The sequence below is a fragment of the Dermacentor silvarum genome, chromosome 3, assembly GCF_013339745.2.
Source record: "Dermacentor silvarum isolate Dsil-2018 chromosome 3, BIME_Dsil_1.4, whole genome shotgun sequence".
NCBI classification, from domain to species: domain Eukaryota; kingdom Metazoa; phylum Arthropoda; class Arachnida; order Ixodida; family Ixodidae; genus Dermacentor; species Dermacentor silvarum.
In genome coordinates this window covers 127,049,794-127,121,882 of record NC_051156.1, presented here as the reverse complement: position 1 = coordinate 127,121,882, position 72,089 = coordinate 127,049,794, and the positions used below count along the sequence as shown (strand labels likewise).

The following is a 72,089-nucleotide window of genomic DNA, read 5'->3' as shown; positions in this document are numbered from 1 at the left end:
ACTATGACAGTCTAGCTATTAACTTTTACGACAGTTTCTAGCTTCAGTGTCTTCTTCGACAATTCGACAATAATTCATTTTGTACCTATTACAGCGTGTGGAACAACAAGACGGTATATCACCTCAAAAGGGCCGCTATATAAGCATTGGCCGCCAGTACTAAAGTTAGGTTTTGATACTCTTATGATGTCTTCGTTTTTACGTCTTTCAAATTACCTAGGCAAACAATAGACCGCATCACGTTCTAGCACCACAGATAACATGGCCTTTTGCCAAGGGCTGTGTCATCCTTCAGGAAATGGTGTTTCGACATGGACATCAAAGCACAAGCTAAATTTAGTAACAACGACTTCCTTGCCAGAGATCCTTGTCCGGGCTGCGAGATGTTATCTTAAAGCCCTCGTACGCCGAAGGCATATCCGTGTAACCTAAAGTTGAGAGGTTTTTTTTTCGCGATTAAAAGAAAAGTTCAAAGGTAGCCTTATCATTTTGCCCAAATATAATGCGAACATAACTCTATATTCAGATTTATTGACACTGCATTAGTTGATTAAGAGCTTACCTCGCGGTCATTACTGCCTTATTTCCTCACAGCAAGTGACACATCTATAACCCGTGTTTCAATGTGGGTCGCTGCCAGGGCAGTCAGGAAAGGACACAGAACATAGTCATCATATGGTTTCACAAAAGACGCTTCTTGTGGATGAAAGGGGTCAATAATTCCATTCACATGTAGAAATGAAGAAATGCAACATTATCAGACCCGTGCCTACTAAAAACGAAGCCATCCTGATGTCCCCTGCGCAAAACCAACTGAGGTGTATGTAACCCATCGGGATTTGAATCACCCGCAATGAAGCCCATCACTAATACTGAAGTTCGTGGAAACAAAAAGCGCGAGAAAGAGCAAACGCTCTACGCCTTGCTCATGCATCAACGCCACCTCGCCTCAATGCCAGAAGAATGACCACGTGCGTCTTTATCTCGGTACAGCCAGAGTTAACGAGATACAGGAAAGCTGAAGTGTACGAGAGGAGGGAAATACACCGAAGTATCAAAGCCACGAGGACAAACTTAACTGCGCTGGCTGAGCCATACGCACAAATGAAGAAAAAGCTGTCAGAAACTTCTTTTACTAAGCTATCTGACCGAGGATAGGGACACTGAAGCAAAATACACGCAAGAGTTGATTTACACCGCAGTGTAAGTGAACGAGGGACCGCAGCACCAGTAGAGACCATCAGCAAGTGAAACAAGAGCCTCGCCTTAAAAAAATTGCAAATAGATTTTTTTTCCTTTGATTTAAGTGAAAACTGCCATTAGCACATGAAGAATGAGCAAGGTGCCCATCACCAGTAGTGCTAGTAAACAGGTTTCTTGAGCAGTGTCACACGACGTAATGTGACCATCAGGCACACTATAACACTCAGATTAGTAGTCAGCGCTCAAGTAATAGTAAGCAGAAATTTTCTGAATACCGTCTTGTAAATGCCACTGTTATAACATATTTGGTGTTCAACATAAATTCATAACAACGGACACAATCAAAAGGTGGTCTGCTTCGAACTTTCTTTTGTTACAGAGCAGACTGGTGTGACAAAGGCAGTATGATAAAAAAGAAGAAAAGATGCATCACTATTACAAAACCTTTATAAAGATAAATGTAACAGAAAAGTGCAGTGTAGAGTATAAGACACCTGAGATGGAATTGTAGCAATGATTCTATACGCTGGTTCAACACTTCTCAAACTCAAGGTTTTAACTCTTTTTTGAGAGTCGAAATACTGCACTTCTTCTTATTGCCTTACAGATATTGTTCTGGCATAAGCTAAGATGGCATTCAATGAAAACGTAACTCACCGCGGTATTTCGTTGTCGGAATTATAGTTCCGGCTAGGAAATGACTACTTTCACTATAGGATTCTACGTGTGACCGCATTTTAAATTCGAGTTTGAAATAGCTAAATGCGTGCTACGTCGCAACTATCAATGTTGCCATTACTTTATGCACGTATTGACATAACCTTTCGAACGCGTATTCCACAAAACATCTCAAGGTGTTCTGAATGTGTTCGGGCTTCCTAGCACTCTGTTAGAAGGGAAGAAAAAGTTGCTCATTAGTTGGTAGGCTCTACATTTCTTTCGCTTGTTAACTTTGCCGGTTCGTTTGTCTTTGGCTGTTATTGAGGTGAAAATTCACACCTCCGGCTTGATTTCCCTGAGTTATGCTCTACCGTACCTGCACTTCACAATGCAGTGGGTTCTAAGCCGTGCTCGCTAAAGGGTTGCAGGAAATAGAGCCTATTCCTCTTCACCAATCCCTGTCTCTATTTCTTAAGAGCTGAAATGCATGGATGTCGAATCATACAAGCGTGAAGGTCTCGCGGTATCAAATGGTGGCAGCAAAGTAAGCCTCGCACTTTTTGAGAAGAACCGCACAAGTTAGTACTCGCACTAATAACTAGTTGCGACGATGTACTCTTTGTCATGTGTCTATTCATTGGAATGCATACCTGTGAAAAACAGACAGGTAGGATCGAAATACGGGGCATGTAATCTAATAAGAAACTAATTTTATTCAAATGAACGTCCGATAGAAATATATATACTGGCAATTCGAGTTTCATCCAGATTAGTATTCTGTATTGGTAAGGTGCGTTCCTTACTCGCATTTTAGTGTTACTTGTGAAGATTGACAGCACCCTAAGCAGCGCGTTTCAAGAATCAAGAGGAACTATATGGTGTTATGTGTATGTGTCTTCGTCGCCATGCAACTAGAGAATACTTCTTAGCTCGTTTATCTGTTTATTTCCCGCGGTAGACATGCGTGCTGAAATAAACATGATAAAATAAAGCAAAGTACAGGCATATCGGGTTCGTTCTCTCATACAAAGCGCTTACTCACCATGTTCATCAGAAAGGCGGGGAACCTTTCTTTAAAAGCACTTCTAGACGTTTGGCTTAAGAAAACACATATTAAACACGTGATACCACGAGATGTACGTGCACTTTCATTCGCTTGTTCACTACTGTAAATACGTACTAACTACTTACATTAACTGTTTACTTAAATACGTTGACTGATTATGCTACAAACGGCATGCTTGTTAAGCCTCAGCCGTTTCACTCACTTACTGAGTTTTTTGTAACACAGCCATAAACATTCCTGGTGACTTCTGAATTTTAGGTCGCGGACCATTGATTATGCACTCGCTGACCTTTATTTTTATTAATTTTTCCTACCTTGTAGCATTCCGGGCTCTGGTGACGACACTTTCTCCATAACTTGTCAAGGTTCACTGCTGTAGCAAAATTTCAGAGGTTAATAAAATGAGTTATTAAAACTGAGTTATTAAAACTTAACTCATGTTGATCGTCGTAGCCAGTGAACTGTAACCGTGCAGTTCATAATGAGCCTCTTCGACGATGATCAATTGCATCAACATTTCGCCTGAATAGAAAGATGCCCGAAATGCATTTTATATCGCTTTGGATAATGCATACGTGTTGTCTGTATGGATGAGACACTCGGTGAATGCTCAGTAACCCACTTTTCGGTGATGCCATGTTTTATAATCACCTCCTCAACTTTACCAGCATTTCTAGTCAGTGACATAGTGCCTTCTTTGCACAAAATTGCCCTGCGTGCTTCCGGTATGGGGAGAATTACTGTGCCATTTTACACGTGTTTGCAAAAAGCTTCCTCGGATTCAGACACAGTGTTCAGAAAATCTACGTCACCGAAGCTAGGAGAGAGCAGAGGCACACGAGCTCACATCAATTTATCTTTTTTTAAATATTGGCTTAGTAATGACACCTGACTAATCAACAAGTGGCTGTCCATTCAGATGTTTAGTTATGTGCGTACATCGAAGGTTGTGAATTACACAGAAGAGCGGCTATTGGAACATTTGAATGCAGACTGACACTGATAAAGCGCTCGCACGCCCTTACAACGTGGCCCTTGATAAAGACAGTTTAGTAACTATCTGCGGAATTAAAAAAAAAACATGCATTCATATTGCAACAGCTGCGGATGTCTCTGCAGATGCTGCCTAAGCCAAATACCAAGTACCATGCTCCGTCAGGACCATGTGTGGTATTTACTTGTCTTGTGCCGGAGGTTTCTGCCCCGCTCAGTCATCCGCCACCTCAGACTGTGAGCTAACCCCCTGCCATCAGGAGAAACATCACCATACCTTCCCTACCTCGCAACGTGCACCCTGTGCACCATGCACAGCGAAGGGAGGCCTAGGCCAAGGCCATACACAATCAATACGGGAGTCAACCCTCAACAGCCTACACAGATGCGAGGTCTTACCGCAGACGTGCAGCCTCTACAGCCACCGTAATCGTCAACAAAAAACATCGGAGCAGCATTTCGCTCACCCGATACAATCCCCTCCAAGTCGAGGAAGCGGCCATAGCCCTCGCGCTCTCCCAAAGAGAGGTTGAAGTCGTAGTGAGCGACTCCCAACAGGCGTTCCGCAGCTTCGCTGGCGGCAGAATTTATGCCACTGCGCTCAAGATCATCAATCAAAAGCCGCCAACGAGATCAGTCATGATCATCTGGGTGCCAGCTCATCACGGCATTCCTAGCTACGAGATCGCCAACCACGTGGCTGGAGATATGACCCACCGAGCCGACGCCGCGGAATCCGAACCCGAGCGCATGCACCCTCTGGTCTCGTACCAAGACATCACACAACACTACAAGCTAACCCGCCGAACATATGTACCCCCACAGAAGTGACTACCTAGACAGCAGGAGCGATTCGTCAGAGCTCTACAGGTTAATACATTCCCCCATCCAACCAGAAATCACCTCATAGCCCCTTAACACTTCTCTGCGCAATGCCGCTTCTGCGCCGAACCCGGGTCCCTCAGGCACATAGTAGGGGGTTGGAGACAGGCATCATTACATCCTCCGAACCTTCATCAAACCAACAAGCTTTGGGAAAGAACCTTGGGCAGCTCTGCCCTCGAGGATCAGCAACAGCTGATTGCGAGGGCCCAGGACGCAGTCCGAGCTCAAGGCATTCTGGAATGAGGACGCCTCTCCAAAGCTTCATGTGCTTAATGAAGATGATGGAGAAAACCCTGGACTATCGATCGGTTTTTTGAATAAAAGAAGCCTTGTAAATTTTGAGGCACCGCCTTCCTAAACTTGCAGAAATTGAGGTAACAGGGAAAAGAAGTATCTCAGCCACCCACGTGAGGCATTTGTGGAATTTCTTTTCAGTATTAACCGAAAATAGCACTCTTCTTACAACATTTGACCAGTTCGGATTAAGATTCTTTGCTTTGTTACAGCTGGGTTGTCCAATGCCAACGCTATGCTCTATCACATGAAGTTTTCAAGACGTAGCGTGCAGTCGCATCTTAGGGAAGAAGACTGATGTTTCAGTGGATACCATACTGCATTGGTACCTGAAGCAACGAGATAGCTGATGCGCTTCCAACGTCGGAAGACTACCTTGACGTCCATAAGGATATCTTAAGCAAATTCTACGGTGCCCAACTGGCTTCTCCGCCGCCACCTACAACGCTCACACCTGGATGAACGTACCGCCGCAGGGCCACACCCAGGACAATCGCTATCCACGCTTTTATCCGCCTCAAAATGTCCCTTTTGATTTAGTTATGCATCTGGGGCTTTAATACACCACATGACCTTCATAAGCCAGGTAGTGCTTGCCCGGCCTGTGGACGCTAACAATGATACACTGGATCATTTGCTTTCATAATGCACAACATTCAAGACTTGTCGCGCTATGCGGTTGAGCAAGTTCCAGTAGCTTGATCTTTCTCAAACTGCGTGTCATGACCTTTCATTTTGAGAAGGCAGAACTTAACGTTGATGCCGGGCTCACAAAGCAGAAGTACAGCAATTATTCTCAACTTCGGGACTATATGCTCTGCAGTGTAGCGTTCCTAGCCTGTCGGAAGTTATATATGCTTAGGTAAGTAATCGTAATAGTAATAATGTAGGAGACATTGATGATCGTGATGACGAAGCAATTTTAACACCAGTTTGTGTCAGTTAATGACTACGGGATATCGCTTCTCGGACAACAATCATATTATTGTAGGCGGGAATCCGACAACTGGCGCAGTTGCTTAATGGCGGAAAAAAATAATCTCATTTGCAAGCGGGAATGGACACCACGCCCACAGTGCGGCCAGCAGACGCAGCGACCCCAGAAGGCAACCGTAACAATCAAGGGTCTCCGGGCGCCAGGAGAGAACAACGGAGTCCTGAAGCCGTGAACCCACCTCCCAAACGCTTTATTGTTTCCAAAGGCTGCGCGATGAAAACGCTCGGCCGGTTTTGCGCTCGACCTCTAATAACAATGTGCCGCCAAGGCTCATTGCTTTTCGGAGCGTGAAGTATCGACATGGCTGAACTTTAACCCCTCAGTTTATGTAGTTGATCGGAGTGTCAGATTTCGGCGACGTGATTTATGGGAAGGTGCTTTCTCTGGCCACACTAGCGACAGGTTCCCTATTTGTTCCGAAATGAAGCGAGACGAAATGGCTGATGGTAAAAAGGAGACAAAAAAAAAAGAATAAAACACAATTTTTCCAATATCACACGACCGAACGTAACCGATGAGGCGGGTTTACTGAGAAGCATAGAGCTACATTATTATTCCTCACGCTGATTCGACGCTGCAGGGTGAGAGATCAAGGATTGCGCGATAACCACCGTCTTTTGCTCGACCTAGAAACCAGAAGTTGAGGATCGTAGTCGTTCGCTGCGCGGAGACTGTACTGTGATCGCGACTATAGTACGAACCATTTCCGCGTTTTATTGCGAAAATTAGTGACGTTTGTTAACTCATAAGGAATCCTTTGCCGAAGCTTAAATGCTCTTGACTTTCAAATGAACGTCCCCGATCACTTAACTTGCTTATGAAAGTACACCGCTTGTCCTAAGCCTCACGGCCACACCTCGCATGACCTAAGCTGTGTGCCTGCCGTGTCTACTAAACATCCTATAGTATGCCGACTGTTCAGAAGCTTTTTTTGAGCGAAGGACACGTGTACAATTGAGCCATAATATTCTAGTGCCAGTAATAGCGCCACAATATTATACCAGCACAGTGCCACAGCTGCTGTCGCGCGCACGGTCGTGTCTGCACATCATTTAACAATGTTTTTTTTTTATTTTTTTAAGATGTCATGCGCTCATTGGCCAGTGCTGTATCACGCTAGACCCGTGTGTATAGAGAACAGCACACACGCTCGAACAAATACACCGCAAAATGTATCGCCTTCCAGAGGGTTCATCTTTACTTTCCTGCTTCACACTCGGACGAATGTTCCATTCATGATGCGATGAGAGAGAGAGAGAGACTTCTCTAAGTAAGGTTCTATGTCTAGACAATGTAATGGCACGTGTTGCGTGTTTCCGTTAAAAGCATCAATACCTTATATCTAAGGTGCAAGTTTGTTAATTGTTTACATGAAGCTCAAATTTGTATATGTTGCTAAAAAAACAGAACTTCCCGGCGCGAAATTTGCATTGTAATTCAAGTTTAAATAGTAACAGAAACGCAACTCCTGTATTTGTGCTTACCACGCATGTTGCCCAGCACACGATTAAAATTTGGGACTGCTGGTTTACAGAAAAGCTGCGGCGCCAATGTAAAGCACAGAGCATAAGCTCCCCCCTGCTGCCTCAGAATATTTAACCGGTTAGCCACCGACATACCAACCCCGAAAGAACAAATAGAGGCTTTTTTGTAACCGTTTTTTTATTGCGATAGCAATTATATGGACACTCCAAAGCAGATTTCTGCCGTCGGCGTCGCCGTCGCCGTCGCCGTGAGGTTCCGTATGACGTCAATGGAGATGAAATCGTCGCCGCGCGCCGCCGAACGCTGTATGTGCGAGTGAAAGGGCGCGAGGGACGCGCGCTTTCACGGGGAGTGAACGCACGGCGGAGAACAAACGCGCGTTATGTGCCGTGCTCCCTTAAAAGGGCTGTAGAAGTAGGCGTCTCTTTCCTCATTTACAATCACCATATATGTAGAGCAAACGCGCCTTCTTCTGACGCACGAAAGGCCGTGGGAGGGGGGGGGGGGAGGGAGGGGACGTTTAGCTGCGGTACCAAGTACCTATTTATATCAGAGGCTCCGGCAACAGTCACCAACGCCGCACGCATTTTGTGCGAACGTGGGCAAAACGCCGACGGCGTCGACAACAGTTCTGCGTGTTGCCGGTGCTGCTGCATGTCCAAGTTTATACAGCTGATAAAGCTACTATCATTGCTCCGTATAGCTCTCTACAAATTTGCTATCGCAATTGATGCTTCGCCTTTCAGGTGAAACTGCGACAACTTTTTTTTTGTAAGTGACCAAGATTTCTTTTTTTTTTTCTCAGCACCAAACGGCATCAGTACGGGAAATTCAAAAGGCGACTCAACAGCGGTTGAAATCCAAGGAAGATAAGATCTTCTTGGGCGCTTTAGTGTGCCATCCGGTTTGTTTTTGTTGTTTAGGTTACACTACTTTCGGTATTGGTCCACATTTTTAAACTACTACTTTATCTCCGGTATCGGCCAATATTTTTTTGCGTAAAGCAACATTTCTGATTGCAGTTTTAGGCACCCGCAGTTTGGATGAGCGCAACTGGCTTTAACTTCGTCTTTGTGGCGGTAATTAGGAATTATTACTGCTCCGTACAAAGCTCCACGCTAAGTTGGTCGGTCTTACCCCAAGCTTCACTTCGATGCCGTTTCTTTGTCCCACGTGCCCTAGAATGCCTCAAATCGCCTAATTTGACGAGAAATCAGGAGCCAGATACCCAGATTCCACAAACCCCAAAACGATATGAAGTCTCCAAAGAAGACCTTGTCTTCAAAAAATATTCGCGTCAAAGCATATTTACAATTCAGTGCATTGAGTGATCGAATTACGAACTGTGAATGTTGAGATGTTGTGCCCAAATGGACAACTCGCTCTGAGGCTAGCACAATCTACAGGCCAAGACCTAACTGTGACCACTCGCTCGTATCGGCGAGTGATTCCACGTAACGGACGGAACGCGATACTCATTCATCTTGATTTTGCTGTCCACGCAGACCTTAGTACGTCGACACCACCTGCGACGGTCCGAAGGCGGAAAATTCTTGTCCCGTATCAACCTCCGAGACGTGAGCACCTTGGCAGAGGAGAAATCGAATGCGTCAGTACCGGATTTCTCGAATCCTGTTGGGGCGCTTCTCGCGCGAATACCATTTTCGAAGTGACACGTACTGTGCACGCGCCGACCTTCCCAACGTGTCCAAAATTGGCGAAGTGAAAACCGAAGCTTCGCGTTTCCTTCACTCCTCCTTCATTTGTAACATGTTTGCTTTATGCGGCTTTACTGTGACCTCGGAGGTCCCATATGGTCTGCTCGCCTAGTGTCAGACCGTAGCCTATGGTCATACAAGGCTGTTAGCCAACCTGTGGAACAGCGTTTATAAAACAGTAATGCACTAAATCTACAGTGACCCTTCAGACAGTTTGCAGGGCGTAAGGCGGAAGAGTGCGTTTGAAAGGGTTTAGTTTTTTATACTATGTTTAAGTCTACAATACGTGAAAGACATCGTAGAATAGGATTTTACAATAAGGGATGGGAAAATAAGGTTAGTACAATAATGATTCAGTGGCGCTATTGAAGTGTGCGGTAATGCTGTGCTACGTAGATGACGTGCTAAAGAAGATCGTTCCAGTCGCCGGCCGTTCTCGCTAACAGAAAGTAATATCAGTTTTCAACACGTAATTTTGTGAATACGCCCAAGAGGTCCGTTATGTCTAAATGTTAAGAACGATTGCTTTACAAAACATCGATGACTGCTTGAATATCTTAGCCTATATCTGTGTCCCTATCATCAAGCAAGTGTCCGCATCACAAGTCTGTCGACACTGTACCTGCAGGGAAACTCGACTTAATAAATAGTGATGAATAGCCTTTATAATTTTAGTGCCTTGGCAATGTAGTTTAAGCAATAAAAGCATAATAGGCTCAAATAACTACACGGCTACATCTATGTAGGAAAAACACGAAGAAGGCGGGAAATCTTACAACTATGTAAGACACTTTCCTACAACATCTTCTGATCAGCGGGATGGAAACATAAATGGAAAGATCGAAGCAGAGTAATAAATGCTATGCGGTGAGACGAAAGAATTTCAGAGGTATAAGAACTCAGAAAGAAATTATCAAGCATCTGTTTCTGGTTATTCTGATCAGCAACGAGAGCTGCCTAAATGACGACGTAATAAAGAGCATTGCTATAGTCGCCATTCCTTTAAGCAGACGATACAGCAATTTAAAAATACGAAAACGACCAGACATTCATTTCGGCTGTTCTCTTCTTCCTGCTGTCGCAATATTTCGCACTGAAATTCTGAGAAAAAGAGCGAATTCTGCTTCTTGTTCACAAGCTGAGAGGGAGAGAAGTGCTCGTACGAACAGCGTAGGTAAAAAATTAAGACAGCAGTCTGATTTTAGCATCCTAGCTGCGCTGATCTTTGCCCTCGACAATAAGTTACTCGTTTTCTAAATTACCAATTCTCGGAATCAGTTGCTCAATTCAGCTGCTCAGTAGAGCAGAAAAAATATATAAGGCTGTAATTCCACTAATAAGAGTGTTCACAATGAGCTATTGTTTGTTTCCTTGGAGTATAGCTGTCCAGAAATACACGGCGCGTGGTGCACTCACCAACAACGCGTTGACTCTGCATGCATTCAACTTCCAAGGCTTTTCGTGCACATTTTGGCAGATTCAGGAAACACGAAATAAGCCCACAGCTAGCTGACGTGAGATGGTTATCAAAATGGCCACGACACTTAATTCATCATCTTCGCTTTTCTTTCGGTGCGCCTTCGGGCGATACAGCAGCCAACTGCTTTAGGAATGAATGTCGCGGCGCCTTTACGTCGAAAAAGCGCGCACGCCGAACATTCTTCTCGTTGCATGAAAAGCGCAAACGTCTTTGGCATGCGGAACCGCATCCCTGGTATGTGTCTCTTACCGCCGAACGCCAAGATTCCAAGTGCGATTAGACTTTTTAAGTGCAAAGGCTAGGCCACGTTTCCGGACAATAAGGCAGGCACCATGCAGCGTTTTTCCAACGTAGTTTTGGCGTCGATGACGTCGGCCAGCGACGCCGTTCGACATACGCCGCTTGATGCCAGCACGGTGGATATTGGTGCGGATGAACCTGGAACGCAATATCCCCTTTCAACACCAACCGCACGTATCAAGTGGTGCAGCAATATTGGAAGTGGGGTAGTTGTGCAATGTCCACGCTGCACCCGCCGACGCACCGCAACGATGTCTAGCAACGACGCCCAGCAACGACGAGCTGAAAATACATGGTTCCCGCTTAACGTCGCTGGCTTACATCTTAGCTTGTTTTAACTTGTCTTTTGTACCACCGACTAGAGAGAAATATTGTGATTGTGAAGAGGAAAAACCGCCGAGCAAACAAACCAAGACACTGAAGACGAAGCTGGAAAGGGGGAAGCGCGAGCTAACTGACCGCTGACAAGTTTATTCTAAAGGGCTACTCAAGGGAATGCCAAAGTGTCAGTCAAAGCAACTTGAGCAGACCGAAGAAAAAATCACACACTCCAGGAAGAAATTGAAGAGCGTGAATTCTATATTTATTTCAGTTTGTCGTTCTGTGCAGAAAACTACGATGATGGTGGTGATAGCACTTTTTTCGGCACATTTATGAAGATGCAAAGAGAAGATGCATCTATACTGGTGCAAGAACTCGTTGAGGCTAATTCTATACTATGAAACGGCGACGTTCCATTATTTCCACGATGCTACATCAGCGCATGCTAACGAAACTCAATCAAATGGACATCGTCATCGATATCAACAAGCCATTGTTGATAGTAATCGATCTCGCAGAGAAGTAAAGTTATGATTTCGTCTTTGTACAGTCCCAAATCCACTCCAACCGAAGATGGAAGAAATGCTTCATGCACGTGTAGCCTACATATTAAACGTGTTTTAACATAGTCAATAGGGAATAATATTATGCAATCTAGACTTCAGGTCAACGTATCGCGCACACACAAAGCTGCTGATGTCTTCATTCTTTGAACCTTCAAGATTAATGGAGGTTTTATAAAACATGAAGCCGGGAAGCGTACTTTGCCTGACCGATAATTCTATGGGAACGAAGCGGTAGGTAAGGTGACAACAGTCCTGATGTCGAGGGCGATACGGGTGCAACAAGCCGCCTACAACTGCATCGTCGCCAAGGTCACAACCAGCGACCACTAATGTAATTGCTGATCGCCTTCAGAGAAGCCTGGAAAGACTGCACTATAGTTCTGACATGGACAATTGAAAGAAATTAATGATGTCTTGATATGAAGCCCAGGCGGATTATCCGCTTCTATGGATTATACGCGTTTCATGGATATCAGCGCCGCATGACAGGATAGATTTCTAAAAGAACTTGCATTGAAAATCATCGCTGATCGTATCAACACAATTTATTTTATATTTGCAAGTGGTCATTGAGCTCCCGCTTATGATTTTTCGCTTTATTAGCACAGTCACTGTTACATCGTTTAGTTTCTTGCGTGTGCAGTTTCAACCTTTGCGCAAAGCGCGCTAACGGTGTCAAATTGTTGATCATCGTGATCATCATCAGCCTATATTTATGTTTTCTGCCGTCCTCGACTACGTCTCCCTTCTCTTGGTGTCCATTCCGTAACTCTAATGCTCCACCGGTTGTCCATCCTACGCATTACATAGCCTGCCCAGCTCCATTTTTTACTCCTAATGTCAACGAGAACATCGGCTATCCCAGTTTGCTACTCTGATACATACTGCTCTTTTCCTTCTCTTAACGTCAGGTCCTAACATTTTTCGTTCCATCGCTCATTATGCAGTCCTTAACAAGTTAAGTCGAATTGCTATTACACTCTAAATGTTCTATTTACGAGACAAGCGTGTTTCGTATGGTGCGTTTTCTAATGATCTCGAATGCGACTAGATTAACGATCCAGATGGCAAAATGGCGTCCAAAAGTAAGGGGTATGGCGACTGCATTAGCCGCGTCAATCGACCTTTGTCCGTTATCACGGCCTCACAGTTACTTACTTGCTCAAGCTGCGTTGTATCTCAATTTACTTGTAGCAAGGTCCCCTCCAAATAACGCTTAAGGTTGGCGAGTCGCCCTTGTCTGGCTTACACCACGCCGCTATATGCACGTAACCATACACGTCTTCAGGTAGCTATTTGATGCAGAGCTTCTACGGCTACGTTTACTTCAACCCTACAGCGGCGGATCGGGCCCAAACAAGCCGCGACTCGACAGCGTTTACATGAACTCGTAACTGACGGGCCCAGATTGTTGGGACACCCTGCAAGGTAAATACACCTGGTAGCGCAGCTTCCATAGAAGCCCATGCGTTCAAAACATGGCGGCTTATCGGCGGTTCATTGGGCTTAGCGCCATCTGTGTGAGAAGGGAACACTTCCGGCGGAAGAAAAAATAATTTGACGTAATATCTGGTAAAAACAGAAGTGACGTCATTTTTTTCTCATAGGCGCGAAATTTGCTTTCGGAGGCCTGCCATTAGAGCTGTATATTCAAATGCCCCGCCATTCGACTAGATGGGTGTTTCGAGCTTTCGGCGCGGAAAGCGATGCAGGGAAAGGTCAGCCGTACGGGTGTCGAAATCCCATTGCTGCACGTAACATACTTTGTTTGGAGGCCGACGAACGCTTTGGGCGTAGAGTGCTCGTCCTTTCGTCGGACGCCAAGCCCGTCGGCCAGCGCTGTCGCATGAAAACAACTAAAGTAAAGAAGTATCTGACGGTCGCAACTCACTACTTGTGTCTGCACAGGTTAAGGAGCAATAAAACTACCCGTGTCACCTAATACAGACAAACGTCGACATGCAAAGCAACACAACATGTCAGGGGGCTGTATTGTAACAGGTGAACTTTAAGAGCGCGCCTTTCCACGCACACCAAGAGTTGCATTGCATTGCAAGTCATAGCGGCGTCAACGCCCACCGCTATCGATGGGCGCTCTCACATTTGGGATCTGAAAAAAGGTATTTATTGATAATGATCCAAGTAAAATAGAGTTGTATCTTCTTTTCTCGCCATGCGTATATAAAACGGATTAGGAATTTTATTTTCGTTGAATGAATTTAACTGCGTCTCGATTTAATTAAAAAAACGCTTCTTTTCCTTCCCAGTGTTTATTCTCTCCAAACATAGTCGCGCTTCAATCGCTGCTGCCATAACCACCCTTGCTGATGTCGGTGACAATTGGTTCTGAACCACTTTTCACCCGAAGCTTCGCGACCTATGTGGATCGACCTTGCACCCTGCGTCGGGGCCAGAGATAAGACAACGCGTCCGCCTAACTTGCTGCTTGCGGCGAACCATAGACCCGACTCGTCCACGCTTGCATGTGAGCTTCAAACATGGTCGGCCTGGCTCAGTACGACTCGACGCTCGTTCTGCCAGACCGGCTAGCGCTTACGTAAGCGCTAAAGGCAAATATCGGCCTGACTAGCCGACTTGGTACCATCCATTGTTTGCAAACACCCTGCATTTTGATGAATTCATTTTTTCTTTAACCCCTTACTCGACTATTTTGAAAGCTGACGTTGGCAAGATGGTGGTCAAGCCTGTTATTTCGCAATGCGAACCCATGTTGCGCACACACGCAGTTTCACTGGCCACGAGAATCAGTCATCAATGTATTTTATCCTATGTAGGCTCTCGCAACTTCTTACTGCCCGAACCACAGTTACAAAACGGGTAAAAAAACTAAAAATAACAAAGATATTGCCTTGCATACTTTCAGCCCTCGTCATTTGCTTTGAAAGAGCACGGGACAATCTTCAAATCCGTTGGCTATATTTTCACTGACGCAAGGATCGGGTCGCTTTTCCCTCTTTCAATTGTGCGCAATGCTCTGAAGCGCACTCGTTCATTTTCTACTAGGAAAAATGTTCGTGAGTATGGTACTTTAGGCGACTAGACGATCCTCCCGTTGCTTTATAAAGTTGGCAGTCAGATAATTTTTCGAAAGCACCTTCCACGGGTACCTGTAGATATGGCAATGTTGTATTCTCGCCGCTTCTGACTGACGTTAGTGATAGCGTCAAAACAAAGAAATAAATGAACATTCAAGCTGACGTCAATGCATACCTCACCTCTTTTTCCAACTTCCAATAATTCTGCAAGCCTCAGTGAACGTGAAAAATGGGAGGTTGGCAATGCATGAAATAATAAATTAGCCGTATCAAGCCTTATTAGGCTTAAGGTCTTATCACAACAGACAAACCTAAATTAGATGTCAATTGTAAAGACGCTAGAAATGGGGCCCTTTTCCAAGTTTATGAGCCATTTCCCGTACAATCTCTTCAACAAAGTTTAAGCCCAACTTCTAAGTAACTAGACTACCCAGTGTATCTTGAGTAGATTGGAAGATCGGCCTTTTAAACAAGCAAAATATCTAGAGAGCCTGACCTCACAGCTGATCAGCATAGAGAGCCACACTAGGTTTTCTGCAGTACATGAAGGCGACAGACTTGGGTGCCCGCCCGTATATAATACGTAGCAATCACTTAGTGCGCGTGAATGCGATACACTCGCGAGTCTCACGCGGTCCTCTCCCTCTATTTATTTCACTCTCCCATCCCCTCCCACGTGTAGGATAGCTAACTGAACAAATTCTGGCTAACCTCCGTGCATTCCTCCGTTCCTTCTCTCTCGCTCTCTCTAAGTAACGCACGATTGCGCAGTTTATGCTTCGATTTTGAAAATTTTGGTCGATGGGCAAGTCACGTCATACGGATAAAATTATTCATCAACAATTGGTTGCATTTCGGGTTTTTCTCAGGAATTTTTCCCTTTTTGCATAAGGAAAGCAACGTGCCCTGAAAACAGTACCGACAGTATACCACCGGTCGAAAGTTTTCTTACGGTTTCTATGGCCGTGCGAACACTGCTGTTCTCATAGCACTTTTACAGATACCGTGCGTGATCCTGCAACGTTCATAACCTCCAAACAGAGTCAAATTGCTAGAAAAAAAATAAAACAGTGGACACGAGTCCATGAAGTATGCCAGTCACTGTGTCAATTTTCTCACAGCCGTTGCGTCTCACCCTTAAGTTATTCCAGCACCCATTTTCCTGTTTTCCGTTTCTCATTTGCTCTACTCCCTGAATGAGTCCGGCCGACACAGCCCCACTTTTGGACAGCCTATCGACTTAATTAGACTTTAACAGGCGAACATGTAATATCCGAATAATCTTTTTCGAATAAGTTCTGGCGTTTTACGTCTCAAAACCCCAATCTGATTATGAGGCATGCTGTATTGGAGGACTACGGATTAATTTTGACCTATTTGGGGTTCTGTAACGTGCACCCAGTGCACAGTACATGACCAATTTTTTGTATTCCACTCCCATCGGAATGAGCTCGTGGCGGGCGGGATTGAACCCACGACCTCAAGCTCATCAGCTCAACGTAATAGCCTGTTGCTCTATTTCGGTTTTGTATTTATGTATTATGTATTGGAAACAATGACAAGTACAATATGTCGCCAGCTTCTCCACAATGTTACATCGGTGTATGAATGAACGATGATTAGAGGTAAAGTGAACCCTTGCAGCGGTTTACGGAGTTCGCTACCAAATGTGGTGCAGTCATTTGCTGCTTGAGAAAGTGTAAACAGAAATGTTACTTTCCGTATAGCCTGACATAAAAACCACCTTTGCGAGCGATGAGGCGAGCAGCACTCACTATTGATTGCTGATGAAAGCAGGTAAACTCCTTTAGAATATGCGATTCACGTTCGAGTGCAACGTACAATGTGACTTCATAACCGGATTTTTTGAAAACATCCGACGTCCGACACACATACATACGCTTAACAGCATCAGTGCCTTCCAAGAGAATATTGTTCGATAGTGGCGAAATGGCTAGAACGCTCGTACACTCACATTTAGGTGCGCGTTAAGAAAGCACCAGGTGGTCAAAGTTTATCCGGAGCCCCCAACTGTGGTGGGCCTCATAAAAATATGTTGGCTCTGGTGCACTAACACCCGTAATTATATCTTTTTGTAAGAAGATATTGCTCTATGCATGGTATTACACGAATCACTGCTTCATATGTGGTAATCCGGATTGGTGCTCTGTCTTTGAATAATAATAAGGGCTGCATTTAAAAAATTGCCCCCATTTGTTCAGCCATACGAGACAGTTTTGTTCAGTCATAGGAGCGAAGATGTTCGCCTTAGGGTACAGGCTTGACATGTCTGTAATAGCGGTAGCGCGTGCGTTAGTCAACCCTCGATTATGTTGCACTAAGAAGAATTGTCATGCAAAAAATTCGTCGGCCGTTCCCTACCGGTACATGGGGGGGGGTAAGCGAAGCTTGTTCTGGGTGCACCTTGTGTTTGACTGTTATGTTAATAGTGAGTAACTTGACGGTGACCAAGGGAAGATCAGGTGATCTGCTCGACGTTGGCGGAGTCCCGCAGCTTCAGCGGCTCACACCGTAGGATGGGCCCGTCGACGACGCGCTCTTTCACGGGCGATCTCCCGTCAGCACTCGGCGAGACCTGTCTGTGGTTCGGGGGTGCGCACAATGCGTGGCCGTCCCATCGGTTTTGTGAGACTGAACTGAACGGAAACGAAGCGGGCGCAGCTCGCGCAAAACCCTTTCCTGCCCTTGCCCGTCCCGGCGGAAGCGAAGACGGCTCTGGTTGGCTGCACACGAGGCGTGAGCGCGCGCCTACGTACCTGGCACCGTGCCTAATGACTCATGATCCGGCGCCTGCGAGCCGCCGCTGGAGCCGAATTTTTAGCGTTACATCGCCGGCACAGACTAGTGTATACAAGCTTCGCTTGAAAAGAGGTATCTTTCGCGAGAGCCTCCCGGTGTCCATGATTGATGGGTTGGCGCGGCCATCCCTTGAGCATGCGGAAATAAATTTTCTGTCTTCCTTCTTTTTCGTCGCTGTGCGACCTTTGATTTGGCAGCCGGCGTTTGTGTTGTCCACTTCGTTCTTTCTTGTCTCCTGGTTCTTACACCTGCCTTCGAAGAAGATGAAAACAGACTATAAAACGAAAACTTAATGGTGCTAGATTGAATATAACGATTCCTGATGCATTATATTTGGGAGCCTCTTCTCTGGGACATTATCTTATGGATATTGGTGCAGTTGTTGGGAGGTAAATAATTGAATCAGGACGATCTCCTTGCCAAATTCTTGAATCTTACTTGACTGCACTCTTTTTAGCTATTCAAGATTTCTCAATAGTGCGTATTTTTAGACTCGTATTATCTTTTTCTTAAATCCCCCGATTCTTGGCCAATGTTTCTTAGTGGGTATGAGCCACTCTCGGCGGCAAATGAACAAACAAATACACATGTCCGTGAGCCGTGGTCTCTCCGTATTTTCTTGGTCGACTACTGATTATGCTACTGTAGTGATCAGGTGCGAACATTTGTTAAGTAAAATATTAATAAAATGGTTACTTCGTCCCATCTGATGTGTCTAGTGAGCAAAATACAACGATGATCTGTACTGCTCTGCGAAGTTATCACAAAAAGAAATTGATTTTTGGTTCGATTAGACAAACTAATTGGCTACAGTGCTGGTAGAATGCCGAATGCACCCGTGATTAGAGTAAAAAAAAGCCGCTCGCAAAACGTTATGAAGTAACCAGTGTTTCAATAGTTGGAGTGATTAGAAATCTTTAGGAGCTGTTTTAAACGCATAGTTTTCAGTGCAAAAGAGGAATATATTGTATGCATTTTAATTTCAGTCAAAGTCTAAAAACAAACGTCGTGTTCAGTTTTCCTTGCAGTAGAAGAGGCACTTCCGCGATTAACTACTACTGGATGGAAGGAGGGAAAAAGCTTTATTTGAACTCTTTAGATGTGCTTGGGCCCCTAGATGTCCGGGAGCCCCCTGGTCGACATCTCTAGGCAGGCCCAATCCACCAGCCATGGCTGGTCATCCGAGCAAGTGGCCCGAAAAGTGACCTCATACGAGGAAAAGGAATGGTTGGGAATCGGTTCTACCACAATGGGCTTGCGGCAGCTCGACAAATAGTGGAAAAGATCGGACCGGGGTGCTAGGCAGGTGGTACATTGTGGATTATAGAGGCCAGAGTAAAATAAATGTGCCAGATATGGGGAAATGAGTGCCTTGGTCTGGATCTGGCGCCAGATTTAACTTTGAGGGGGAGTAAGGGAATGGTGAGGGGGTGGTAAATCTCGTATACCTTTCCTATATTACGTGGTAATCTGGTGGTAGGTGTAGATCCTATCTCCTGGTTTTTCCATGGGGTTGGGTGAGTAGTCGTGCGGGATCCGGAGGGAAAGACCTCGGACTTGCGCATTAACACGCTCGTTCCCCTGGAAACTCATGCACAGGCACCCACGTGATGGTCACCGGATGGGGAAGCGAAGGCATGTTTTGTAAAATGTGTGTGACCGTTTTAGTCACTATGCCTTGAAGGAAGTAATGGTATGCACTTTGGGAATCGGTGCTGATTTCTGTAATGGTAGAACTCCTACGAACTCGTGGCTTTAACTTGGAAGAAATAAACGAGTCGTTGGGTATAAGCACGAAGGAACTAGAACTTCGGATTTCCTCTTTCTTATTAATTCGTTCCATGTTAGGAACTCTTTCAGGTGATTTTATTGAGATTTGTAGGTTAGAATTGTCTGTGGTTGTGGAACGACTGCTAATTTCCTCTCCAGGTTCAGGTGGTGGAACCTCTGTTGTATTAAAAAATACATACTTAACAAGTGAGCTGATGACCTTTCAATGTGATTTACAATTCTGTTAATTTTCTTGTGTATTCCATGCGCGCGAACAATTTTGTAAAATATTTTAGATTCTTAATGGGCATGTGGAAGGAAACACAATGGATAATATTCGACCAACTGCTAATTAGTCCCGGCCGCGGCGGCCGCATTTAGATGGGGGCGAAATACAAAAAAGCACCCGTGTACCGTGCACTGGGTGCACGTTAAAGAACCCCAGGTGGTCAAAATTTACCCGGAGTTCCCCGCTACGGCATGCCTCATAATCATGCGTGGTTTATCCACGTAAAACCCCAGAATTCAAACACACTCCTTCACCAGAACTGTAATTGATATCCTTGATGCAATAGTCAACCCCTACGTCCCTCGGACTTTTGCAATGAACCCGTGGCCCTTAGGCCCCAGCGGCTGCGGAGCACCTGACGAAGGCCGCGGTCAGACCTGCGACGAGGCAGAGGGTGCTAAGAATCTCTTGAACGAGATAGGCCGCCACTGAAAACATAGACAGACAGACAAAGAACTTTATTTAAGGTCCTGCGAAGCTCCTGAACCTGAAAAAGTTGAGCACGCGAACCCCCTCGAGCGAAAGTAGCTTAGCAGGGCTCTTTCAGGAATTATCAGGCATCGCCTGGTATATTATTGGCATGGGTCAGGTTAGAATAACTGGTGAGACTAGTACAGGGGTGACTAACGGCCACGATCTCCGATACAGAGGTCTTCCAGATAAGAGAGAATAGGGTAGAATTTCTAATTCATAAGGATATAGTGGGCAACATCGATGATTACCTACAGCATCAAGGAGAGGGTAGCAGTCATCTGAATAAAGGTAAATATGACATAAAGACTATACAAACCTACGCTCGAACCTCCTGTCATGATGATGAAGAAATGGAAGTTTTGTGAAGTTGTTGAATTAGCGATGAGAAAGGTGCAAACTGAGTATACTGTAGTCATGGGCGACTACAATGCAAAAGTGGGGGAAAAACAGGTTGGGGAGCAAGCAGTTGGCAACTACGGCATCGATTCTAGGAATTGTACAGGAGACCTGTTGGCAGAATTTGTGGAAAAGATTAAACTTTTACCTTGTTCGGGAAGTGCACTAACAGGAAATGGACCTGGAAACGCCCCTAATGGAGCAACAAGAAATGCAATAGACTTCATAATCTCTACCGATCCCAGCATAGTGCAAGGTGTAGAAGTATTAGGTAGGGTAAATGGAAGCGATGATATGTTGGTGAGGTTTAGATTTGCTCGCAACCTGAAGAGAGAAAGAGAAAAAATGTCAAGAAGAAACAGGCCAACCTACACGCAGTAAGGCTAAAAGCAGACAAATTCAGGCTGTTGCTCGCAAAGAAATATGCAGGTTTAGAGCAGGAAGATGAAGATAACAGTGAGGTAATGAATGAAACTGTGACTAGACGGATTTCAAAAACAGCAACTGAAGTGAGACTTAAGGCACCAATGCAACCAGTAGGAAGCTCTTCCATGTAACGACAATGCATGAAAGCGCCTAACTCAAGAGATCAGACAGAATTCGCAAATGTCAAAGCTGATAATAAAGAAGAAAGTTAGCGATAATCGAAATAATAACGTCTGGAAAATTGAGCAAGCAAGTGTCACGACTGTGACACTGGGGGTTAGTCTCCCAACCCCCGCCGCCCCCAGACCCCATCATGGACAAAATAAAGTTTTATCTCTCTCCTGAGTTCCTTTGTGTGTGTGCGTGTGTTTGTGTGTTTTTTCTGATCACCCTCTCTTTCTATGTGTGTGCATTTTTCTTTATCTTTCTGTCTCCCCTTACCCCTTCCCCAGTGCAGGGTAGCAAACTGGATACCTACCTTCCGGTTAACCTCCCTGCCTTTCCGATCTCATTTATCTCTCTCTCTCTCTCTATGACATAGTAAAAACAGCACAATAATTTTATACTCCTTGGCACCCAGAGCAGCCACGCAACCGTCATTGAAAGGAGTGATGAACAGGATACAGGGGCTCTTTGTGTACTAACGATGAAGTTAACAGCGCATTGCAAGACATTTCCCAAGCAAATGTGGCAAGAGATGACGGAATAAAAGTACATTGATTCAAAGTTGGAGGAGATATTATGCTGGAAAAGCTTGCGGCGCTTCATACCCATTGCCTCACGGCTTAAAGTGTACCAGAGAGCTGGCATAATTCCAACATTATAATAATCCATATGAAAGGCGATGTTAAAGATTTTAAGAATAATATTCTCATTAGCGTGATTTTAGTATTATATAAAATAGTCACCAAGATAATTCCCAATAGAATAAGGGCAACACTTGACTTCCATCTACCAAGAGAACAGGCTGGCATCATGAATGGATATTCTACGATGGATCGCGTTCATGTCACCAGTCATGTAAAGGAGAAATCTGCGGAGTGCAATCAACCTCTCCACATGGCTTTTATAGATTATGAAAAAGCATTTGATTCAGTAGAGATACCAGCACTCATGGAGGCATTGCAGAATAAAGGACTACAAGACGCACACGTGAATACCTTGGGAAATTCTACAACGATTCCTCGTCTACGATGCTTCTCCACAGGAAAAGTAGAAAAATGTCGATCAAGATAGGGGTCAGACAAGGGGACACAATCTTTCCAATGCTATTCACCGCTGCATGCTTAATTAAACAGGTATTTAAGCTATTAGACTGGGAAGGCTAAGGAGTGAGGATCAACGGCGAATACCTCAACAACTGTTGATTTGTAGATGAGATTGTTCTAATCAGCAACACTGGAGACGGATTGCAACAAATGATTCAGGACGTTAACCAAGAAAGTGAAACAGTGAGGTTGAAGATTATTATGCATAAGACAAAGGTAATGTTCAATAACCACGCAAGGGAACAAGAATTCATGACCGCCAGTCAGCTTCCAGAGTGTGTGCAGGACAACGTTTATGTACGTCGATTACTCACAGGGTAAGCAGATCTTCAGAAGGAAATTTACAGAAGGATAAACGGGGCTTAAAGTGCATACTGCAGGCTTTACCAAATCCTGACTGGGGGCTTACTACTGTCATTGGAAAGAAAAGTTTACAATCATTGCATTCTAATGGCGCTAACATATGGGGCAGAAACTTGGAGTTTAACAAAGAAGCTCTAAAACAAGTTAAGGACCACACAAAGAGTGATGCAACGAAAAAAAGTTAGGCATAACAATAAGAGACGGGAAGAAAGTGGCGTGGATAAGAGAGTAAACGGGCATGACCGATATTTTCATTGACGTTAGGAGAAAAAAATGGCACTGGGCAGACCAGGTAATGCGTAAGGCAGATAACCGGTGGACCATTAGAGTTGCACAATGGATACCAAGGGAAGGAAAACGCAGTCGAGGATAGCAGAAAATTAGGTGGCGTGGTGAAATTAGAAAATTTGCAGGTGCAATTTGCAATTAACTCGCACAAGACAGGGTAATCGGAGAAAGCTGGGAGAGGCCTTCGTCCTGTGCTGCTCCTGATGATGAAGATGACGATGATGATGGTGTCCGATAGTCCTGATTTTGCAAAAAGGCTTGAAATATAACGAATTAATTTTTCTTAGGATATTAACTGTGGTACGCCACATCGTGCCAGAATTACTACAAAGAGGTCATACTTCAGACCTAGAGACAGATATAGGAAGGAAAGGCAAGGAGATTAACCAGTGTCGCGCCCGGGTACCTACACTACACGTCGGCAAGCGGAAAGACGGAAAGAAATCAGAAGGAAGAAGGACGTGTTGCGAATATGGTCACCACCCATGAATTAACGACATTATTGCTGGGCGAAAGGTAAAATTAAGATAGCGCCGGACAAGGCATCTCCAGCTCTCTTTTCTGACTACTTTTGTTGCTTCTGTTTCTCTGCATTCCTTCGCGCTCAGAAATCCCTAGTGCAAATGGTCACTATTTTGCCGGCCTTAATTCTTGTCAATCAGAATGTCTGACTTTTCTTTCCCCTTTCTTCAACAGAAAATGCGCGGACAAGCCGCCGCACTCCTGGTGCTCGTGTGCCTGGCGAGTCGCGCCTCCGGCCGGCCTGCTGACACGGGCGGTACAAGCAGCGCCAAGAGCGACCACACTGCTCGCGAGGAAACGCTTGCGAGGCTTCTACGGGAGGAGCTGAGGACGCTCGAAGGCTCGTCTTTCCCGATGTCGGGCGCGCGCCGCGACTCCATCGCCGCTATAGTCGCAAGCGAAGACGGTGACCTGGTCGGCTCGTCCGGGCACGTGGACGGGACCAGTGATGCCAGCGTCGATCTCGCTGCCGTACCTGAGTCGACTGGCAATAATCGGGTGTCCAGCCACCAGCATTACGAGGTGGGACGTTCGCTGGGCTCCAAGGATTCCACGCCTTCCGAGGAAGCCATCGGGCAGCAGCGACCGCCCTCGTACAGGGAATCTGACCACTTGGCCGAGAAGCGAGCGCTTCCACCGCATGTGGTGAAGGCGCGTTCTTCCGGTGAAGGTGTCATGATGAAGGTCAGGTCTCGCTCGCGGCCCGTGTACAAGCCTCTGTATTCGTCCAGCGAGCACCTGGCAGCCAGGCCCGCGATTCCATTGCCGCAGATTGAAGCGTATTTGAGCAGCAAAGCCGCGGAGTCGATCGCAGTCGGAGCACCGTCTCTATTGGACGAAGCTAAGGAGGTCGTCGTTGCACCTGCTGTAACGCAGGCCGAAGCACTCCAGGGACTGTCGACAGTGTTGCCGCCAAGATACTCTTCGACGAAAGCGACTCACCAAACACCGACCGTGTTTCCATTCGTCCCAAAGAGCACAGCGACTCCTCAGGTACCGGAACTGGTTTCCGAGGCTTTGCCGAATAAGCCTGTTCTGTTGCACGCCGTTGAGGAACTTGTAGGTGAAGAATCCGTCTTACAATCCTCGTCAAAGCCACCGCCCGTGCCGAGCGCATCTACTACTGAAGCTCCTAGCGTGTCGCTCGACACTACTGTTACGGAAGTTGCGCCAACTACGACACAAGAATCGAAAGCAGCTGTGACGGCCGAAAAGGGAGCGGCTGTTCCCAGTGTTGATGAACACGCACCGCAACCACCAAAACAGCAGACAGTGAAGGCAGCGACCACCGCGCCTACTGTGTCATTTCCGACGAACCTGTATCTACCAGACGCCCTGGTTTTGTCCAACCAGCACAGCAAACCTCAGCACTCCAGGTTTTCTCCGGCAACCGTTCCGAGCCGGCGGACGGCTACGCCTACGTACCACGATGAACACAAGACGAGTGCGACGGTTCCGTCGACCAGAGCACCCCCGCCTTTCCCGCCGAGGAGGCGAATGACATTCCAGCCTTTCCGGAAAACTACAACAACAGCAATGCCTCTTGACTCATCTGTATCTACGGATCCCACGCCGCAGTGGCAAAGGGAGTCGCCAGTGCCGCCGCACTACGCAGCAGACGACGAATTCGACGTCGGTAGAAGGAAGGAACCTACCATGCGGCCCGTGCCGGATACGACTAAACACCTTCATGTATCAACCGAGCCCTCTGTGAACCCAGAACTGAAATTTCCCGATGTACCTGAGGAACAAGACGAAGGCCACCACGTTGAACACTCTCAATTTGTCCATCCCGGCGAAAACAATGTTCCACAGAATGAGCAATCTGTCTCTCCCGCGAGTGTGCAAACTCCCTCGGATACTGGCTCTGCCTTGCCATCAGCAGACCAAATGAAAAAACCTCACACTGACTCTGTACCAGCGAAACCTCTTCACTATGGCCTCGATTCGGAGGTGGCACCAGCTGTCGTAGCGGCTGAGTCATCTGTCGCCGAAACAGCTGTCCCGGATAAGGCGTCTCAGACGGGTCCAGAGGACAGTCCCAATGCAAAGCCGGCATCTGACATCACGCCAAGTCAAGACGAGGGGTCTCTCGGTCTTCCTGGCTCCCTGAGTGACCAGCAGAGTGCTCTCGAAATCTTGGAGCAACTTCACAAAGCCGAAGAAGCGCCTATCGAAGAGCCATCTGCTCTCGCTGACCCACAAGCAGATGCCGAATCCCAGCCGTCCTTCAACATTGATGACATGATGGTGTCCTTAGCAATGGGTGAAGGCGACGGCTCAGACGGAGGTGAAGACCAAGCGCAGAGCGCGCCACAAGCGCCAGCTCATCTTATTGACATGCAAGGACGGGTGATCTACTAGAATTGCAGACTGCTCTGCGGCTTTCTTGGGGGTATAAGGTGAACTGCATTAGTGTTCCGTCTCGACAGCGCAGCTGTGCTATTGTAAGTCCGTAGTGGAGGAACGGTAATTGTAATGCGCTAATGTTCAAATGTTACTGTTTTCTTTCGCTGCGCACTCAAAACGAACGATTGTGACAGGTCAGCTGATGGGCAGCTTTAACTGTAGGCTGCTGTTTGTGGAACGAATACCGTGCACTACTCAACTCCAGATGCGCTTTGCTTTAAACATGCAGTGGCATCAAAAACGCATCGCGCCTAACTACTGCTCATCAATATAGAGGAGTCGTTCCCCTCGTCTCGCAGTTATTTCTTGCCACTAAAGTGCGATCAACGTGTTCGTTTGAGTACCAGAGCACAACGCTATTTCTCAGTGCCGCGTCAAGGGTGCGGTGGGTGCGCGTAGTATACAGGGATTATCATTCTAATAACTCGGAACAAGGTTCTTGGGTACCAAAAATACTGCGCTGGAAGGTCGGTGTCACGTTGTAATCATTGTACTTTTCGCTTTCACAGGGCTAATCAAGTCGGTCGGTAGGGTTTTCTTTATTGGTGTATAAGTTGTGGGTAAGTGACAGTGCAGTACGTCGTTGTCCCTACGATTGTTCAAACGTGACCATGATCTCATCCGTGTTTTCGGAGCTGTTATGTGGCGTAATTTCTTTGCGGGTTGCCGCTCGTGCGAGTTCCGCGGCTGACTACGAGGAATCACACTTCACAATCATATGGATGGGAGCCCCTGTCATTACTCAGAGTCTTCGCCCTTATTTATAGCCTCATCAAAAAGGCAGCCTTCGCGCTTCTCATCTCGTCAAAATAAACTGTTCATCAAAATCTACTTGTGTCGTTTCTCTGACTTTCACTTTGACTCCTAAGCTGGCTGAGCGTTTTACAAAATGCGATGTTTCACTGAGTGCTGTTTCAATTCCCCCGTTTTTAAGCGAAGATTTATAGGCTCACAAGTGTCGGCGGTGGTGGTGGTGGTGTAACGCTAAAAAGTGGGTTTATTCTGGTGATTGTGCAGAAAGGATCCAAGCTCAATGGAACAGTCAAGTGGGTCAATCCTGGTGATAGTGCAGAAAGAGTCCAAGCTCAATGGCACATACCCCTGTGGGCTCGGGGACCTGTAATGCCGCCTTGAACTACCCTTGTCCCACGTGGGACCCAAAGAGACAAAATGACCAGCTCTTTCCCTGTCGAGAAAATGGGTGTAAGCGAAGCTTGTTGTCCAATTCGAGCGTGAAGGCGTCCGAAGCCCAGGCGAAACGTCAGCGAGGAGCCGCGGACCCCGATTTGCGGGAGCGCGATGTTGAGGCCAAACGTCAGCGAAGAGCCGCCGACCCAGAGCTTAGGGCAAACGAAGCGGAACGCTTGCGAAAGCGTCGTCTTGCCACAAGCTTCGCTTAACCCCATTTCCTCGACAGGGGAAGGGCTCTGAATTTCTCTCTTCTCTCTCTCTTTGCAAGTCTACCGAAGTAAGATGCACACACCAAAACATTACCTCGAAGACCATTACCATTTATTTATTAGCCAGTAATTTACACATTACGCATTAGAATACTACTCACCGTTATTCTGCACAGAAACCAAGCAGGATTATGTGATAAGCACGAAAATTAGCTACAATTAAAGGTTTAGAAACTCATACCAATAATACATTGGATCATCGCTGGGAGATTATCATTGATTTCCGCATAAGCATGAGGACAATGGAATAAAAGGTGAGTGACAGAAGCTGCGGTGCCAGACCTGCCTCCTCTTCACTGGGGCGAATGCATCAAGGAAAAGATACGCAAGAAACAAACAAACAAACAAAACTGTGGTGCTCAAATAGGCTCTCTTCAGTCCGAGCATTTTTGGGTGCAGACGCGCCAGCAACAATTACAAATAATTTTTTATGCGTTTTCGTAAACCGAACTATTTGCTACCTCACTGAGCTATCTCAAGTGCATACATAGTATGCACTGTTCCCCTGATTGCTCTTAGAGATCACATACTTTCGTTTATATGGGCCTATAGAGCACAATTGAAGACACGTGTGGAAAGGCTATAGCTGTTCTAGAGATTCCCCACCTCCTCTATTTTTTCCATCGCGTGCTTGCCGCAATGTTACCGTCTTTTTTCTCCCTTACCCATCCCCCAGTTTAGGATAGCAAACCGGAAACACTGCCTGCCTTTTTATGTAATTTCTCTGTCTCTCTCTCCATCTCACTGTAAGCGGTACTATTAGAACTTGTAAAGCGCTCTGACATCTTGCTGGTCCGCGATATTCTTAGCGGTACCAGACGTCATTTGCTGACTGGTAGTTAATGATGTCGAGAAGCTGCAGGATTAGAATGAATAAAGAAACACGGCATGCTTGAGGCTGCAGCTTTATTACCCGACAAGCCGACCAGTATGTAGAAAGTTATGCGTTTGCATTCGTAAATAACGCAAGAAAAAAAAACAAGAGGTAAAGTATCTACAAGATAAATGCAAGGCGTGTATTAAAAAAGTCTCATAAAGCCGCATGCGGAGCAAGAAATGCGTAAATTGCATATTTGTGCAGAAGACAGGGTCAGCACTGTAATAAAGTTGTCCTCTGTTTGTAGGGATGGGTTCCAACATCCTAAATTCAAGTACTTTAGAAAGCGGATTGTGCTCTTCAATTAGTTATTAAGATTTCTAGAATGCGAGGTTACGGAATGAAACTCAGAACGATCGGTTATAGGGCGGATATAAGCTCCACGTCTTCTTTTTGCGATCATGAAAGACACTGCTTTGCTGGAGGTACTGTAACATATCACAGTGGCATTGCTTGAAACGCTCAAGCGGACGAATGAGGAATTGCTGGTCTCTATCGCCAAGCGGAACCAGTCCCTTGCTACAACTCACCACAAGCATAAAACCACGAAAACTATATATACACAAATAGAAAAAACAATCTCTTAAGTTAGAATTTTGGGCAAGGCAGGAGGTGAGAACCAAGGATAAACCTGCCATCACATTAACGACATTCTACTTTGCAGAATAACCCTAACGTTGAAGCTTTGGAGAACCTATAATTAGGTGTTTTGTGACGATGCTGTACTGGCACAGAGGGACGTCCAGAATTCTATTTGTTAAGGAGAAAAATTGGGTGGTAAGCCAGTAATAGTACATGTTATAAAAAAAGCGAAAGCTTGCACTAGGCCGCACAAAGCTTAAGACACAGCGAAGCTGGCCGATTGATCGCGACTCTTGGTTGTAGCTAGGCCTATACACGTGCAGCTAGGTTGAACTTGGTAGTCTAGGTTCAGGCCTTGGCTGCGCTTGAGTTGAGCTTGGTTATGCTAGGCATCTATTAGCTTATTATGACGCAATCAATCGGCCAGCTTCGCTGTGTCTTGAGTTTTGCGCGGCCTATTGCAAGCTCTCGCCATTTTTATTAATCAGAGAGAGACGAAGAGTTCCAGACTGCGAGAGAGAGAAGTCTTTATTGGTATCTAGTAGTCATCATCGTAGCTATCACCACCGCCATCATCGTCGAAGTCGTCTCGCAGAGTAGTCGTCGGATATTCTTCTGGTTCGTCATCGCCATTGAAGGCTTCCACCAGTTCTTCCCGCTGATCTAGCTCTATAATGGCTCTTCTTGTGGCATCTCCGTTTGTTTCTTCTGACTAAGCAGTTCCTACACCATAGGAGAATCCGGAAGCGGTGTAGCCGGTTCGTAACCAAGCCACCATTGCTCATCGCCGCGTATAGGTCTCTGTTATCGAAGGACGGAGCAAGTCGAGGTTCCCAGGTAGGATTGACCGACATCTTTACCATCAGAACCTTGTGACAGCTGCGGTATACGGCAAGAGGCTTGCAAAACTCGCTTATACAGGCGAAAGCTTGCACTAGGCCGCGCAAAGCGTCACCCCGCGCATCGGTTTACATAGCATGTTGACACAAGCGCAGTGCACAGGCGGCAGGTGTGCCTTCGCGCCGAGGTTGTGCCAGCCGTCACGAGGTTGCGCCAGTCGTCACGAGGTTACGCCAGCCGTCACGAGGTTGCGCCAGCCGTCACGAGGTTGCGCCAGGTGTTCTAGCAGCTGCGGCATCGCATGGCAACTACATCCATAGAGTTAGTATACTATCTCTAGAGGAAAAGCTGGACGAAAAAAGTGGGAACCCCATAGGCGCCGCCATGTTGCTACGACTAATTCTTGCAGCACAAAAAATATTCAAAATAATATGCAAAAGAAAGCACTTACACATAGCACGTAGACACGGACAACGTTTGAAATTCATTCCGTATATTTTTCAGAAAGATCGGATGGCTATTTAGAAAATGTTGATGTAAAATTTACGGTGTCTGAAAGGCTGCGTTTCCAGGCGCCTTAAATAGATGGCGCTACCATACTGACGGAACCTCGGGATCGAGTTAATCGCCCGCTTCAGTCTGAATCGCATCTCGCGTGTGCCTGCACGCCTGCATAGGGTGGCAACATGGCAGCGCCCTTCCGGTTCCCGATTTCAATACATGGGCGCTATGGGGAGCCTGTCCTCTAGAGTTGGTTATATTAATTCTATGACATCTAATTGAGCGTCACCCCGCACACCAGCTAACACAGCATGTTAGCGCATGCGCAGTGCACAGCTGGTAGGCATGGCTTGGCGCCGAGGTTGCCCCAGCCGTCATGAGGTTGTGCCAGGTGTTCTAGCAGCAGTATCGTCGCCTGGTTGCCATGGCTACGGCGCGGCAGTTTCTTAATACGAACCACAAATTACGGCTGGCTTAAACACCTTCTCTGTAAAAAAATTTAGAGGACGCTTAAGCTTCGCTTTTATGAGTGGAACGCGATAGCATTCAAAGATCCCTGACTGCTTCTCAGGCTTCCCGACAACTGCAGCTTAAGCAACCTTAATGGTTACCGGGAAACAATGGCGGCGAACGCGATGCACGAAGGCGAGCTTTCTGGTAGAAACGCGGCCTCTTGCGTGGGGCGATCTCGGAGGTATTGCACAGCCGCGCCAAAAAAGTTGCATAATTTTCAGGTTACCGTTTTTGTTTCGTACTTCTAATATTTCAGTCTGAGAAGATTTAACATAAAAGGCATGCGCTGTGGGTGTTTTGTTTCATGGTATTTGTTTGTGGATCGTCATTCTCAAAATACCGAGGAATAGCTTTGCCAAGAATGCAGGGCAAGGTATGAGCGACATTAATGCTAGAATGGTGTGCCAATATAACCCGCATATACCGCATGTCATATAAGAAGGCGTGGCATATACATCTACCTAAATATATTCAGAGGGCCTGCGTGGTTGGGGATGATTTTTCTCCGCCACCCGCAGACATTGCATGCCGACGCCGCGGTCGCCGACGCCGGATTTTTTGCGACACGGGGCCCTTAACGCTTTCGCGTTAAAAGTGTGCATGCCCCGAACACGTCGTGGCCTGGTACATTCAACTGGTTCCGACAACGCCGCTCCAACTCCGTTTGCAGTAACGCCCTCTCGATATTCCTCACGTGCCACGTGCTCCCAGAGCAATCGGAGAGCCTCGTTATCGAGATTCTGTGGATCTCGGTTGCACTTACAAGTGTGAGCTCCTCCGAGCACTATGAGCTGTAGCACAGCGCTCAGAATGAACCAGGCAATCAAACATTGTGTTCTAAGCTTTCGATTTCGATCAGTCGAATGTACCATATAAGTCTCACGGAGAACCGATGAGTATGTGCAAGGTCAATGCCACGAGCACACAGTGCACGTTTCTCTCTCGCCCTCTTTATTTTTTGTCTAGATCGACAACAAAACCAAACTAGATGAGACTGCTTGAAACGTTCGCTTCTGAACGACCTCAGCAGATTGATACCTGCGAAAGAACATTGTCCGTATAGAAGTGCAACTCTTACCAACATCGGTACCCTTTGCTACGGAAAGTTGCCACAGTGTTTCTTACAACGAAACGTCGCTTCCTCTCAGGTATTTCTTTATCCTGACTGCTCCAGTTCACGGCGTTCCACTTTTTTCATTTTAAGCAGTTCGAAGCGAACCCCATTTCTTGTCCGGCGTAGCTATGCGCTCAGGATGCTTCCGTGGGTGGTTTCCACTTCCGCCGTCAGGAAGCCGACGGGCTCGCAGATTGCGTGTTTCACGCAATACCACGGCAGATGTCGCATCTTATCCGGCTACACCGCCGACACGCAAACGGCGCGCACGCACTCAATGCGGCTCTGCTGTATGCAGCACGCGCAGATAACCGCGGCCACTGTTGCGAGAACGAAGTCTTCGCAGGATCACCGCACACGTGACGCCAAGAGTTGGGAATGGGTCCGATGGAAACCTGGTGAGGTGGCACATGCGCCTGGTGCCAGGTTATCCGGTGAAGCCCTAAGAAAGCGCAAGAAGGCCACGCAGGCTCGACGAAAAAAAAAAAATCTAAATGAAAGAAAGGCCTTCATACATTCAAAGTGCAGTGCACGCTCTTGGGTGAGTAACCGCTCGAATTGTACGGAAGTTGGAGCTGTTGTAGATGTTTCTGTTTATATTCGCGTGTCCACAAACAATATAATGTCATGCAATCAATATAATTAATTAAATACTTACCTTTGAATAATAGAAATTAAGGCCTACATAAGCTTATATTGAAAAGATCATGAACGAATTTCTCTCCGTCGTAGGCAGCATCTACACTGCTGTGCAGCGGTAATAATGTACAGTGCTGTAGCTCAGTGAAACCGCTGCCGGCTTTTTCCAGAAGAAATAGTCTAGTTAAAAGCCGCCAAGTTTTTCTAAGGCAACTCTATTTTGTTTAGTTACGGGCATATAGTGATGTCGCTTTACTGAATCGTACCATTGCATGTCTGTTAATAAAAATTTCCGGTTTTGTAATACCCTTCAAATAAGATGCAATTAGGCTCTTTTAATCTTATGCGCAGAAAATTAGAATTCGCACGACATTGGCTGTATTGCGGATAACTGCTAAACATGCGCTTCTGGCAAACCATTAACTGAGGTGCTCGCCGTTCTATGACCAGCTGAAGCTACTGTCGGCGAACCTTATAAAAGTTTTGAGTGGTTGTCTGCATGGATTTTCTAATTTTGTAAAGCGCACAGTCAGCATGCCACAGATCGTGAAGCATAGCCGTATACCTTCGTTTTAACTTCAGTGAGTTGTTAATACTGAAAATTGGGATAACTTGCCGAACGGCATTTTTAGGTAATAGTCCTATTTCATGCTACTGAATTTTAGAACGTCTATCGAAAAGGTTCCCGGTTCCGAAGACTCGCCGAGTATTCCTGACCTTTCTTCTCGTACGATCATATCGTGCTTGCACTGTGTATTTCGGAAGCTCCTCGTAACCGGTAATAATCATATGAAAATGCTTTGCGGACGCTAGTTGAATAAAACCTAGGTGATTTCCTGCGCTAATGCATCAATGAGAAGTTAACAAACGCAATATAATACAGGGACTTATTGGCCTTCTTGCCACAACCAATAATTTATTCCGACATGTATTCGCCTGTCTTCTCGAAGGACCTAATTCAACCTACAGACCAACAGGGGTCATATAACATCACAAATGCTACCACGCAAATCAACTTGGCCACATTAAGAATGTGTTTATCTAGTTTGTTGGTAAGTTTGTTTGTTTGTGTCGATAAATGACGCAAGTTGAGAAAAGAAAATTAACTGCGTTCGAAAGTCGAAGAAAAGCTCTCGGCCGGGGCAAATTGGGCATTCCACCGGTGTGCAATAAACAAACAAGCAGTGGCTGAGTGAAAGAAATAGCTTAAAATTATCCCAAGAGGCCTGTCGCTATAACTGCGACGGTACAGAAATGCCGAAACCTACGCGGCCAACTTTAGTTGCGGCGCAGCTCGCACAGACGCCTCACCGGTACCCTCTCTGCAACCGTAACCCGGATCGAAAGCGAAATGAGAGGAAGGGAAAAACGATGATGGCGCTAGGGGGGTATCCGATGAGAGCGGGGTGGCACGCTCTCCGAGCGCAACAAATATCCCCGCATAGCCGGCGAACCGGGCAGGGCAGCTTCAAGACGCGGCTCGGGATATCTGAAAAGCCATCTTCGACGCGCAGTCGCCCTCCACCACCGAGCCCCCCCCCCCCTCCACCTTCCACTTCTCCCGATGCCGCTAAGACCACCACCTTACGCTTTCACTAGTTGCAGGCGCCACAGGAACCAGAACAGCGACGAGGAAGAGGCAGCTCAGTGCGAGTAGAGGAGGTTGGTTCAGCGTGGAAGGACGAACGGGCCGGGAGGAGTAGGGGGGGGGGGGGGGGGAGGAAAGCGGCTGAAGCTGCCGTAGGCCCTTTCGGAAATTACGAAAGCGCGCTCGCGTTCTGTCACATAGCGCCGAACGCCAACCCTCCTCCCCGAGAACGTATGAGCCTCCCCCCCCCCCCCTCCCGCTTCTGCCATCGCCGTGGATGCAGGGATGCCTTCGCGATCGAACACCGCCTGGGCAGGCGAGCTTGCACGTATTGTGTGCACGGTGCCGCTGAGAGAGAGACAGAGAGAGGGAGACATGACACCCTCACGATCCTCGCCGTAGTGCCCCAGTGAGGACACGAAGAAGGGCGGACGGACAAGCGCCGGCTCGAGCCGCCGCCGACCTTGAGGGGCCTTGGGTGCCTCCAGACGCACGACGTCATTTGCAGGCTCGTGGCTTTCGCTCTCGCCGCCCAGGTTCGGCACGCACGTCCACGTTCTACCAAAAGAAAAGCGTCGTCTAGGCACGTCTTCATCGTCATCATCATCATCATCAAAAGCGGCGCGTCTAAATGGCCCTCCTCTTCGCGCTCCAATCGCTACCAGTAACTCTCGCATCCGCATCGTCCTTTCTTGATCCGCCTCCCCCTCCCCTCCCACCTCCGTTACATCTTGCCCTGATTTTTCCCCTCGGTTGCCCCCGTGTCAACCTGTTCTGGAACACTTTCCTCCAGTTCCCCTCCGCTTTCTCGAGTATTCTCCGGTGAGCCGCTTCTGCTTACTTTCGGCACGGCCACGACGAATCACCGGTCGGCCGTCGTAGTTCGCTCCCGTTGGGTACTGTACCTCCTGGGCGCCGGGTGCTCATCCGTGAAGACAGGACTCACCGCGGCGCGCGCTGGACTTGCGTAGCGCCCTTACCTCGGCGTGCGTCAACTGTTCGTGACCCCTCTTCGGAGGGCGGACTGTGTCACTCATGAGGACGGTGAGTGCACGCTCCCTGCTTGCGTCGCCGCCTCGCGCGTCCAGTTGTCTCGGGTCTCCCTGCGTGTTCTCGCCATCTGGCCCCGTGCTGTCGATGCTACGTTGGTTCATCATCCCTAACCCCACTTTAGACGTAGCTGTCACTCAGGAAGGCTATCGCGAGCTGCTCTTCCTCGCAGGCCGGCGAGCGCATTTGGGCGCACTGCGGTCATTTGAGCCCAACGTCGATCGTCCATCATGGTTGTTTGTGCATCGCGGGACGGCGTTGAGACACGTGATCCAGCCGCTGCACTTGCGTTGATAGATGACGGAACGCCACATTTATCTATACCTAAAGCCCTGCAACAGACACTGAATATACGCGGCTGTTAAAAGAAGGCCGAAAACACTTAAGTGATGAGAACAGAAAGAACTGTTGACCTGTGCACGAAAGCGCGAATCGTGGCATTGCCTAATTTAAATATAAGGGAAAATGTGAAGTTCTTAGCAACTGCATGCCTTACTCGCTCTCTTGTTTCACGCTCCAGTTATGTCGCAGAAAAACCACATGAAAAAAAATGTAGGAATTAGTGGATTTCCGTCGTCTTTTATACAAACACCCAGATCGATGCCAACAATCCTGTGCAGATTCAAGCGAAATGATGTCTTTCACTGCGCGTTCTAGTCTTTTAATGCTGTTCCAGAATTGTGTGAGCGCTCGCAAAACCGTCATGCCTCCACGAACAGTAAAAGCCGCTGAGTTCGCTCTCGTACGAACAGAGTTGTTATCGTAGTGTTAACTTTTGCACTTGGTCAGCAAGTTAAGCCATGGAAAGAGAAGAATAAAGTTTTCGTGAAACGGTGCGCAACTTCAAAGAGCACATCGTGAATACAAATGACCAGTGAGTTTAATTCCGCGATTTTCAAGAGCGGTCGTAGCACGCTGTCGGACTGCTACACGCACCGTCATTACTGGGCTCTCCGCTTACGGTTGTAGCCGTTTGAAATTTCGCCGTACATTTGTGATTGGAGATGAGTGCCAAGTATTTGTTACAAGGCGTATTTCCCTGACGTTAACGTCGGTGAGCACATTTGTATGCCTATAGGCTTAGTGAAACTGTCATGACTGTGAAGTCTAGTAATTAAATTTCCGATTATCGTTTTCCTTCTGCCAGCACTATTTGCGTCTGTGTGCTATTTTGCTTAGTGTGCGAACTTGCATGTGAAAAGCCCCCCATATACAGGGTGTCCCAACTATCATGCACCAAGATTTCAATATGCACACGCAAAGTGCCTCGAGCGGCCCGTCGCACGGCAATTTTGCGTGTATTCGCCGGCTTCTTTCACGGTCGGAAAAACACTATTATCTTACACGTATTGAGCAACAGAAATCTGTATCGGGAGTTTTCATGTTGCTCTTCCCAGACTAAAATGGCCGACGATTTTTTTTTTTTGCTAGTTGGGACATCCTGTATATACTCGCTGAAGGTTTATCGATTATCGTTCGGTCAGTGCTTTCTTCGTTAAATTAGTTCTTTCCGGGTGCAACTGCCCTTTTCTTTCGCCCCATGTACATTCTTCTTATGTTTCATCGTCATTATGATGGCGACTCAGTCATCATTAAAGGCTGGCGATAAACTTTGAAAATACATCCGATGACATTACAATGAAGGACTCAATCGGTGGGTTGGCGCTGCGCTGCAGAGCTTGGGATCCCGGGTTCGATTACGGCCGTGACGGCCGCATTTCGATGAGGGCAACATATAAAAACACTGGTCTACCGAGATTTAGGAGCACGTTAAAGAACCCCAGGTGATGAAAATTAATCAGAAGTCCCCCACTACGGCGGGCCTCATATGCAGATAGTGCTTTCGGTGCGCAATACCAGACTTCAATTATATACTTTTAATCGGCGTGTTATATGTCACGTCTGTCCAGCACTTTTCTTTTTTAATAACGTTTCATATCGAAGGGCTACGCACATGCATGCTGCCCCATGGAAACACCATCATTCATGTCCTAGCACGTCAATTTGTTCAACCCAGCGTAAACAGCTGCGCGGTATGCTGGTAATTAAACACTGCTGACGACACTCGATTTTCATTCGGATGACATGTTTCGAGGTGTTTCACAATTTACACCATGGTTTACATGATTTCAGCATGCATCACAGGAAAGGATTTCCGCGAATCGCGGAAATTTCACCAAGTTAAAAGTAAAAACCGTTCACGTTCCCGTACTAGTAGATTGTGACCTGCGTACTGGTACAAGACCTGACGTCGATGGGCACTGAAAATTACTTACATTGTATCGAGCACTCATTTAGGCCCTCAAGATATGCACGAAAGTGGCGAAGAAAAACGTACCGTGAAGCAGGAAGGAGTTTTAATCTCTCTTCCAGTGATATTTTAGGAGCGCCGTAGGTTACCAACGAATCAAAGCAACAGACTTCGAGCAATCAACACTTGGCTCTATGCCCATGAGCTAAGCAAACGAGGTATCAACGGCGGCTCCTTCCAAGTCTCGCCGCCTTTGGCAAACCTTTTCGCGTGCTGCCAACATCTCTTGCGGTCGCATCTTGCTTAACTGGCAGTGCTGGCAATGTCGCAGTACGAATTCCAGAACTATACATGGTGCCTCGACGTAAACAGGCGTGAGCGAAAGACGAAGGAACACTAAGACGTATCGTCATAGACTTTGGTATGACAGTGCTTTTCAAATTCACAATGTTTTCTTAATTTTTTTTACTGCTTACGTTGGCACATATTTTCGGATAGCCGGGCCTTACTGCGTTCAAGCTTACCCTATGCCACCGCTAATAAATAAAAACGATGAAGAGACATTTCGAGAAGTATAGATCTGTTTATGTTGCAAAAAAAAGGTGAACTGCCATACAGATGCTGATACACAACGTTTGCACGGCTATTTCGAAAGGCCGGCAGCGATCTATCTCTGATGGAATGATCATTTAAAATTCGCGTTATCCAGCTCATCGAAATCGAGGTTTAACTGTAATGTGTTTTCGTTTTGTCTTGTAAACTTTCAAACAAGCAATCATGCTTCTGCCCTAACTAGTTCTCATTTATGATGTTAGTCGCCAATCACTTTATAAGGAGTGATTAAGGAATTACTTACGTTCCTTACTAATTTCAAGCCAGTCTCCATCCCTATACTTGGCCTTATTGCTTCGTTTCTAACATTTTTTTCTTTCTTCGCCTTCAACTCTTACTGTGTTCTTACAGAGCAGTCGCGCGTGTCCTTGAGCATAGATACCTGAGCAACGCTTACTGAGGTCACTGCGCGATGTTAAGCAATAAGTACGCGCCCAGACGTGTTTCATTTCAATGCCGGTCAACTTCAGTGCACCGTCCGGTAATGCTAAGATTATTCAACGACACGTTCGGCCTAGATTCTTTAGCTTTTTTTTTGGTTTTTATGTTGCCTCTCATGGATACCTTTTGTACTAAATAGAAGAATTTTCCTCCTTTTGCATGAACACTACTTGGATCGCAAATCCGCACCGTTCTTTTCTTCTTCGCACCTCCTGAAAGCCTTGAATGTCATCTTTTACCCGATCGACTGAAAAAAAGGCTCTCGTTAGTACGCAAGCTGTCGCTCGCTCCTGGCTCGACAGGGATTTGCACTATCGTGCGTGAGCGCTAGGACCATAGGGCACAGAGCTTAACGGAGAGCACAGAAGAACGAAGGTCACGAGATCACTTATTCCCAGGCTCGCACTTTGCATGGTAAGCAAAGTGGCGATGCGTTTTATCAAGCGACGCACAGTAAGTAAATCCTCATTATCAGCAATCAGCCCCCTGCAGGAAGACCTGCTCGGCCTTCTTCGGCTGAGCCAACTGCCTAAATCTCCCCCGACTAAGTCCTGACCTTTCACTCAGCATTAAAGTGATCCCACTCGGATCGTGTATAAGGAATACGAGTATTTACAAAATTTAAATATAATTCAAAATGAAATTGCTTCCTGCTAATAAAATCTATGCGAAAGCAGATAGACAGATAAACTTTAATCCAAAGATAGTTTTGTCTTGCCCCAATGGGGCATCGTTAATGGTCGGGGCCCCTAGTCCAGGGCTCCGCTGGCTCTTGCCATCTTCTCTGCTCTCTGGATCAGCTTGAGCTGGTCGTCGAGGGCAAAGCAGAGAAGTGAACAGTGAGGCACGGTTCCATACTGAACACGCATTTCTTCCTTTGTATTAATTACAATATTCGGCGAGTCTTCAAGACAGCCTTTACTTTGCTGCCTTGTTAACATGTTAATCGAACACTCTACCAGCTAGACACCACACTGTGTAGGCGTCTCCCATATCAATTATGCTTAAAGTCGACGCCACATAGGAAGTTGTGCGATGAGTACTGACTAGCCAGTAATTTAGCCTTCAGAAGTGCTACATTTAACCGTCTTTCTTAACTCGTTCCTACATTTGATGCTTTCCTCCTTGATGATGGAGTTAACTATCCCACGCGAAGGGTAATCTCTCCCTGCACTGCGAGAATCGGTAACGCTTGCTAATTCCAACGTCATCGCTAAGTAGATGTTATTATGTTCTCAAATTACTTTCGTTTTACTTACCGTGCCTACAGTGTCCATACGTATACCGCCCGCGTATCGCTGTTCAGTGTTCACTCCTTGCTCATAAATGTCCGAAGGCGCAATCAACCGTGCTCTTTGGCGAAATACCCCAGTGCAGTCCACGTCTTTTGATTAGAGAAGCCTGCTGGTCGGTGCCTTAGTTTACTTTGAAACAGATGATGCATCATTGCGTTCTCAGACAGCCTCCTCGTATAGCGCCACCAGATCATCGGAATCTTGCACGTCTCCGGATCCTTCTTTGGGGCGTTTCCGCCATGCACATCTGTCTTGCTTTGTTTGTTTTGCTTCGTTTCCTGTGTTTTTCTTTAGATTACTCTAAAGACCGACGACAAGAGAGACCGACAACACGAGATCCCGACGTTCCGAGCCCACTTGTGTTTCCTGGCATTTCGCGCGCATACGTGTCATGCCACTGATTCCACCAAGGAAATTGAAAAAAAAAACATAACGAGACTACTGTCCGACGACGCAGTGGTTACAGCATAGCATCCCTGAAATGTTTGTCTTCCTTACTTATTAGGGCTTTGAGTCCTGTTTCACGGTACAAGTTCTTCGGCCTCACTTGCCTTGTCATGAGACGTTGCATGAGTTCCACTGGTTTGGTGTGCGCTGCAATCCGGATTCCTGCCCCGAAATTACGATCAACCAGGAGGAGAAACATCTTATTTTTGATATTTCGCGTTCTTGTGTCCTCACAGTGTGTCCAGGGTTATTTGTTTTATTGTTTTTCAGAAAGTTGGGGATAAAAGTCGGCTGTACTATTTAAATATGAAAACTAGAGAGAAATCATGCTTTCTATTTTATGGCTGCCCATTACGCGGAATTTTTGTTGTAGCTTTCACAAACGATTAGCACAGGTAATGGTCACATTTCCTGCAGTCAAGAATTAATAGTTTTAACACAAACCACAGGAACCAAAACAACAAAGACATGTATGGGGAATCCTTCTTTGCTTTGTTCTTCGCACGTTTTTCGTGGCATATGCATTCTGAGTATTTCTGTGTCCATCTTAGACCAGTCGAGCATGTCTTCCTTGTCCGTTATCGTTTTGTTTTACTGAATGCCACAATACGCTGAAGTAACAAATTAATGGAATTCAAACAAGCAGGATGTGCCACCATCCCTTGAACGTGACACAACTGCGTAAACGCCTTGTCAGTGTCACAGCTACTGTTTGCGATGCAGAGTAATGTCAACGCTACGATCACTTGTTAATTAATTACCTCCGTTTAGATGTATACGATGAAGTGCGTCATTGTTGTATTCATGTAAGCGTGGTTATTCAAAAAGCAACAGACTTTCGTTCACTCGAGGCCAGCAAGCAATCATTATATTATATATATGCCGGTTTTCGTTTGAGTATTAGGTGAAAAGTAGGCAGACATCATGCTCGTACATGCATAGCATTATTAATGCGACATATATTGAAAACTTGGTCACACATAGTGGGAAGTGTTCATCTGTTTTGTAACTCCTCCTTTTATTACTATGCTTCCCGAAAAGGGCAAACTTCGGGGAGAAATCTCGTTTGACCCGATATTCATGAAATTATTAGGGCTGAAAAAATCTCGAATTATGGAGTTTTACCCGGAATCGGAGGACTGAAATATATCCAGTGAACAGACAAATAATACTCACGGTATTAATGCAGTTATAAAAATTAGAAAACTTGGAGACGACACTCTAGCCACGTCAAATATTTTCATCCTTGTTCTCGCTGCTCTCTATATATTCAATAGTTTGCACGTGAGGTATGAAGATTGCAGAAAGAGTGCCAATCGCTCTTCAATTGCCGACGAATTCCTTCGCGTGAGTTATCATGCGTGTCACTCCTGACCAACGTGTTTTTGGAACGCATAACTAATTTCTAGCGACCGTCCTTAGTTTACCGACACCACCGTCGCGGATTAGACCCAGCGCATATGCGAACGACCGCGGTATCTTAAGCAAGTACAAGCACGTCTGCGGGTAAACATTATCCTCCTTCTTCTCCTAGATTTAGAAACGTAAAGCAATAATAAAAAAAGAACACGCACACGGCACGTGTTGACCCCTTACGCGATCCAGTTTCTTCTCGTCTACAACTCCGCCTGTTTTCATTTTTTGCATCCTCGAGGCGAGTTTCCGGTACATCGTACCCGCAGCGATTGCCGTCGCTTGTCCCTTCCGGGGGGAAAGCCTCCAGAAGCGCTCCTTCTAGTCGTACGTGTATCGAAGTCTGCACAGCGAAGTTACACCGGTACACCTTTGCCGCCTACCGGCGTGAGACTCCCCCCCACTGGTATACAGTACATCACGCCATTTTCATTCTGTTCCCTGCCCTTCTTTAGCTGTCACCGCGCTGCGATCTGCTGTACAGCATGGAGCCGGGCGTGCCATATGCCATAATAGACCACCTCTTCGAAGCGAGACGAAGGAGGAGTGTATACTGGCGAGACGACTAGCGTATGCGGGCATATGCGCACGGCGCCGCTCCTATCTCTCCGTGGCCGTGAGGGAAGGCAGATTCAGCGGGGATCGGTTCGCAAAGCGGCCTCCCAGTGGTGATAAAAGAGATGGCGTTTTTAATTCCCCCTCCCTGCCATTTCCTGCGATAGGCATCGCAACGAAGGCAGCGCACGCGTTGGGTTTTGCGCGTAAACAGGCCTGCGCGGCAAGCCGTCGTTCGTGGCGACGAGATGCGGCACCGCTGCAGTGCTGGCTGGCCTGCCTTGCGTACAAAACTACGACGTGGCTGCGAATGCCAGATGCATCGAAGACGCCAACTTCAGGAAGGGTCTCTCGCGTTCGAAGGAGGGCTTCCGAGCCACGCATAGAGTCACGCACACCCGACTACCGAGTGTCGTCTATGCGTCAGGCAAAAATGATAACTGGCCAAAAAAATGATAATACAGTAAATAAACGAAGGTGATTATGAAGTGCCTGCCAGTATGCTGGGAGGAGGAAGCCAGGGGCGGAGTGGTTTTCGGGTGTGTTCTCCCTGCGCAACCATCCTTCACCCACTTACTTCGCCCAGACCGTCCGTCGTCGCTCGTGCCGCGAGCATTGAACGACGGTGCGATGAGTGGAGATTGCACGCCGTATGCCACGCCGCGCACTGTTGGCTCAGTTTTCGGTTCTTGAAGCAGTGGAGGTGCTTTCCGCCGATCGTCCTTTACCGGAAGGCCTAGGATCGATAGGACGAGCCTCTGGATACGACGGAACTACTTAATATTCAGACGGAGGGAGCTTCGGCCGTAGATGGCCAAAGAGAAGAAACAACAAAACTTACCTCTTGAAAAAGATGCCTGGAGATGCGCAATGGCGCCATTTCGAAGATGTTTATATTTTTCTGTGTTGAAGCGTCCTTAGCCCTTGTATTCTGGCTTTGGACAAGCGAAACATAGTCTGACAATATTTCTGCGTGGACGAGGGCAAGTGCCATCACCGCGTGTGGATTAGTGTGGCAGAGTTGATAAATGCAGGCTCCTTGACACGACACACGCGTTACATTGATGCAATACTAAAAGACGCAGAGAGCCGTGAGCAGCTTCTGAAAAACACACCGGCGCAGTTGCAAAGTTGCTGATTCAACCGAAAATTACAAACATGAGGCATACATTTCCATCATTATAATTTTATGCTTCGGCCCTTCAATAACATAAGGTCATTGACCGAATTGTTTCGACTGGTGTTTGTCAGTGATAAGACTTCGCTTCACTTCCTCGCTTCATTGTCCAATGTTTCGCTACGTTCACGAGCAATTGATGTCCACTGCAGGACGAAGGCATCTCCCAGCAGTATCGAATCCCCCACCTCCCCCTCCCCTTTCTTGGGTCGGCTTAGTCGATCTGACGCCTGAGCATCTTCTAATTTCATCACACCACCAAATTGCCTGACGTCTTCGACTGTGCTTTCCTTCTCTTGGGGCCCTATGTATAACACTAACAGACCACCGGTTACCTGCACCACGCAATACATGGCCAGCTCAACAACCTTTCTTGCTGTCTTTCGGTCCCTTGAAGTTGCGCCAACCATTTTTCATTCCCTATCTCGTTGCGCACTCCTTAACTTGTTCTCAAGCTTCTTTGTTAACGTCAAAGTTTCTGCTCCGTAGGTGAATACCTGTAGAATGGAACGACTGTGGACTTTTATTTTCAATGGGATGGCGATAAGATGCCGGCCATGGCTTGATCGTGCCTGCCGTGTGTGCTCCCACCCATATTCATCCTTTCATGTGTGTCCCTCCATCACGTGGCTTAACAGCACCGCCCTGCTTGATGCAATACCGCCCCTTCCTGCTCACTTTTCTACACTCAACGTCAATCTAGTCGAAGCATTATTCATGCTTCCTCGCTTTGTTTGCACCCGCAGACACAGAAGCTTCAGCCAAATCACTACGACCACCAGGACCACGTTACTCCTCTGTCGTTCCGATGTCACCGCCCCATAAAAAGATCTCCGCAGGCAATAAACCTCTTTAACTTCATGAGTGTGTCTTCACCAGGGACGCCGACTTCCCGGACGTATTCATATGCAAAGTTCCATGAGGAAACGGCCGGCGCAGACGTAATGGTTTCATTTTAATCACAAAGGTTGCACCGCATCTGCAAACCACGCACACACAGCTGGCCTCGGCAGTAAAATTCCCCTAGTCAGCGGTGGTTGCGGTGCTCGCGAACTGCGCGCCTGCGTTCTGCTCTGTGCTAAGGTGAGCGATAGGCATCGCGCAGTGTTAATCGAAGCAGTGATGTCACAGCACGACCTGCGGCCCCACTTTCGATTGGAGGCCTCTCTCCGAGTATTGAATTTCTTCGATCACACCGCATATCAGGCGCAGATTGATTGACTTATTAACCTGTTTAACGAGCCATCGCGGTGGCTGACTGGCTATGGCGTTCTGCTGAAGAGAATGAGGTGGCGGGTTAATGTCTCGACCTCGGATTCCGGATTTCTATGGAGGCGAACCGTAAAAAAGGCTCGTCTGTTTGGATTTACGTGTATGCAAAAGAACCCTAGGCGGTCAAAATCAAGTTTAAAAGTGTGGATTTTTAGGCATTCTGTTAGATACATGAGAGGGCGTCACAGCGCCAGATGACAACAGGACAAGCGCTAACTTTCAACTGTTTTCAACTCAGTTGAAAGTTAGCGCTCGTCCTGTTGTCTCGTTCTTGTCTGGGTCTTCTAGCCCTATGACCCCCTCTGAGGTCAAAATCAATCAGAAACCCACCACTCAAGTTTCGATTATAAACAGACTTTGCTGTTTAGGGCATTAAACCCAACAGTTTAACTTTTAAGCGGCAATAGCTCTTAAAAATAGCATCGTGGGCTCGAACGTCCCAAAACTGCACATTGGGTTATCGCAGGCCGTACTGCAGGCTTCGAGATTACGTGGGTGCTTTACTGCGAACCTATGCCTCAACACGCGAAAGCATTGGGAATTGGCCCCCAACTAAATATGGGAGCCGCAATTGGGTATCGAACCCGTCTTACTGTAATGAGCTGCAGGACGCAATACTCACTGAGCCATGGCGGTCGGTGCGAAAAATATGGAACGTAACTCCATGATGATATCTAGATGCACCACTTCTACTTCGTCTTTGGCAATTATTGAAACTAATTCAGGCCATGTTGTTATGCTTGGAAAAGCAGTTGCACGCGTCTCTTTATTCTTAATCCCGAATAAATGCAGAAGTCAGCGACAGCGCCGATTTCCTCGAGGAGCGCGCATACCGTTTCGGTTTGAGGCTAGGCACTTCAGTTGTTCGCATGCATGGCTGTATTAATCCTCTGGGGACTTTGTTCACCGCCCTCCAGGGCTTTGAATATTCCGACTAGTAATAATATCCCCCGAGTACACTCTGAGCCCCCACGTGGGTGCTTCCAGGTCCCGAAATCCCGACGAGGTGGTCACGGATACCCCGATGCGGAGTCCGTACTGTTTTCCATTCTGGCAACGATGCAAATATCGTATCAGTATGGAAAGCTCATCTGTTCCTAGACCTTTTTTTATTTCCTTCAGCCTTTGAACGGTTTTTCACCTTGTCACCAACGTGACAAGGTTTTTCACCTTGTCACCTTTCACCTTGTCGGCGCTCAGACCATTGGCGGTTTAAGCGGCTGTCACACGCTTACACACGTATGTCATCCCCGATGTTACCTTCTCTAAGGGCAGGGACGGCACAGCCGGCAACGACCTCTGTGTTCTAAAGGTCTCATGAATATCCGCGCATGTTAATATACTAAGGAACTTAATTAAGCAAATGATGACAATTGAACGCTTTTGCAACACGCTGCAACACACCAAAGCCGAAGAATTGTCCAGCGTTCTTGAATCACTTCCTGTCACATGTGGCGAATTAGCGAAAACTTAGGCCAACATCATGAAAACCCCAAACGACATGCGCCATACAGTTTGTCAATGAAAGTAACTAGACGAGTGCATGCTTAAGTGCACTGATTCTGGCTTTTCGACGCACGTTCAACATGCCGGCTCTCAAAGGCACCATTTTTTTTATCGTCGGATACGGAACAACCACACTTGAGGAAAATGCTAAATTGTATGTACGGAAATAAAGTAGGCAAATGTGCAACATGTTGCACGTGCAGTGTAGAAGCCACTAATACAATTTGACTATGCAACGTTCGTTACATTTGCAATATTTAATACGTGTTTATTCTGTGTACCTCTGAATAACCCCGCAGTGTGTCAGGATAAAATGCATTGCGTAATTGCGTAAAATACCGACGGGATGAGCAAACTAGCACGTCTTCAAAACTTTACAGCCGGTAGTGTCACGCGAAAGTAAATCTTGCTGCAGAGGCATCGCCCATAGCACAACATATGCTACCGAATCGACACGTGCGCCGCAAAGCGGACTGGTTTGCCACGCAGCGCACGCAGTCTTGCACCTCCACGCTCGAGGTACTACCACGCAGGAAGACCGAGTTGTCCGCGTCGAATGCTAACATCCGGGAAGAGCAGCGAACGACAAAGAAGCCACAGAACGCAAGAGCCGCCCAAAACCCGTAAAGTGTTCTAGAACAGTCTTAAAGTGGCAGGAAGGTTTTGCCGGTGGTGAAGATGGGGTGCTACACGCGGCAAGTGGTGAGCAGGCGAAGAGGAGGAGAGAGAGAGAGTACGGCGCGGTCTCGGAGTGTTCGATCAGCCCGCGCATCGGAAATTCTGGAGACGGCAGCCTGTCGCGATCTCCAGCAGCCCGGAGTATAGTGCACTGATAGCGGAGCGCCGGGGGTGAGCTGTTGTCGCGGGCCGGCGCGGCGGACCTGCTCTCGTCGAATAAGAATCGCAGGGCCCCGTTTCTCTTTCGCAACTTGTAGAAAACACAAGAAAACGCGCACGCAGGCGCGGAAGACGCCACAGTGCGAGGCGTTGTAGGAAGAGAGGGAGGGCTATCGGCGGAGGTCCGCGGAGGGTCAAATGTAGCGCACGCGCTGATCAGATCGGCAGAGTTTTTCCTCCTAGGAAGGCCTGAAATACGCTCTTATTCGGGCCCTAGCCAGCCGCGGATGCCGTAATACGTGCAACATGACCGTTCGCGCGCTGCCGGTATTCTTCTTCGCGGTGTTGCGATAGCTGGCTCGACGAGCCGACACGAAACTACCCAGTGGTTATATGCTACAACACCTGTACACGCTTGCCTATAGAGTCTTAGCGCTGAGACAGTGTGCCTTTTTGATCGTGCCACTGCTGCGTCGCGCTCTCACCTGCTTCGGCCTCCGGCGCATGAAGAACGAAAATAATTTCTAAGTCAGGTAGGAAACAAAATGAAAGATCGTACGCGAGCGCGCATACGCGTGCGGCATTACTATCAGCTTCTTTTTGTTTTCATTCTGGAGCGAGCTCGGGTCAGGCCAGTCTGTTTTTGGAAGCTGGCTCTGTCGTTTCTGTGGCTTGTGCATGCGTTACACTGGTCAAAGAGCAGAACAGACTTTGTTTGTGTGGCGGACTTGCTGGCGAGTGTCTACGGCGTAACGAATACTCGCTGGTCACGGCTGACCAACAGGAGGAAGCAGATTTAAGCCGCCGCTTAGAAACCGGATGTTAACCACGTGTTTCGATCGCAGTACTAGTCAGTTGCCCGCACGCCTGTTTTTCGTATTCGGTGTTACGTTTGGCTGACTAAGCTCGTAGGGATGTTCACGGGTGAGATAACGATGGGTGAAAGTTCACCTCCAGCCAGTCCGCAGAGTCCCTTATACTGCAGCACGTGTTGTTTGTTAAAAGTTGAGAAAAGAAATCACAAACAGCTGTGCGTATATTCATAGGTTGTTAGGCGGCACGGGTAGAGCTCGGTGCCTCTTTCATCTTCAGCAATTAGCACTGCGTGGCCGCAACACGGATAGCATATGCATTCAGTTGTGCCAACTTCGCTGCACGGCATAGGTAAGACGTCAGGCTAGCAGTTAGAAGCGAGCATCTGTGAAGGCGATAAGTAATGGTAACCTTTCGCACTCACCGTCGAACGCTGAAAACAAAACAAAACTTACTTCCTTCCCCGATGGTATTGGGAAGCACGTGCTCGCTAACAGTGCAGATACCCTCGATTCATCTTGGCCAAGAAGAAGGCCGCTCTTGCGTCCCTGTTTGAAAAGATCGGAATTCAAGCCGGTGCGTTTCCTGTATTTTAACTGTGTAACGGTCACCTACCAAGCACGAACACTGGCTTGCTTACTTCCCGAAAACATTTGATGGGGGCGTACATGCTTGCAGCAGCTGTCTTACAGTGACTTTTGTTGTTGTTTTTGTTGTTGTTGTTGCTTGCGTCCCTTTTTTATAATGTTGAATTCCCTTTGCCCCTTATCCCAGCACAGGGTAGCCAGCTGGTCTGCACTGCCCAATCTACCTGTCTTTCTCTCTCTGTCTATCTCTCTCTTCAACTCGCACCCAAATACCGGGTTACCCGCTACGAGGTTGATCCCCCGAAAGCAACGCCCCCACGATTACTATTCCCCTTATCATTCCTTATCGTTCCTGGAAGCAACACTGCACGTTGCCCGGTGGCCGTTACGTAAACTGAGACAAATCGAAACACTTTATCACTCGCGCCGAGAACTCAGTGTGCCCTCTACCGAATGCATCTTCCGCGTCCGACCTCTACGCCCGCGTGACTCGCGTCGGAAGGGGAGGTCGACAGACATACGTGATCCAGCTTGTCCGAATAGGGGAGAGCAGTGCGATGACATGCTGGGCTACTTTGCCTTCTGTGCTTTTCTTTCTTGTCAAGGAAGCAACCTAGACGCACTGACGACGCCCCTTACGTTCCCAGAGGCTTGCGGAAGAGACACAGCGCTCGCCATCAGCACGTGACCCGCTCGTGTCGTGTTTTGATTCCTGGTACTTATTTTTTTTTCGTCCCAGCGACAACAACCTTCGATCTTGTGCGCTGTCGCGTTGTTCAGCTTCCACTGCTCTCGCATTTCCTTCCTTATGCGCAACGTGAGGACAATGTTGTATGTTGATGTACGCGCGCTTGTATATCACCGAGCTCGACAGCTCGCGCCGAAAGGAATTCGCGAGGCGAGGTATGGTTGTACTGCTGCGACCTGGAAGAATCGCCGATCGTAAGTGACCGTCGTAGTTGTGTCCTAAATGCGCGCGCATCGCTTGTAAGATGAGATCACCGTGTCTCTTCCGGTTCATATGCACGCCGCATCCGGGAATGAACCAGAGCGCTAGAACCAAGCGATAAGGACGGTGTCGTAGCATCGTACGAACTTTGGTGAGCGAGCGCTAAGGGCATTTACAAATGGCCTGGAGACGGTCGTCCGTCGGACGCCACGCGTATACATGGCACGTTCAGCGGTGCTCTAAAAACACGCTCATATTGTAATTATCCAAATGCCGCCGAACACGTGGTGACGAGCTTTTGGCCATTATATCGGATTTCCAAAGCCTTGCACGTTGTCAGCAGTACTCCATTTTGTTGTAACAAAATGCACTGAGACGCAATGCGTAGTGATTGGAAGGACACAGAGAAGGATAGAAACATCGCCCTTCGCTTTTTTATAACTCATCCAATATTTGTAATAAGACAGAGCTGCTTGCGAAATAGGTTTCACAGGCGAAAGTTTTCCTAGCTATTGTTGTGTTGTGCATGTGTCATGCTTTGTGAACCACGAATACTATTCTAGCTAGACACCATACTCTGGCATCTCATTTAAGCCTGTTTCTCTCTCTGTCTCCCGCTAGATACTACTGTAGCTAAATCGCAAAACTATGTGGCTTTAGTTCGGCAAAAATATCGACATTCTAAAATAAATATTGTTCTTTGTTCCTGTTCATGTGCTTAGATGAAGGGTGGGGGGTAGTCATTGCTAAGTCTTGAAGTTTATCGGACAACTTCAATAAAGAGGGCGTGGTTGTTGTCCATATGTTGCGATGAGAATACGTCAAGACACTTATCGTTCGGGAATCCCAAGCCTCTCTGATAACTAACCTATAAGAAAATTTGTTTTAGTAGCAAATCGTAGTCATTTCTAGTTTTTCTTCATTGCTTTTTGGTGAGCACAGATACTGAAAAATAACGGCCATACCGGAAAACAAGCAGGGCGCAAGTACGCCAGAGCTGGCATGTACTGCTACAAACGTCTGCAAACAAATAAATACCTTTTTTCGTAATTTCAGTCCTGAAAGACAAGAAAAAGAACTACCGACGGTTTTGTGTAACAATGAAATTGATCTTTGCTTGTGTAACAAAGTCACAGTGCGTGTGCGTGTCTGCGCGTACGTGCCATAATTTTTTTTAGGAAAACTCATCTTAACGTGCATTTGAGGGAGAGCGAGCTTGTTATTTAAAATCAGAGAAGTTTGCTGGCGTAAAGGTATTCGCCTACATGCTACTTCTAAAAAGGGGGGAGGGGTAGAGAAAGGCCCTATAGAAATGGGCTGAAGAAAAAAAGATAACAATAGAACCTGATGGCTTCATTTCACATTGGAGTCCGAATTGTCATCTTTATTGACTACCACGAGATTTATAGACCCACCACCATGGGCTACGACTTAACGTCGCGCTCTCAGAGTCTCGTCTTGCACTTTGGTCAAATCAAAACCAGCAGTTCTTCTTTCGACAACTGTGGTTTTGTGGAATCAATGCAACATATTGTAATAAACCGTAGAGCGAACAGTGATGGAAAGGCCACATGCAAGACAAATGATGGCAACACTTAGGCATGCATTAGGACCTTGGGACTCTTCACCATTACCACATCAAGCAATCATTTGTTTTATTACTTCGAATAAAGTGGCTGGCTTTCCAAACTTTAGATGCCCTTCAGACTCTAATGTGCAATAATATAAAAAGCCTGCACCAAGTGCGTTTGCGAAATAAAGCAGATCAGTAGTTGACTAGTTTTCAACAACAGGGAGAGGCGTAAAGCAAGCGTTGAAATTTGTTTCACCTTTATTTTTAATTCTCTAGCCACCCATAGGGCATAAGTCGAGAGTTGCATACCACATTAACCAGGTTGTTCACACTTACGAGAAACATCTCATTGGTATTCCGGTGCTCACGGTAGCTTAGATTTGGCATGGTACCCTGCAAAGCAAGTTTGAAATGAAAGACATCTGCACCATCGCGTGATGACATTTACCTATCTTCCCTTAAAGCAGAATAAATGCCGAGCCGTGCGGGGTACTCATGAATACTCGTAACGATCTTTCCATACATGCAACGTGTTTTCGTTAGTCTTTACGACCCTGCATGTATAAAGCTTCGTTTCGTCATTAGGGTCCCGATGACATCTCTGGTGAGGACAGTATACTTACTGACCGAAGTTCGGTGGTTGACTTGGATGTAGCCTCACCTTGAAGAAGTGATGGTGCCTTTATTATTGCAGTCCGGGTGTTTCCAGTGAGAATTTGCATTCCGTATAAAACTTTCTATATATCTACAAACACTAAGCGTGGAGAAGCAAAGTTCTTACTAAATTACGTGTGCCGTAAATAAGGAAAAAAACGCTTACTGAAGCTGAAAAGAACTGCAAGGCGCATGAAAATAACATATTTCCCATAAGTCAAACAGTCACCGACACCACTACCGCTCTAATGAAAAGGTAGCATTGGTAATAAAATTAATAGCTCAAATATGTAATGGCGATTATTGGAAACGTGCTGCCTTAAGTACATGCCATCGCCACGCCAAGAACTTTACAAACTTATTTCTTGGTTGTTGACCGGGGCATGACACGTTTTTATATGTCAGCCTAGATATCTATGCTATCTTATCTTTCCTTTAAATAAATAACAACGAAATCATATCCTAAACGATTCCATTGTTTCCTAACACATGCATTTATGAACACTGGTAAGAAATAAACATGAGCTTGACACATCCTACGGAGGGAATATAACTTTCGCACTTTCGACATAGTTTTTACCTTAAGCTCTTGGTAAATTGAAATAGAAAACTGAGTCAAATTTATTTGCACGGAACTGAGATCTTTCAGCATCTGTTATTCCTTTCTCGGGCCGATACGCTTGCAGCGCCGGTCCTCACAAGCACCGCCATCTACAGTGGACGGAGATCCTTATCCGAATGTGCAACCACAACTTGCGATGTCAAGGGAAAACAACTTGCTACTTCTAGCTAGCTTCATGACCGTCCCTGAAAGATCCTGCTCAAGGGTCACGCGGGTTGGAGGAGCGGAACAAACATACCACCGGGGCGTAGTATTGTTCCCGCACAAAAGCAGTCAAGGCAACCACCGGCCCGACGTCCTCCCCCAAACCCCACTCGTTTCGGTACCCGTGTGCATATATGAAACAATCCATTAACCCTGAAGATACTGCGTGTCTCATTGGCAGAGATGAAAGAGCTATCGGAGCACCCAAAAGATGATGGGAATTGTTGCCGATCTGTTGTGGGCGGGAAATGTACACAGGCTGGCGCTTGCTGCACGCTTCTGGCAGCAATAATTGATGCGCCGATCGCTCGACTTGCCTGGCAAAGTCACGAGCGAGACAAGGTCGCCACGTGCAGCGCGCCCGACAACGCGTGTCCAGTTGGTGCAGCGCTTTCACGAAGAGTGGTTGCAATGGCGTGAGAAAGACGAAGGAACCGCGGCCCACGCGGCCGACATGCGGTGCTTAGCGTGCCGGATATGGGAGCACGCGCACAGAGTGATTAAGACTTTAAAAGGCCGAAATCAGGCTCGCTGCTGCCACTTTCTGGGAAGAATTGGAACGACCAATTTGGTGCCCGTGCAATCGGACAAGGTCGCAGTCACGTAGCAACAACAGTGGCGACGTGATACCAAGTATGCACGCCGAATGCCTTCGACGAAAGATCACGTAATATGTTGCGCGTGCTACGAATGTTAACTGGCTGCGGAATCTGCTCTAGAAATTTATTGCTCCGGTGCGCAATTACTACAGGCTGATACTGGGACGCAGTCGGTGTAATTCGAAAGGAAAAACAGCTCGAAATGGCCGGCGAGCGAGAAGTGTAGCCTTTGTTAGGAATAACGACTGGTGGACCAAGAATAAAATGACTGCCTTGTTCATTTGTCTGTAATTGCACTCCAAACATTTGCTTTCTTCTGCTAGAGGAATGATAAATGTGGGGGAAAACGCTTCGTGCTCAGTTTCAAGGTCTGCACAGCTACTGCTATTCGCAGGGAAAGGCGTGCGTAATTCTACGGCAGCCTAGTCTGATTTACCCGTGCATTGCATCCTCAGCTTCATCGTAAGTTGCGAAAGAAAACGTTTTATACTTTACTTTCGTGAATACCTGTTTTCCGTACATTTTTATCAGGAATGACGGAAAGTCAGGCATGGTATCTTAGCAACGATCTTAGCAATACAATGTTTTAAAATAAATTTCTCCAGTTCCGCAACGCTAAAAAGTACTTGCCAGAAATAATTGCGAAACTTAACCGGCAAAAGTGTCCGGGTATGTTTCAAAATTACCCTGCAGCAAACTAGAGAAATGCTCAATGATCTTGCAATGGTTAATGAAAAGTAAGACTCGTGATTTCAAGAGCTCATGACTGCTAATCAGTCACAGATACCCTGGATCATAAGAAGAAAATCAGCAGACGGACAACTAACAGGGTCTTGAACACCCATGTCAGGCACTCTCGAACATTATTGCAGAATTGAGACGGTCCTAACGAAAGAGAAAGGAATGAATAGGACATTATAAACACTCTCTTCAGTTGATTCGCAAAGAGAATATTGTAGATCATGTGGTAAAGCAAAAATGCACATTGCGGGCCCATGCTCAAGAGGTGCCGAAGCTTGTTCCAACTCTATTGACACGGCGATGGATTGCGTGCTCATAGAAATTTGAGCTTCTTTGTTAATACCAGCTTCCTGACGTTTTATTCTGCATTTCTCGCTTGTATACTTCATCAGACCATGTGTGACTTCAATTAAGCGTGAGCAAGGCATCTTTTGCAATGAGTTTAAAGATGTCCCGGCCTCGATAATGCATGCATCCGCGAACATGGGGGCTCCCCCTGCCCAGCCTATCAGCTGTTTTATCTCAAGCAAAACTCGTTGAAGATCAACGCTTTTCCCGCCCTTCTTCACCCTTATCAATAACGCCAATTTCAAATTGGCACAACATTCTCCTGAATAGCCACTTACTAATATCTTTTCAGAAACAAAAATTCTACTCAGTGCAATTTGCTAATATTAAATAATATAGGAGATATTTCGAAGATAAATATGAAATTTAAGCAGAATCTTAATTAGGACCTTTCAATCAGCCGCAGAGCTGTATTTTTCAGATAAATATTTGACTTGTGATATTTATCTACATTTTCTTTTTATTTATAATGCAGCAATATCACGCCAGCCTGTAAAAAGCGCTGTTGCTTCTATGCGGAACAGGGCAGCTCGTTTCTTTTGCTGATTACCCAAAGAGAAGATGAAACCAGAATCACTGCTGTTTAATTGATTGCGCGCACATACGCATAGCAACCAATCGGAACCGCATCATTACATAGTTATGTAAGATTATGAGTCACCAAATTTGAAACGCTAGATATTGAGTCAGTCAGTCTCACAGGCTTTGACAGAATGAGAACATTTGAGCGTTGTTTAAAACAGCTCATAATACACGTACACGAATTTGTAAAATCCCCACCGCTCGGTTTCACTTGGAAAAAAAAAAGCAATTCGAATCCTTCCGATGTGAACTGCAATACAATCATACAAGCAATTTGTAATATCCAATTCAGTGAATATCTTCGAACACCCAATAATACACCAGTCTCCTAACTCTTTCATATAGACGAGCATACATTCTGATGTGCGCTTAGTAGGATGAATGTCGAGGAAAAGGGAGACGCGGTTGAGGGCTGTAGGAATTGCGCGTCGTAATGACGTCAGAAAGTTAGCAAGCTTGCAGGCTCCGCAAGACAGAGCCAGGTGACATGAGATCACTAAAAGGGGCCTTCCTCCTTCAGTTGGCATAATTAGGCTGACGACGTCGGTAATAATCGTTATCTGTGCCTCGTCAGAAGTACGGCTCAAGAGCTGAGCTAACTGTTTTGAAGAGGAGTTTGCAATTCACTAAAAATCCCTTCGAATTCATTTGCGGGCTCGCATGTTCCTCGTAGGCCTTCGGTCAGTGCAGGCATTTTGCGCACCACTACTTTACACCTAACGGTTGTCGATGTCCCATTAGGTACCAACCTTCTCGCCGACTGCCGGCAACAAAAAAAAATTGCAATTGTCACCTTTCTGGTGTCTCAGAGCAACGAGGAGGGGAAGTGCTACTGAACGAGAAGGAGAAGGAGCCGGATAGTGTCTTAATTTGGCGCACACAACGAATGAAAATGAGGACAAAGTGAAGAGACAGTGACACGCAAGGACTACACCAAATCTTCTATGGTGCCGTCTCCCACACACAGCTGCACTTAGCATCATTGTCACCATTGGAACACAAAAAAATAAACACTCACCAGCACATCCTGAAGCACGTGCTGGAGTGTCTAGGACAGGCAAAGCACATCTTATTTATTCTTAAGGAAAAGCTAGGTTTTAGCGAGGCTTTATGGACGGTAACTACTAGCTTGCTTTCGAGGTCGTGTTCACATACGCAGAGGAATGTTAGTGGTGGTCGGACCATACTTTAATGCTGTTGAATTGAAAAAAAAAACTAAGGCTTGAGTTGCTACAAATAAACAACACTGTGTTGCCGCGGACACCGCAAATACTGAACTAAACTTCCAACTTGTAGATTTCATCGGGCACACACCATCATCGCATTTGATCAATGATATTTAGCACTTGCATGTGCGGCGCGGCCACTTTTTTTTTCACCTCTCCTTCACAAGGAAAGAAAGCCTTAAACAGTTTCTTGTGAAGTTCCTCATCGCACTAGACATGGCAAAGTATATGAAGAACTCTGGCTGTTAGAAAATAGCATTGGTCTTCTTTTTTAACAGCGGAGCTGTTTGAGGGCAAGTTGATCTCTGGCGATGGTGTTCACAGTTTCGAGCGAAGTGGAGAGAGTGTGAAATGAGGAGAGTAGGTGCAGAGAGAGAAAAGAAGACAGACAGAGAGCGAGAGAAATAAAGAAATAAATAAAATAATCTTTCTTGGTGAGGCGGGATTCGAACCCGGGTACCCACGGTCTGAATGCGAGTGTCATAAACACTAGGCTATACACTTTATTTTGTTGTCGAGCTTCAACACAGTACAACAAATGTACACCACGCTTGCAGAACATGCATTTATGAGAACCAAATGATTGCGTTGTACCGACGATTGTAACACAACTTGCTATGGGCGAGAAAACGAGAAGATGAGAGCGAGAGACACACAGAGAAAGACACAAAGAGAGAGAAAAAAAGAGAGAGAGACGGACGGGTTTTGAACCAGGGTGCTCATGTTCCGAAGGCGAGCTTCCTACCCACTACGCTATACACCCACGCTTACATACCTCTGCTGTTTCATCAGATTTAACAAGCGTAAAACTGGATAAATTTTTAATAATTATATTCACTCAATCAAACTCCCTAGCAAAATGCGTTTTTTTTTCTGCAGTTAAGGCGTGTAGCAATAAAAAGCAAAAACTCCAGCCAGAATTTCTACAGGACGACACGCTGAGTAATTTAGGACAGGATTTTCATATTACCCTCATTTTCTGCTGCGTTTTCTTGTCGCCTAAATTTTCATCCATCAGTAAATTAAAGCATCTGAACCTAATACTTGCTTCCTATTTATTTCAGGTGTGGCTGCTGCTCCCTTTTCTGGGTGTCTCCCTCGCCGCGTCTCTCGGCGACATCGAACCGAGCGGTCTGATTGGTCGCAGGGAGCTCCGGCGACCCGCGCAGTTCCTGGAGGCCCAAAGAGTCAGCAATGGTGCCGCCGGCCGGCGCCAGGGTGTTCTGTTCAAGACCTTGTCGAACTTCGGCGGCCGCAGGAGGCTCTCCGCTCCTTCTGGGTCCGAGGTCGCTGCTTCAGTGGATCCTGTTTCCAGTGAAAGCACCTCCGACGACGCTGTCGCCAGTCTCATCAACCGCTTCGGAGGCGTGATAAACCAGAAGCGCCGACTAGGAGATGACGACGCAGTGTCTGAAGATGGCGACGAACTCATCACGGGCTCTTCGGGCACAAAGAGCCCGCTGCTTGGCGCAGGCTTCGACGGCAAGCCTGCCGTGTCTGACGATGGTCCAGCGTGGACTCCCACTTACGGCGGCAGCTACCGCAAGGATCCGGAGCTGCAAAGCAACTACAAGGCCCTTCTCTCGGAGCCAGACTTTGGTCCCAGCTCCCCACAGACGAGTGCAGCAATCGTAGGAGGTGGTGCCGTTGGCGTGCAGGCGACTGCTGAAGGCACCACGTCCAACAAGCCCACCAAGGACGGCGAGTCTGAGCAAGACAAAGTTTTGAGTGTGGAGGCAACATCCAAGACTGTAGACTCGAAAGACTGCAAGGACAAAACCACGAAAACAGATACGGAAGTACTTTCAAGCACCGGAGGCGCTGTACCCGTTATGCATTCGGAAGTTGGTGCATCTGCCGGAACCACGTCATCCGAGACGTCAGATCAACAGAAAGCGCCGTCGAAAGGCACACCAGATGTACCTAAAGATGATTCCGAAGAGGATGATGAGGACTACGAGGACGATGAAGAAGATTACGAGGATGACGAAGAGCATGCACAAACTGGTGATGCCGCCAAAAAAGATGCCAATAACATTCAAGGCGTTGACGTCAAACCTACAACAGTAAGGACTGCAATGAACGAAGAGTCAAATCCTGATCCTGAACCGAGGCTTTCTTTCGGTGAACAAGGAAGCGGTACAGTTACGAAAGCTTCCCAGACTTCTCAGCTTAGCGAGAATGAGCAAAGTTCGGTAACGACCAGCGCAGCTACATTGACCCCACTCCAAGATAATGCTGCTCTTCTTTCCGCTCGCACCGATGTTATCGAGAGCTCGCAGCTAGCAGAAAAACTGAGCCCGGGCACACAGGTGCCAGCTGGTATGCCAATATCTACCGCTTCAATTCTACCAGTCAGTACGGGTGCTGTAGAAGGAGATGCTTCTAAAAGGAGAAACTGCCGCACAAATAAACTGCGACAGTGCCGAGTAAAACTTCTACTCTGATGGCTGTGTCACAGACTGCCACCGAATTAAGTGATTTAGAAGCTGGCCGATGGCACTAACAATGGTGGATTCGTATCGGGATCTGCTAGTGCCATGCCTGTGAAAAAGACGCATGAAGATTGCAAAGACAATGCTAAGGTCAGCGACGTGAAAGAAAAAGAAAGTAAAACAATTGTCAGTGGACAAGTTGTACAAGACAGCAGCCAGGGTGACCAGTTGGTACGTGCTCAGGGACAACAGGAGGTGACCCCCGCAGTTTCACATATAGAAGTAGACTCAAACGCTCAAGGCCTGCAACATCGAGTGGTGAACGGTGTCAGCCGTGAGGCCGCAGAAGCAGAGATACTCGCCATCCTAAAGCTGCGTGCTGGCAAAAACGGCACATCAGAACAACCGAACACGCAGTCAGACACTGTGGGTGGAACTGGGACCGGAGAGGAAAACGCTAGTGTTCCTACAGATACTTTTATGTCACCCGGCATAAGCGAACAAGTGAACACGCCACCTGTGATGAATCAGAAAGGACCTGCCAATTATGATCCCGAAGCAAAAACGTCTGGTCATGGTGGCAGTGTGCTACTTACAGATCGTGGCGTGCCATCAGAAGTAGGACAAGAAAACGTACAATTGTCAGGCTTGGGAGGCTTTAGTGAACATGCTGTGCCGGAAAGTGTCATCTCAGGCTACGGCAGTCCAGACGGAGTGGGAGTGTTTTATTCCCTGGGAAATGTTGCAAGCCAAGGTTCTTTCCCATCTGATACGGCCGCGTTTGTCGCCGAAACACCCGCTGTAGGATTGCCGCAAGCCAGTGACAAACAAAATGAAACACTGTCCTCGGGGCCTTTAAATAACGAAACGGCACAGAATTCGTCGACGAAGATGGCCGGTGAGGTGGCTGGCTTACAAGAACCTGGTAAAAATTCCAGTGACCCAGAAACGTACCAAATGGCATCATCTCTCGGTGGAACCATCGAAGCCGCCGAACAAAAAATTACGCCGCACACTGTAGAGGACGACTCATCAACGTCCTTCTTTGCCGGCACAGACTCACTGAGCATGCAGAGTGAAAAGAAGTTGCCAGTTAATGACTTAGGAGAGCCGACGGGCATGAGCACAAAAACGGGATTTCAAGAAATAAGCATCAATGTTACAGACACGCAAACTCCGATTGATGTGAGCGGGATTGTTATGACGTCCGCGGAGAATGAGAGCAGTACGCCATCTCGCCCCAAGCCTTCCACTACCATCACCGACAGCACGACAGCTGTTGTCGTTGAAGGCAGAAACTCAGACGCACCTATTGATGTCAGTGGCATAGCTACCTCCTCGGAGACACCAACAGATGAGAAGGAGACACCCAGTCAAATACCTACAGAAACGGATGCTGGTAGCGAGGCTCTGAAACCTCTTCAAAATGAAACAAGGCTGCATTCTATGGACGATAGTACATCTACGAAAACAAAAGATGATTGCAAGGACGATGACGCTGCGTCAAGTGCGGCCAAAAATCCACACGGAAAGCCTTTAGTTTTTGGTGCTGCTCCTAAAACAAATGCAGTTGGAGCTTCCGGTCCCGCTACTGACGACCAAGTTTCACCTGCTCAAAAAGATGTTCTATCGAGTGGTGCGACCGCAAATGTATCTAAGGAGAACGGCACAGAACAAAACAACGCGCCTTCTAGTGAACCGAGGGAGAAGAGTGCTGGCAATGCCTCAGTACCAAGCGAAGGGAAACCCATGGTTAATGACAGTGAAACTCAGCCGCAGGAAAACATCCAAGGAACTGGAACGGGATATGTCGTCGAAATAAAATTAACAGTCACTGCTGACGATGAAAATACCACGAGCACAACACCACTGACGACGACGGACAACGTTATGGCTTCATCACCCCGAAGTAATGAAGCAAAATTGTCCTCCGTGACCTCAGTGTCAGAAGTCTCTACGCCCCCTGCAACAACAGTGAGCAGCGAACACGATGATAGAGAATTAGGCGGTGTAGATGCACCTGAGCCCATTTCGAGTAACGTAGACAAACCCACGGAGCAAAGTATTGCGACTGTCGTCAACCAGATGATGGGTTCTAACGAGTCATCCAAGCTAGCTAGCGTTTCATCTCAGAGTGAAAACAAGGTCCCGTTGGCAGCCGTGCAGCACACACCACTTCCCATTTCAAGCGTTAGCATCTCCCCTGTAGGACATTCGACAGCCACGCTTCCAGCCCTTGGATACGCGACAGTAAAAGAAATTCAGATCGCCTCACAGCCAGCACTTGCGCCAAAGGTAAAAGGCCTGTTTCGATAAGCGCTAGCACGTCAGCTGACAGTCAACAGGAAAGCGACAAACAACTTACTGAAGGCGAAGTAGTCCGTGACATTGTAAACCAAGACAACGCTTCGCAGACTACACTGCCACCCATAGAATCAGCACAAACTGTCACCACAGCACCTGCGCCTGCGACTGGTGTCGTCTCCACTGGTGACTACAGTGGAAGTGATATCACAATGAGCACCGAGACATCCATACCCCATGGAGCACCTGCTGAACGGACATCAACTACTGCAAGTTCGAACACTATTGCCGCATACACTGAAACGAGTACGCCATTGGTAGAAAATACAGCTACCGAAGCAACATTACTTGTCAGCACCTCACGCGTAGTCGCAGAACAGCCTACCAAAGTAAACGCATCTGACGCCCTGTCCGTTTCTACAGAACAACCGGCTGTTCCCGCTGAAAAGAATGACGTTCCCGCACAATTTCTTAATGAAACCAAATTTGGACTTGATGCCGCCTCTAAAGGGGTGCCTTTAAACATCGTAATCAACTCTAGTGACGTCGTACAGCAGGCGCCAATAGAAAACGTCCAAGAGAATCAAGGTACCTCCACTGAAATGCCCTTGGTTTCTGTAAGTGAAGGTTTGCTGCTTGAAAAATTCAGCACAAGCACAGGCACTTCTCAAGAAAGCACTTATACTGAGGCGCCATCACCTACGCCAAGCTCTAAAGCCTCCGATGAGCTAGCTTTGCAAGAAAGTACGCCTGCTCCTGAGAGCCCGACGACGGAAAAGCCATCTACCTCTACAAACTGTGGATGTGACTCAGGAAACCACACGAGCAAGCCCCCCCGCACCCTCAAGCTCGACAGCTCCTCCACCAACTACGACTGAAAATCCCGATGTGGCCACAGTGCAGACCATCACTGAAGGCACCACGGAAGGTTTCAAGCACAACAGAACGCGGGTCGTCACCTGACACAACTGTAGCCACACAAACATTGCCGACTGTACATTTACCAAGAAGGCCCCACATAACACAATTGGGTCATCCCAAGAGACCGCTCTTTCCAGCACGGTCATCCAGCTTCGGCACTACAGTTGCACAGAGAAGGCTACGTCCTTTGGATCGGGTAAGCAGCGAAAGTAACCAGGCCCAACCAACAACTACTCAGGCACCAGTCTCTCATCCAGCCATAAACAGCGCAAATAATCATCCTGCTGATGAGGAGGAACCTACAGGCGTTCCAGTCATTCAAACGCCGACCATACCGTTAAGACGACCCCACTTCCCGAGACCCCTTAGTGGTGATCGCCATGTCACGTCTGGTGGCAAAGTTCCCGGAAGACATACGGGCAGGCGACGCAAGCCTGGCAGTAGAGGTGGCAAGCGTCGTACCACGACGACACCTCCACCACAAGACACTACGACAGTGGCACCTAATTCCTTTGAAGAGAACAATCCTGGAGATTCCGCAAGTGTGCAGTTCGGAGCCCGCATTGGAACTCGTGTGCCGCAAGGCACGCGCAGACCTTCTCCGATTGTGCAGCAGCCGTTCGCGAATTCAGAACCAGTAGCCACAAATAGGAACCCCAATCGCCCCGCGAAACCTCGTAGGACAAAAAGGCCTAAGACACGGCCCGTCACGCGACCGCCTGGTACAGAATACAATGATGTTCGGTACACATACACTACACCGACTTTTGTGAGTACTAGAGTTCCGGTAGATAAGGAAGCGGCCTACGAGACAACACACGAAGCTTACATTACCGACGTTTCTCCAGCTTCGACCACATTTCGCACGAAGTCGCCTCTTGTTGCCGAAGTGACGCTGCCTTCGACAGAATCGACTGATAGAAATGCCGTTTCTACTGTGGAGTATGACGAACCACTAAACGATGAACCAGAGACACCAAACGCAGCTGAGCCTAACCAAGAAACATCAGTGCATTCGGATAATACCCCAGCGCAAGTCGAATCCTTTGACGAGCAGCTATTGCAGAATGAGCATGACATAAATGTTCGTGGCGATGTCACCAAGGCCAGAGCTGAAGCTACTGAAACTCCTAACGTCAGAACTGACGGTCCATTAAATCGCAACAATGGGGCTCCAATGGTTATTGACAATGAAGATAGAGGTGCGCCTGGAATCTCTTCGGGTCCAACTGGTCCTCCATTTTCAACGTTGGAAGCTACAACTCCCTACGGTGCGAAATTGAACTTTGGTCCCAGCGCTACGTCTAAAACTCCAAGCGATATTGGAAGAGGAATAAGTCATGTTGAATATACCGAGCCCAGTGTGACGGATGGCCTGTCAGTGGAAGTCCAGGCAGGAGTCAATCAAGGGGCTCAAGCCGTGCCAGTCACAGCAGGGGACATCGCAAGTGATTCAGAAAAGTCTGTAACACAAGCCGCATACACTGGGTCAAGCTCGTCAGGCGCAACACAAAGCGATTTCGAAAGTGGAGTCAATGACGGGTTTAATACTGATGGTAAATTCTACCCAACCCGTTACCATCTACAGCATACCACAACGAGCGTGCCGACACAGCAACCTACAACAAGACTGGAAAACACGGCCACGAACAGTCCAGCAAGCCAACCTACTAGTGCACCAACGACAACCGAATTCTTGCCATCGACTCCTGAACTCGACATATCCAGAATTACAACCACTACAACGCCGAAGCCTGTACAAGAGACACACCCGACAACGACAAAGCAGCCTTCTTACCCACCTCTTCCGAAACAGCCGGCTAACCCAGTGGCCGTATTTTTGGTCGGGCAGCCTGGACAAGAACAAAGTAATACGCCGGCTCATAAAGGATCATCTGAGACGACAAAGGCTCCTCAAACCACAGTATTATCTGAAACTTCTAGTGGTGGAGGTGCACTGCAAGGTCCCCCGCCATCTGACACATCTCGTATTTCCCAAGTTTCGGCATTCTCTACGACGAAAAGGCCAGAAATAGACGTTCCTCCAAGTTTTCTTATTCCGAACAACCCAAGGCAACCACAGGCGACTGTCTATGGACAAACAGGAAAACCGGATCGGTTGACGCAAATCAAACCAGCAGAAGTGGTCACGAACACTCCAGGCACTGATTCTCCACCTGGAACGAGAGTGAACACAGCATACCAACAAAACGCTGCAGTCTCGTCCAACGCTCAGACAAGTCCTGCCCCACACACCACATTTAGGCCTCAGTCAGCACATGTCGGTCCACCTGCATCGGAAACATCAGGGAGTGGAGTGCCTATCCCTCTAAATCGAGACAATGGCGCACCAACTGAAACAAGACCAAGGCCTCCGCCATCTGCTTTTGAACCACCACAAAATTATTTGTCAAATGTCTATTCCAATGGTCCTTCGAACACTCAAACACTAGGAACATTCGCGAAGCAGCCAAGCAATGGAGGCGTTCCGCCGAACACTGGCGCAAATGTCACGCCCCAAGATCGCCCACCGGCTTCTACTACCAAGTTCCCAATTTCATCAACTAACCCAGCTCGCGTACCGCCTTCGTATATTCCACAGCCTGCTTTCTTAGAACCTCTCGGTCTCCAAGTCCGTCCGTTTATTGTCCCTGAAAGTCAGGCGCAAGCTCCAGGTTCTCAGTCTCGGAAACCGGCAAGTTATTTGCAATCCTTGGGCCTAGAGCTGAGCAAGTATCAACTCCATACTGTGCAACTGCCACCTGTGACAACAGAGCACCGAGAGACCACTGCTGTCAAGGCACAGACACCAAGTGTCCAAGGTTCGCGTGGGCCTAGTGGACAAACTCAGCAAGGTACTGCATCCAGCTCCATCACAAGACCCAATAGACCCACGTATAGCGATGGCGCACCAATTAGACCAAATCTAAGTCAACCAAAACGGCGACCAAATGTATCACAAGGGCCCCAGACACAACCCGCATATATACAACCCTTAGGACTGCAGGTTGCTTATTTCCCAGAAGTGCAAGGTAATTCTGCAAACAATGCAGCAGCCTCTTCAGGTTTTTCTCAGCCAGCAGCACGGGTGCCACAAATTGCACAGCCGTCTCTACCAAAGCAGACAGCGCCGAAGCGTCCGCAGGCTCCAACTATAAACAGCCAGCAGCAGGCATTTGCCCCCGGCCGGCAAGCTGAACGGATTCCATTCAGAGACGCAGCTCATTCTAGAGTGCGGCAACCTATACGTCAAAACAAACCTGGGGCTGGCTTAGCTCCCTCTGCAGGTGTTCCCGCTGTAGCACAAGTCCAGAGCTTCGTTGCCCCGAAAGCACCACCAAGTACATCGGGTCCTCAAAGAGCGCCCACCACCAAGATTCCGCCTCGAGCTAGCAAGCCCTCAGAAACTATACCAAGCGCTCAGCTGCCCAGGCCATTCAGCATTCCTCAAGGGCAACCAGGTCAGAGGCCCCACATAGGCCAGGCCCACACACGGATATACTTTTCTCCTCCAGTTCCCGCAAATAAGAATGGGTCGAAGCAACCTCCGCTACCAATCTCGCCGTTCTTTTTGAGCATTCGACATGATCAAGTAGTGCAAGAGAATGGTCCTTTCCCTGATATAGGCAAGACATTGAACTTGAAGCAAATGATTCCGGCAGACATTGTTCTGCCCGTACAGAAGACAGCGCAACCTACTCGAGCCGCCGCGCTGCCTAGAAAACCGAACAAAGCTTCTGAAACCCTTCTTCAGATTCCACAAACACCAAGACCTGCTCGGGTTAAAGCACAGAAGGCGACAGTATCTGCTCCCATTCCAGCAGCAAGAAGACCATCATTTTCTCTGAACTATGCTCCTCCCACTGAGCAGCAGGGTCTAGTTAGGCAAATAATACTAAGCCCAGCAACCGGGCCTATACCTTACCAGCCGAAATCTGTTGTACCTGCTAGCCAACCAGCTGCCCAGCAAGGAACTCAAGGTGTGTACAAAGTCAGCACATACGTACCAGTCGCATCAGCTTCCCTGCCTGGAAGGCCAGGCCTCACTGCCACTTCATACGTACCTACCACGCCCGATGGCCAGGTTCTAAAGGTCACGTCCGTTGCAAAGCCAACGCATTCCACCGTCAGTCAGGTTGCTCAAAACGGAGCTCAGGGTGTCATTGCAAGAGCAGCGCGCGTGCCGGTTGCAGCTGGACAACAATCCACTGGTCCGGTGGCCGCTGCGCAGCCCTCCTCCGCTTCTGCGGTTGACAGCGCCCCCGTGCAGGCCGCGCCCACTGCGAACGTTCACCTTCCCCAGGGTCTTGTGCAAGTGCCCCAGCAGCAGGTCGTGCAAGTAACTTCGTACGTGCCACAAGGAAGCCCGCAGGCCCAGCAACCGCAGCGTGCCTACGTGCAGCAAATTTCTTCGCAGCAGCCTTACTCAAGAGGCCAACAGCCTGCACTCGGATTGCAACTGCCCGTCTTCTATGCTGCCGCCCCGCAGCCGTCGGCTCAAGCACAGTACTACCCTAGTGCCGCCGGGGTCCTAGGACACATCAGGCAGTACCCTCCACAGCAGTACCAAACAGTGTACGCAGTACCGCAGGCTGTAAGGACGTCGGGCACCAACACTCTCAGGACGTCGCAGCCAGTTTACGCGTCCAGCGGAAACCCCAGTTTACAACCCGCTGTCGCACCGACAGGGAACGCACAGGGCTACGCACCGATAGTGTACGCGAGGCCGCCCGTGACACTGATCGAAAGAAGGCCGTTCTATGGCTATCAGCAGCCTGTATATGTGGCGGCATCTTCGCAGCAGCTGACTCAAGGCGCGCCTAAACTTACAGGTGCCGTAAACCATCTGCGGCAGCCTCTGGCCTTAAGCGTAGGCTAGACACGTGTTAACGGTCCTAGGTAAAACGTATTTAAAGCGCTCTTCTGAGAACAATGTTCTGAACGAACAGGTCTCCGATCAAGTGTTGAGTATACAAGTGAAATATGTTCTGAAGTTTGCAGCAGCAAACACGACCAATTTCAACAGTCATTCCTTTCGGGTGTGGACCATTGGACTGAGAGGGTGCCCACCCATTGGTCAGTGTATGCAGAACTGGCTTATATGCCCATTCGGAGGCCCGTTACACGTGACAGTTTAAAATAAGTTCTGACAGAATCACACAATAGCGAAGAGACACAACTGCACTGCTAAATCTCAATCGAGGCGTACGGTTAGCAAAGGTTATGTTGCCGCAATATTGTTTTGAATCTGTATTTACTTATGTCTTCAGGTATATGAATAATGTTTGTTTTTTATATGTGTAAGATGCGAGAACTCCTGAAGCGCAGTGGGCGTGTTTTCAGGCTCTAACAAAGGCGACAGGACATTAGAGTAATGGTACCTCTAAAAACAAAAATAAATGCATATGTAAGATTTCTAGCGTTTTTTCCTTCACTATTTTACTAGAAACTTAGAATATGCGACATTTTTAGAATTTCAAACACAGAACAGAGAAAGCCGATATGTCTGCCGTGTGGCTCGGGAGCGTACTAAAGACTCCCCCAGCCTCATCCTGTTAGGGTTTAGAGACAGGCACATACGTAATATTTCGGCAGAGTGACGGATGTTGGAACTGCGATTGCAAAACGTCTTTACTTGTGCGCAGCTGTTTTCTGTCTAATATTTTTTTTGTAGCAATCGCCTTGTCACAATCAATGTGTTCGGTAATGAGTTTGTCGCGCATTGTTTTGTTTTGTGCACAGTGGATGTTTTTGAGCGCGAGAGTGTTAATTATGTGTGAATGCAGTCAACGTGGCGTAACGTATGGTTGTGATTTATGTTACAAAAATAAAGTTGTTTTGAACACCCACTTGACCTCTAATTTTGAGCAAACGTAGCCTCTGGTTCGTCACAAGAAGCTTCGCTTTCAGCACTTTCCAGACGTTTCTGACGATTTCACGCTGCTACAGAACTTACGCAGGACAAATGTATTGGCCCTATGCGACGCTGTGTGCTACCATACGCAAGATTCGCCGCAAGTATACGAATTCACCAATAAGGGAATTAGTCGCGTTCCGGCAATAAATTTGAAGCGGCTGACAAAAACAAGAGTAGCCTAAACTGCAATTTCTTATACAAGAAACAGGAGCAAGACCTAAAGGCCATGTCGCCTGACAGAGGCTCTTGCTCCTGTTGACGTTCACCATGCATTTAACATTTCATACAGGTATGTTGAAGTGTAGCGTTTTACGGCGCAATTTTAAGCCATTCACCGCTTTCTAAGTCATATGTTAATGCAAATCACCACATGAAAATGTATTCGGTATTATTTATGCAAGTGCTTCTGGAACGCTTTTTGGCACTTAGTACACGCAGTACATTTCGTCTCATGTACTAGCAAATTATTACATACGCTCCAGGCGCGCTGCTCACTGCATAACCAAAAACCACAGGTATACACCATAAACGTAAGCATGCTGAATCGTCAACTGCTTACTTTTCTTTTCCTGAACTTCCTCCACGTATGTTATATTTGAATTGAATCTTTCCCAAACCCGATGGCTTTTAATCATTGTTATCCAGAGCTCTACTCAGATAAATGCAAAGACTGCAATCAGTGGGCGAACCTCAGACACATAATCTGGGCTTGCCCCAACATAGTGGAAGGGCCAAACAACACATATACGAACGCGGAGCAGTGGGAGACCGCGCTGCTCAGCTCAGACAGCGAGCACCAACTGAAAGTCATCAGGAAAGCCGAAGATGCCGCTAGGACCCAAGAGCTCCTAGCCGCCGTCTGAGGGGTGGGAGATAAACTCCTCTTACACTTGCCGTTTTCAATAAAGTTGTTTCTCTCTCTTGAATCCTGGTGTCTTACGTGCCGAAACCACAATCCGACTATGAGGCACACCGTAGTGGGGAATCCGCATTAATTTTTACCACCTGTGGTTCTTTAACGTGCGCCAAAAGCACGACACACCGGCGTTTCTGCATTTCACTCCCATCGAAAGGCGGCCACCGCGACCGAGATTTGATACCGCGACCACGTGCTTAGCGGCGCAGCGCCATAGCCCCCAAGCAACAACGGCGGATTGTATGTTTATTTCTATGCATGCTACAATATAATGGCTCTTAGAGCTACGCGCTCCGGGTGTCTGCAACAGCTTTCACTCAAATGGAAGGAGCCGGAGCTGCGGCGACAAGCATCTTGCATGCAGGCTTCGTCTCTACACTGGAGCTACTTCTTTGTCGATCATTCTCCGTTATGTCACTTTTAGTGCGCGTTCACTGGATAAGCCTGCAGACACATAACTCCCGTAGGCCGTCATGCGGGACGTTACGTCAGGTAAAGCTAGCGTATTCCCGTAAGCGATTTGTATCCTATTTGGGCGCCAGGTTCACCAGGATGGTGGGCAAGAAAGAAGCGACAAGAATTTCTGTTAACTTCTAACTGGTTACATTTTAAAAAATATGACATGAAATATTCGTTATTTATTGAAGTTATCGTCAATTTTCAAGTAAAACCAACACCGTCATCGTCCCGAGGTTGGCCCTAAAGTACGACGTGAAGCACAACCATCAACTTGTGCAGACGTTTACGTTACACCAAAAGGAATCGATCGAGAATGCTGCCCTTTAAGTGGTTATGAGTGAAGGATACTGGTGATCCTGTTCGCGGAAGCCTAAACTTTGTGTCTGTCAGCGACTGTACGGTCTACTCCTCGTCGCTGTTTATGCGGACACAAAAATTTCCGAAGTTTTGGACAGTGGACCAACCGACTGTAGGCTAGTGTGCCCTTTTCTATTGCCTCCCAGATGCATGGGCACATGACGCTATTCTCCCAACCTGGGCCACGCATCGTTGCCAGGATTAATGCGCAATCCCACTCTCGCTTAGTCATTATTGTCAAGTTACACTTACAATATTACCTGCATAAATACACGCTAATTTTGACGGTGCATTGGTGGAAGCGTGATACGAGTGTCACCGTGCATACGGGAATTGGCTCATGGCAACAGTGGCAACACTGTTACATTTAATTATTTTAAGCTCAATTCGCACAATCCCTAAAGAAATACTCAGAAAAATTTTGAGCTCGGTTTGATAGTCTAGTATTTCCTCAAAATTTGCAAATAAATGTGATAGAAAGGAAATTAAGTTTAAAGGAAGTTAAGTTTATAAACGAAAGTTGAATAAAATGGCCGTAATAAGCACCTACGCACTCTTTTATGCGAAGTGGGTCCGGAAATATGTGAAATTCTAGCAATAAATTTTAAAACCAAAAGTCGCAACAGGACCTCAGTGCAACAAGAATACACCTAAGCACAGCAGTAAGCTTACTTGGTGAAAAACATTGGCACACTGGGATGTCAAAAGAGACACTGTTGAGTAGTGAAAAGATGAATACGATTACGAACAATTTTAGCAAGATGTATTGCGTTAAGGCAGAAAATGGAGAAAATATTGAACTATTTCCTAAACCTTAACATCATTCAACATAAGTGAAGACAGCCATGGTGAATGAGCTCCTAGGTGGTTTTCGTTCGCGTGCAAAAGCAATCAAAGGCAGGCAGGAAGCAAACAAAAAATACCGGGTTTATTAATCAAACCCAGAGAACCGAAATCATAAAAAAACTCTTCGGCAGAGAAGAGACGTCATGACAAGTAGGACGCGGTGCCGAGTTCAAGCGACAGCTTTAAGTGGTCAATGTCAAGTACGTTGCATCTTGACTTGAGTGAGGAGGCGTAACGGGAACTAATTCTCTCCTCTTTGTTTGAGGTAGACACAACTTTTTAAAGCTAAAGTAAGAAGGTTATTTCACTAACAATATTCAATGCGAGAAGGCGCAGTGAGGAAAACGGTACGCAGGACCGACTTCGTTAGATTTTCCAATTACCTCATTCTGTGCGCTGGCCGCCTTACTGTCTACAAATCTGAGCATTACTGCATAGTATGTCTACTAGAAGTGCTTAATATGTCCCCCAAGCAGAGGAGTGTTACTCCAAGATCTACCAGTCAGAACGCGAAATTACCCATACGTCTGCGAGTGAAAGCCGCATTTCATTTTAGCAGGAACCGCGAACGGTCCCAGACAAACGATGAGTGCTCTTTCAATCCGCATATGCATAGAGGTTATATTGGAAAGATCACATTGCAAAGATTTCAACTGCGCGAGAAACAGGGATAAAGGATGACGAAAAAGACCTTGTCCCTGTTTCTAGCGCAGTGAAAATCTTTCCAATATGAACTTCAACCAACTAGCGCAACTTGGTGCACTACTATATAGAGTAGAGCACTGCACGGGCTCAGGCTTACCCGAAAGCCCGGGCCCGGCCCGGCCCGGCCCGTGGGCCGGGCCGGGCCGTGTAGAACAGTTTTTTCTCGGGCCGGGCTCGGGCACGGCGTGTGCTTTTTGACCCGGGCCCGGGCCGGGCTCGGGTTTTTGGACGCGGGCCTGGGCAGGGCTCGATCTTTCTGGTTCTGTGCATGTAACGTGTAGCGAGTTATTCTCGGGGGTCTCAACTCTGAAAAACATTATTTTTCGGTCGCGGGCCGGGCTCGGGCCTAAGGTAAAGGGGTGGCGGGCCGGGCCGGGTGGGTAACGTGGATTCTTTCCGGGCCCGGGCCGGGCCCGGGTCTCGCCATAAAAGTTTTGATCGGGCTCGGGCGAGCAGCCCAACGTAAAAACGGGCGCGGGCCGGGCTGAAAAAATCGGCCCGTGCAGTGCTCTAATATAGAGGTTATGTAAGATCTCTAGAGGGGAAAAGATCCCCATTGCCCCCATGCATTTGGCGCCGCCATGTTGCAACAATGTAAAGGCGCGCAGGCGCTGAAGCGCAAGGTTCGCTTCAGACAGGACGTGTAATTCGTTCGATCCCGAGCCTCCCTCAGTATGGTGGCGCCATCTAGTTCGGGCACCTGTCAACGCATCTTTTCTCGCGCCGTAAGTTTTACATCAGCAATTTATTCATAGACATCGGATCTTTCTGACAATATACAATACGAACTTCAGAGACATTGTCCATACGAACGTGCAACGTGTGAATGGTTGTTTTTGCATCATATCTTAACTATTTCGAGAGTTACAAAAATGAGAGGTAGCAACATGACAGCGCCTTTGCAGTTGACATTTTTTTTTTTTTTTGACCAGCTTTTCCTTTAGAGGTTAACATAAGAACTCTATGGTATTATTCGCTATTGGCCTCGGGCGCGAATGATTGCGACGCTGTGAACGTCAGCACGCACATTGTCATTTCTTGTCTGCTTAGCGTAAGCTAGAATAACTGCATTTGCATTCAGTTGCTCGCGCTATGAGTGCGTGCTGGCGTAGCACGGCACTCTTCAATTACTACGTATATTTTTTTCTCTAGTGTTGATTTATAAACGCCAACAATAGGAGACCAACAAACATTATTTTATCAATGTACGTTTCGTATAACCAAAGCAATTGCAATGAAGCACACGGTATCAATATTCGGCCGATATTCCAATTGACATTAAGAGAAAAAAATGAAGCTTTATTAATGCACT

At 47.2% G+C, this 72,089-nt stretch overlaps 2 protein-coding genes across 3 annotated transcripts; both read left to right on the top strand.

Annotated features, from left to right (window-relative positions):
- The first annotated feature begins 23,817 nt into the window (after nt 1-23,817).
- LOC119444759 (uncharacterized) lies at nt 23,818-26,004 on the top strand. Its single transcript, XM_037709109.1, has one exon. It carries the CDS (start codon nt 23,818-23,820, stop codon nt 26,002-26,004), a length of 2,187 nt encoding a protein of 728 aa, XP_037565037.1.
- Nucleotides 26,005-35,022: 9,018 nt separating this feature from the next.
- Nucleotides 35,023-60,682, top strand: LOC125943980 (uncharacterized). Of its 2 annotated transcripts, none has more exons than XM_049663610.1 (2): nt 35,023-35,207; nt 56,982-60,682. In XM_049663610.1, exon 2 carries the CDS (start codon nt 58,458-58,460, stop codon nt 60,666-60,668), a length of 2,211 nt encoding a protein of 736 aa, XP_049519567.1. In that variant the 5' UTR covers nt 35,023-35,207; nt 56,982-58,457; the 3' UTR covers nt 60,669-60,682. The 2 variants fall into 2 exon arrangements, with proteins under 2 accessions (XP_049519567.1, XP_049519568.1); XM_049663611.1 differs by having other exon boundaries at nt 56,982-58,408.
- The last annotated feature ends 11,407 nt before the right edge of the window (nt 60,683-72,089 follow it).

What these genes read in the sequence shown, in the direction of transcription:
- LOC119444759 (XM_037709109.1), top strand. Translation starts at nt 23,818, where the DNA reads ATGCGCGGACAAGCCGCCGCACTCCTGGTGCTCGTGTGCCTGGCGAGT.
- LOC125943980 (XM_049663610.1), top strand. Translation starts at nt 58,458, where the DNA reads ATGCCTGTGAAAAAGACGCATGAAGATTGCAAAGACAATGCTAAGGTC.